Source organism: Ipomoea nil, unplaced genomic scaffold, assembly GCF_001879475.1.
Source record: "Ipomoea nil cultivar Tokyo-kokei standard unplaced genomic scaffold, Asagao_1.1 scaffold1074, whole genome shotgun sequence".
NCBI lineage: Eukaryota > Viridiplantae > Streptophyta > Magnoliopsida > Solanales > Convolvulaceae > Ipomoea > Ipomoea nil.
In genome coordinates, this window is record NW_017617502.1 from 3,150,158 (window position 1) to 3,222,246 (window position 72,089).

At 35.5% G+C, this 72,089-nt stretch overlaps 9 protein-coding genes across 9 annotated transcripts in view; 3 read left to right on the forward strand and 6 right to left on the reverse strand.

The window, feature by feature from the left end:
* The window catches only part of LOC109182506 (fimbrin-2-like), an 11,273-nt gene extending 10,106 nt beyond the window's left edge, over window positions 1–1,167 (forward strand). The window contains exon 14 of the mRNA XM_019332632.1: window positions 790–1,167. Coding sequence (XP_019188177.1) covers window positions 790–954 — 165 coding nt within the window. The 3' untranslated portion in view covers window positions 955–1,167. The remainder of the gene's footprint in view (window positions 1–789) is intronic.
* A 983-nt stretch (window positions 1,168–2,150) lies between these two features.
* Window positions 2,151–3,804, reverse strand: LOC109182507. The gene is made up of 2 exons (XM_019332633.1): window positions 3,137–3,804; window positions 2,151–2,386 (listed from the first exon to the last, which is right to left on the reverse strand). The coding sequence occupies exon 1, from the start codon at window positions 3,641–3,643 to the stop codon at window positions 3,137–3,139; it is 507 nt and encodes a 168-aa protein (XP_019188178.1). The 5' UTR covers window positions 3,644–3,804; the 3' UTR covers window positions 2,151–2,386.
* Window positions 3,805–24,776: 20,972 nt separating this feature from the next.
* LOC109182767 (ferredoxin-2, mitochondrial-like) lies at window positions 24,777–25,573 on the forward strand. The gene has a single exon (XM_019332952.1). It carries the CDS (start codon window positions 24,827–24,829, stop codon window positions 25,319–25,321), a length of 495 nt encoding a protein of 164 aa, XP_019188497.1. The 5' UTR covers window positions 24,777–24,826; the 3' UTR covers window positions 25,322–25,573.
* A 5,190-nt stretch (window positions 25,574–30,763) lies between these two features.
* LOC109182765 (probable 3-beta-hydroxysteroid-Delta(8),Delta(7)-isomerase) lies at window positions 30,764–33,987 on the forward strand. Its single transcript, XM_019332951.1, has 5 exons — window positions 30,764–30,899; window positions 32,285–32,466; window positions 33,106–33,252; window positions 33,354–33,462; window positions 33,572–33,987. The coding sequence occupies exons 2-5, from the start codon at window positions 32,319–32,321 to the stop codon at window positions 33,834–33,836; spliced, it is 669 nt and encodes a 222-aa protein (XP_019188496.1). The 5' UTR covers window positions 30,764–30,899; window positions 32,285–32,318; the 3' UTR covers window positions 33,837–33,987.
* A 965-nt stretch (window positions 33,988–34,952) lies between these two features.
* LOC109182764 lies at window positions 34,953–37,422 on the reverse strand. The gene is made up of 2 exons (XM_019332950.1): window positions 36,283–37,422; window positions 34,953–35,354 (listed from the first exon to the last, which is right to left on the reverse strand). Exons 1-2 carry the CDS (start codon window positions 37,276–37,278, stop codon window positions 35,196–35,198), a joined length of 1,155 nt encoding a protein of 384 aa, XP_019188495.1. The 5' UTR covers window positions 37,279–37,422; the 3' UTR covers window positions 34,953–35,195.
* Window positions 37,423–44,571: 7,149 nt separating this feature from the next.
* On the reverse strand, window positions 44,572–45,724 carry LOC109182638. Its single transcript, XM_019332787.1, has 2 exons — window positions 45,449–45,724; window positions 44,572–45,405 (listed from the first exon to the last, which is right to left on the reverse strand). Exons 1-2 carry the CDS (start codon window positions 45,722–45,724, stop codon window positions 44,572–44,574), a joined length of 1,110 nt encoding a protein of 369 aa, XP_019188332.1.
* Window positions 45,725–53,540: 7,816 nt separating this feature from the next.
* LOC109182665 lies at window positions 53,541–54,436 on the reverse strand. The gene is made up of 2 exons (XM_019332815.1): window positions 54,262–54,436; window positions 53,541–54,153 (listed from the first exon to the last, which is right to left on the reverse strand). The coding sequence occupies exons 1-2, from the start codon at window positions 54,267–54,269 to the stop codon at window positions 53,577–53,579; spliced, it is 585 nt and encodes a 194-aa protein (XP_019188360.1). The 5' UTR covers window positions 54,270–54,436; the 3' UTR covers window positions 53,541–53,576.
* A 9,493-nt stretch (window positions 54,437–63,929) lies between these two features.
* Window positions 63,930–68,829, reverse strand: LOC109182499 (haloalkane dehalogenase). The gene is made up of 13 exons (XM_019332622.1): window positions 68,447–68,829; window positions 68,300–68,354; window positions 67,389–67,444; window positions 67,202–67,302; window positions 66,958–67,027; window positions 66,781–66,850; window positions 66,105–66,161; window positions 65,899–65,966; window positions 65,708–65,788; window positions 65,145–65,222; window positions 64,905–65,060; window positions 64,389–64,541; window positions 63,930–64,244 (listed from the first exon to the last, which is right to left on the reverse strand). The coding sequence occupies exons 1-13, from the start codon at window positions 68,615–68,617 to the stop codon at window positions 64,161–64,163; spliced, it is 1,200 nt and encodes a 399-aa protein (XP_019188167.1). The 5' UTR covers window positions 68,618–68,829; the 3' UTR covers window positions 63,930–64,160.
* A 2,725-nt stretch (window positions 68,830–71,554) lies between these two features.
* Window positions 71,555–72,089, reverse strand: part of LOC109182923 (photosystem I reaction center subunit XI, chloroplastic) — a 903-nt gene continuing 368 nt past the window's right edge. The window contains exon 2 of the mRNA XM_019333180.1: window positions 71,555–72,089. This exon is cut by the window's right edge and continues 65 nt beyond it. Within this exon, the coding sequence (XP_019188725.1) occupies window positions 71,663–72,089 (427 nt within the window). The 3' untranslated portion in view covers window positions 71,555–71,662.

The following is a 72,089-nucleotide window of genomic DNA, read 5'->3' on the forward strand; positions in this document are numbered from 1 at the left end:
TATTCATGTAATTTCATCATTGTTAATGTATACGTAAATAATAATAATACTTACACATAATAATTATAATGCTTATGTAAAAAAAAAAAAAAAAAAAAATTATAATGCTTACCTCATATAACTTTATAATTTTTATTTACATTGATAATTTTGATACTCGTTCATTACCGTGGAAAGACCTATCAAGTGATCAAACTAAAAAAATAGCGCGCGCGCCCACACAAAAAAATCTAAACTACCTTTTATAGTACATATTCTTGTACTCTTGCATGGCCTAATTAAAGAAAGGATTATATATTTTGGGATACGAAATCTATCTTCCAATAGTTTTGTACTCTGTAACATATAAGTGCATATGAAACTTCAAGAAAATATGCAAATGGAATATCTATAAATGTTAACATAGTATGGTCACTGTATACAATCTACAAAATAAACACAAATTCTTATTAATCACACTACCTAGATAAAGAAAGGACAAATGAACTTATATTTATATGGATAAATAGAACTTTTTTTTGAATCAGACATAATTCTTTACAACATAGTTTCTGTTTTATACTTTATCATTCGATTTGAGTCCAAATAATTAATGCCCACCACCAGATTCGATCTTGTGACCATTCATTTGGAATGATAACAAATGTGCCATCACACTACATAATAGTTGGCAGGCTTTCAACAAACTGCTCTAAAAATTAAATTAAAATCTCAATATCTTACCAACTTTAGTACTATATCTAACAATAATATAAAATATAAACGGGAATGCATGTTTAAATTTGGCAGGTAAACCAGAAGATGATTCTTACATTGACAGCAAGTATAATGTATTGGCACATGAAACAACAGCCTGTAGAGGATCGAACAAGTACTTCATCAGATGGGGAGATCAATAGCTTGCCTGAGACAATCTCAACCGCAGATGATTCTGCCTCAGAGTCTTCAGAGTAGAACAACAACACATACATATATATCCTTTGCAACATTATCTATCTGCCTAAACTCTATTCTCTGCTTCAGTTTTTATTTTTGTTTTACACTTACTATTTTGGGTGTCAATTTTTTGAAAAGCTTGAAAACCATATATTACTAGGTTGCATGAATATGTATAGTGGATGGTGTAGCCTTGGATTGCAATTTATTACAGAGGATTATTTTTCACCCAATTCAAAAAAAAAAAAAAAAAGCATACGAACACTTGTAAGTTGTAAATGATGAAGAATTTGATTTGTTTGTTGGTAAGAGAAGCCAATTATGTACGGCTGGTTCTATCGTGCTCCCCATGTGGTAAGGATTTAGACAAAATTGTATGGCATGTGAAACATGTATCATGTAATATACTATTCATAAGATACCACCAAATTGAGACCCAACATTAAGTATTATTGCGTGGCAATCATTTATAAAATGCGTGAAACAAAGTTTGTCTTTAATTCAGCGACAGTGTGGGGATTATGTCTAAAGTGAGCAGATCATTTGTGCGCACCGATATTTGATCCTGTCTGCTGAGCTATTGGGTCATCGTGATTTATATCTTTTCAAATGTTCTGTCGGACCGAAGTGTGGGAACCCTTAAGGTTGGAGATTTAACATTTTAGAAGGAAAAAGTTTGTCTTAGCATTTATTACTATAATCAATGTTGAAACCAGAAAAAGGAGCCATGAAGTCATGCACTATTTTGGTTTTCTTATGCAATATGGTTTATACATTTCCTACTCCCACCAACCTAACCAATACAAGTTAATATATACCCAATAACACTCAACCGTATTTAAACTTAAAAGCAAACTCACAACACAGAATGGAGACAACGATGCAAGAAAGGAAAACATTTCTTTATTCAACATATTTAATTGTTTTCCTAAACTACAAAATGAGAATTCGTTAACAACGACGTTATTGGATCCTTATTATAAACAAACAAACAAAATCCAACAACCTTTCCCCAAAATTCACCGTATGACCACATACACAACAATGCATCATTCTATTAGAGGGTGTGCATTGGATAAACTCTGCCTTGTAACCCTAACTGGCAAATGACCACAATGGATAAATCAGTTTAAGTTGTTTATACTGATCGGCTCAAACCAAGAGGACTGCACATTATGTATGCATATGTACAAGGAATGCCTGAAAGTCCATGACTTTTTATTTTTTTTTTCATATAGAAGAAAGAAAACAATAAAGTTTAAAGAATGGGGCAAAACCACGCCCACAATATCGTCAAAAAGTTTATGATGACTTTGGTTTAGCTAGCTAGCTATCATGCAACGCAACATGTATGTATATTCAATTCATATATTCTACTACAAAACAGCCCTGCATGTTGTAATGTTCTTCTGATCTTCATCGAGCTTCTATTGGCCCCGTATAGACGTCTCTGCTCATAAATAAACACCTTAGAATCAATTTCAATTCCCTATCTACTACTCAATGATATACGAAAATGGAAGTTTTTTTTTTTTTTTCTTTTTTTGTTTTTGAAAAAAAAAAGTTGGAAATTATGAAAGATACTGCTGTAATCCCATTATTATATTGTTTAGTGGCAAATTATTGTGTGGACCATAGTCCACACATGCTGTGTGAACTATGAATGTAATATACATTTTTAATATACTAAAAGTACATTATTTGTGTATTGAATGTACATTATTTTATAATATATAAAAAATTATGTGCTTTCAAATAATGTACTTTATGTATACAATAATGTACTTTTATTATATATATTAAAAATGTACTTTTTATTTATGATTCACACAAATGTGTAGACCATGGTCCATCGAAAAATGATTGGTTTTTAGTGTTTCAATTAAAGAAATTGGAGTGAAAATGTGAGATACCATATGCCAACTATACTGAGTTGACATCTGGGGTACCATTTTAAATGAGTGATTATAGTATAGGTTCGAACTTCAATGGTGGGGCTTATATTTTTTGGACTGATCACAAATGTTTGATAAATAAATCAGGAGTATTTCACAACAAAAAAAAAAAAAAAAAAAAAAAAAAAAAAAAAAGGGGGTGAGATGCCATAGATACAAATAGATTAGAGATAAAAATGAAAGAATTGAAAGCAGAATTGAAGAAGATGAGAGTAGATTGAGAAAGCATGCATATATGCACAAACCTAAGAATCAAGCAAAAGAAAACGATCATCATCATCATCATCATCATCATGGGCAATTGGAAGGGGGATAAGATGTTCAGGATGAACAACAATGGCGGTACAATCTCTAGGAGTCTCAAACGAGGACAAAGAGAACTGCTTGGACACCACTCCCACATCAAAATAAATCACCCCAGAACTGGGCACATCCACCCGGATTTCCTTAACAGGGAACCACAAGAACAAATCCTGCGCCGCAATCCCGCCCAGCTCCTCGATCTGCCCAAACCTCAAAGTCCCCGAAACCTCCATATCAAAGTGGATCTCGTCCTCGAACTTCGCATTACACGCCTGCCCTAAATGCACCTCGAACCGCCCATAACTATCCAGGCTATAGTTCGTCACGCCGCTGGGCAGCAGCCCCATCGGCAGCCCGTTGTCTCTCAGAACTTGGTATATAGACACCGTCTGAGATGCCGCCATGGCCAAGAGAGCCAAGAAAAGAGAACACCGCAGCAGCAGCAGCATGGCTAGGCTAATACAACTGCCTTGATTAGCTTTGGGTTTGATGGGAAGAGAGAATAAAGAAATTTGGTTTAGGGTTTAAGGTGATTTGAAGGGAGAGGAGGGAATGGTTGAAAGCTTGAAAGATGGGAGTTAGTAGTTAGATGGAATTGAAGATCAGAGAGAGCATTGGCAGGGCAGCAGGCAATTGCCATTTGCCAGCACAAATACACAAATTATCGGTGGTGTGGGCCCGGTGGGGTAGGGGTGGTGGGGCCTTTACCAAACCAATTATCCGGTACTGGTCCACACAAACTGTATGAACTACACTATCAAATAATGTATATTCAGTACACAACAATCTATTCTTAGTATGGTAAAATGTACATTGTATTCAAAGAAAAATATATTATTTGAGTACTACAAGTATAGGCCTTGTTTGGTAAATGGCTGTTAGTTGTTAGCTGATGGGTTAATTAGATTGTATACCTAGTTGATAACATTAGCTGATTGTAGAAATGTGTTTGGTAAATTAGCTGTTAGCTGATAGCTGTTTCGTATAATTTCTTTTCTCAGAAAGCTAATTGGAAAAGTTGTTTTGAGTAACTTTTTGAATTTTAGCATTTTAGAGTACAAAGTTAATTAACCAAACACTTATATTTGATTTTTAAACTAAGTCAAACAACTAATAATGGTCAAATAAGTCAAAATTGAACTAGAGGCTAATTATTTTACCAAACATGGTCATATTATTTTATATAATGTACATTCACTACACAAATAATGTACTTTTAGTATATTAAAAATGTACTTTTTGTTATGATCAACACAATAATTTGCCACGCTTTCGATCACTCCATCCCATTTTAAGTGTCTATCATACCAAACCTGATTGAAAGTATTTACAATTTAAATTTTTTCATAATATTAAGTTTAATCTTAATATATAAAATTTAAATATTTAAAAATTATATTAAAAATATTTTTAACTACAAAAAATTACTTTAAAAAAATATAGAATAAAAAGATAATTTGACCAATGAATAATAAATATGACAAGTAATTAAAAAAAGAGACACATGAAATAGTAAAATGATGGTCAATTCAAATATTTTAATATTTCAAGAATAATGTTAGTAAAAATGTATATTTCTTCAGTATAAAAAATATTATTATCCTTCTTAATTTTGGATGTCTTATACAAACTACTGTTCCCATAAGAAAAAAAAATAATTTACAGTTTATTTTTTATAAAAAGAATAGATATATATTACTTAATTAATATATTAAATACATTTTAAAAAATTTGCGTGTCTAGTCAAAGTAAATAATATTTTTTTTGGGTGAAAGGAATAAAAAAAAAAATAAATAAATAAATAAATAAAAGAGGCATTAGGAGAAATGGCATGTGGATGGTGGGGTAATTATAAAGCTGGAGTGATGGTAATCATGATTGTGTCTGTAAAACAATTGTACATATCATCATGCTATATGTTCCATGGTACCACTTAGCTGCAATTCACTCATGCAATTGTATTACCGTTTCTATTTATACTTTTTATGTTAATATTAAAAACAGAAACCATATTACAATTTTTCTTTTATTTCCTCCATTTTCTTTGATAAAATAATAATAATAAATTTTCTTCAAATAATTCCCAATTTCAATGTTAATTTGGTGTACTCAATTGGGCTACCCAACTACTCTACGCGTATACAATAATAAAGTATTTGATAATTATAAGAGAAAATATAATATTTTTAAATTAAACTGTAAAAGTATTACATTTTTTCTTTAAAAATATTATCATTCCTCTTATAAATAATAAACACTATATAAGTAGCAGGGCCGGCCCTGGGCAAGTCTGCCGGCAAATTATGCTGTGCATCCGTATGCACCAAGCATGGTGCATACGGATGCAAAAACGACGTCGTTTTATAAAAACGCGCGTCTCCCCTTAAAAAAAAAAAATTAGGTTCGAAACTATAATTCCATAATCGATGAACTATAATTCCATAATCGATGAACTATAATTCCATAATTGATGAACTATAATTCCATAATCTAATCTATGAACTAAAATTTTCAGAATGAATGAACTAAAATTCCAGAATCTATGAACTAAAATTTCAGAATCGATGAACTATAATTCCAGAATCGATGAACTATAATTCCATAATCGATGAACTATAATTCCATAATCCATGAACTAAAATTCCATAATGAATGAACAAAATAATGTTGTTACTAGGAATCGAACCTGAATTTTTTTTAAAAGGGGAGACGCGCGTTTTTAATAAAACGACGTCGTTTTTGCATCTGTATGCACCATGCATGGTGCATACAGATGCACAGCATAACTATTCAAGTCTGCCCAGGGCCGCTGCACAGGGCCCCCAAATTTTGGGGGCCCCTAATTTTTTTTTTTTTTTAAAAAAATGCCATATATATATCGCAACTGCTGAATGCAAAGACCTTAAATCTCTAATATAGCTGCAGAGTGCGTTCGAACAAAGCATAAAAGCATTGAAGCAAGTAGCGAAAAACTAATAACTCAAAAAACACAAAGCATACCCTAAATCCCTAATCTAGTGGTACTGTGGTAGAGTGCAGTCTATACAGACAGAGAGAGTGAGAGACTACAAGTCTACTGCCTACAACAATTTGAATTTACCTAGGTAATTGAAACAATTCTAATATTTAATTTGAGTTACTGTAGTGCTAGATTAGGATTTTTTTTTTTAATAATTGCTAGATTAGGATTTAGGTAAATTAAATTTGGATATTATCAAATTTCAATTGTATTTTTTGCTATTTGATTTTTTTTTTTTTTTGTATTCTTTGCTGTAGTAATTTAATTATTTAAATATTTAATTTTGTTGTTGATTTGTATTCTTAATTTTTTGCTGTTTGACGTCTTTTAGGCTGCACAATTTAGTGAATTGACGCAAAAACGACAGACTCAGTTCGTGTGCTTCTAATTCTTCAATTCTTTTTTTATCATACAAACTCTCAAGTTCTTCAATTCTCTTGACAGGTAATTAAAATTACGTATTGTTTCATAATTCTTGTTTATTGTTTATTTAAATGACTTAATTCTGATTTCAGAATAATATATTCCAGAATTCGTTTTTTGATTAAATATTTATTGATAGAGTTTCTAAATAAATTTTTATTTTTTTTCTTAGAATTTTATGTCTTCTAGAAAATATTCATCTGAGAAGCGTAAAAAAGAAAAGAAGGATTGAGCAACTAACTCAATCTCAAAAGGGCATTCAAAAAAAAAAAAAAAAACTCAATCTCAAAAGGAATCTCTTGAAAAATTTATTAAAAAAAACTCAAATAGATGAGCAAAAAGATGATGCCAATGAAAAACTGTTAGATGCTAATCTTCATATAGAAGATCGAGATGATTGTGAGACTGGAAAAAAATTAAATGATAGTGCAACGATGATAGGTATCACTGTGACAATGAAAATAATAAGAATGTTGATAGTTGTTTAGATGATTTTGCGTCTAAGTGTGCACGGCGCATGTCACTTTTTAAATGATAATTTAGATGTATTTATTATACAATATTTATGTTTTGAATTTTTGACACAACTATTATTTATATAATAAAAATCACTTGAAAAAGGGAGCCCAAATTAAGATATTGTACCGGGCCCCAAATTTTATTGGAACGGCCCTGATAAGTAGTATTACATTTTCATCTCGACCCGACTCGTCTCACAAACAAGGATCCGTGAGACGGTCTAACACAAGTTTTTAGCTTACAATTTTTATATATTTCTGATTTTTCTTTAATAAAATCATGATATGTTATAATAATAACTTTTCTTCGAATAAATTGGATTTAGAATGTTAATTTGGTGTCCTCAATTGGGGCCACCCCAACTACTCCTACCTATACTACTAAATCTTTACTTTTTCTTCACTTTTATACAATGTTGATGACACATAAAATGATGAGTATTACCCAATTAAGTTGTCACATTTATCCTGTATGTAATCTCGATCAAAGGGTTGTCATTCGTAGGTCAGATGTTGATTTGTCACTTTATGCATTATTTCTTTTATTAACCAATTTCTACTTTTGCTCTTCAAATATAGTATCATTTTTGCATTTATTATTTTACTTTATAGTTTTATGACATTACTATTTTGAGTATTATAATTTATAATAACAGTACTAAATTCAATCATTTGTTGATTTTTTTTCATCAAATACGTCAAGCGTGAAGATTTATATTTAAAGTAATAAAAATAGTATTTTCAATTTATGCATTTGTTTTATTAAGTTATTAATTTCTGATTTTTTCCCTTCAAATATAGTAAAGTTTTTACATTTATTATTTTACTTTAAATGGATTACATTGCTATATTGAATATTGATTCTTGAGTATTACAATTTATAATAGTACTAAATTCAATCATCATTAATATTTTCATACAATAACTTTGATTTACAAAAAAGATCTGTAATCGCTATCTAAAAATTTACTCAATGCTACAATCAGGATTAGAAGATAACAACAACAACAACAACAACAACAACAATAATAATAAGTAATTTCAATTTTTAAAGTAAAACAATGTCTTTAGCGAGTTTTTTTTTTTTTTTTTTTTTGAATGTCTTTAGCGAGTTAATTAAAAATAAAGTCTATACATTTTTTCCAATATATTTTCAATTGTGCATGTTGCATAAGGTTTTCCTAGTATAGTTTACATATGCTATATATGTATTTTAGGGGTTATCATACATCAACGCTATTTAATAAGAGAAACCATCAATTAGTGATTGTTGATTTCTTTTGTCACAAAAGATAAAAAGGTTACCCTCAACAGATTTAATAATACAATAAATTTACTCGCATGAACAGCTCAACTGGTCATAGATGTGAAACGTTGGAAGAATAATACAATTAACTTTTTATTTCAAATCATACACAAATCACAAACCTGACCCAAGCCCAATAAAGCTTTTTTTTTTTTTTTTTTTTTTTTTTGAAAACCAAGCCCAATAAAGCTAGTTATTAACTTATTATACGTAGAGCCGTCAAAAATGAGTTTTACCCGTCAGGTCGACCCGTCCCGTACCGCCGTAGGTAGGGGACGGGTTCTTCAAATTTTGATCCGCCAGGAGGCGGGCTTTTTAGCCCGTCCCGCCTGGGTCACGGGTCCAGACGGGGCGGGTCAGGCGGGTCACGGGTTTAGCCCGCGACTTGCTAATACATATATATTTAGTATTTAATACATGTTATTTTGATTTGTGTAATAGTGTTAGTGTGTTATAACTTATAGGATTATAGATTTATAGGAATACAATACTAGGCAGTGTTACTGTGTTAGTGTACTGTACGTCTGTGTACAGTGATTCTTTTTTTTTTTTAAGGATATTGTACATTGATTTAAAAAAATAATAATAACACAGTGAAAAAATTGATTGGCGGGCTAGCCCGCCCCGCCAGCGGGCTTTGGTATGGCGGGGCGGGCCGGCCACATTCCAAGCCCGCTAAGAGGCGGGCTTTTTAGCCCGTCCCGCTACGAGGACGGGCTTTGGTGTTTTTTGGCCCGTCCCGCCCCGCGAGACCGTTTCGACAGCTCTAATTATACGGTCGACCACGGTCCACAGAGCGCTGTGAAGACCATACTCCAATATGGTGCTCTTTTTTTGGCCATGAAACAATAGCGTATCACGTTAAAGATACACACACACACACACACACACACACACACACACACACACACACATATATATATATATATATATATATATATTGTCAAATGAAACTATAGTAGAATTAAAATAATACTTTAGTGTTGCTATAATGAAACTAGTGTGTGAAAAATGAAACTAAAAAACATAGCTCATGCAATAATGTATATTTTTAAATGGACCTGAAATGTAATTAAAATGATACTTCAGCGTTACTATAATGAAACTAGTGTGTGGAAAATAAAACTAACAAACATAGCTCATACAATAATACACATAATTCATGTTTATTACATCGTGTTTATGTGTATGTGTATTATGAACATGAATTCTGTACATTATGCACATTATACACAAAATCCACAGTGCACGGTGAATTTTGATTCCCGATATAATTGTTGACTCAAAGTATTTTGTCAAAGTTATGTGCAAAAAGAATTCCAGTTCTATAAAGGAATATCAGTACTAAGAGGAATAGTTATTGAAGAATACTAGTTCTAAGGGGATTTGTTGTTGAAGATTTTCTAATTCTATTTTGATTAGGAATAGTTTGTTATTCACGAATCTGTTAGGAATAGCTACTATAAATAGGGGATGTCCTTTATTGTAGATCTCAAGCATTCAACATTAATCTTGTGAGGTATGAGAGTCTTTGAGAATAGGATACTAAATTCCCCTAGAAAGTAGTACATGTGTTTAGGTTTCAATAGTTTGGTAGGAAAGATCATTCTATTGTGTAATCTCAGGTTCCAAACAGTGTACTTTAAATATTGAGCTTTTAGTGGATTTAGGCAAGTTCTCAAATTGAGAAGTGCCTCGCAGATTAGGGTTGTTTGCCCGAACTGCGTTACAAATTGTTTGTGTTACAACTTCAGTTTCGGTGCTGCGCTTTACAAATTTTCAATTGGTATCAGAGCCAAACTGCTTAAACTATTAGCAGGATCCTAATGGAGTTTCCCAGAGAAAGACTGTCAAGCACCAGACCCCCTGCTCTCTTTGGTACAAATTTCTCCTACTGGAAAGCTAGAATGAAAATTTATATTTTGGCACAAGGAGAAGGAGTTTGGGAAGCCGTTGAGAAAGAATGGAAGAATCCAGTTGATGATAAAGGTAATCAAAAACCTAAAGCAGAATGGAATGAAGAAGAGCGAAGAGAATATAATTACAATTCAAAAGCAATGAATGCCATCTATGGAGCAGTAAGTGAAGATACTTTCAAACTAATCGCTACCACTGGCATAGCTAAAATTGCATGGGATATACTATGTGATCATCACGAAGGAAATACTTCTGTTAAGCAATCCAAGCTGCAAATGATACAAACACAGTTTGAGAATTTAAAAATGGAAGAAGATGAGGATATCTCACAGTTTAATGCAAGAGTTTTAGGGATTGCTGGAGATGCGTTTAACCTAGGCGAACCTATTCCTGAACCTAGGCTCGTAAAAAAGGTCCTACGTTCCCTACCTGAGAGATTTATGATAAAGGTTACAGCCATCCAAGAAAACAAAGATCTAAACACCTACAAACTCAGTGACCTAATGGGAAATCTTCAAACACATGAGCTTGAGATACTGCAAAAAGGGAAAAATAATGACAAAGGAATTGCGCTCCAATCAAAGCAGAAAGAGAGTCCAGAAATTGATACTGAAACCATGGAACAATCAATTGCTCTCCTAACAAAGAATTTCAACAGAGTTCTCAAAAAATTCAACAAATTTAGAAGCAAAAGTGCTTCAATCAATCAAGGGAACTTCCCAACTGGACAAAATCAATCTATTTCAAAAGGAAGGGAGAGTCTAAAACCTGAAGGAATTCAGTGCTATGAGTGCAAAGGGTTTGGACACATCCAGTCAGAATGTCCAACATATTTTAAAAGGAAGAACAAAACATATGTGGCAACACTAAGTGATGACTCAGATAGTGAAGAAGACACCAACACTAATTTCGTAGCATTCACCGCAAATCATGAGAATGACAACGGAAACAAAAATGATATGCAAGAACTGCTAGAGTCATATACCCAATTGTATGCTAAATGGGAACAAATCATCAAAGTGAATCTAGAGCTCATGCAAGAAAATCAGTTTCTAAAAGGTGAAAAAGAGAGAGAAGAAAAGCGCCTCAAAGAAACTCAAAATGAATTATTAGAATCTAAAAACAGAGAGGCCAAACTGTTACAAGAAATCAAGGCACTAGATGGAAGGCCTAGATCTCCAAATCCAGCGTCCAGTGAAAGCCACTCTTCTGAAAATCCTGAGGTGTCACAACATCACTTTCAACACCGAAGGAGAATCAGATGTTATTACTGCCACAAATTGGAACACATAAAGGCGTACTGCTTCAAAAGACAAAATGATCTCTATTACAGACAAAACAACAGAGATTGGGCAGTACAAAGCAAAAATAACAGCAAGAAAGTATGGGTAAGAAAGGAACAAACACAAGCTGTTGCGTATACCTCAGAAACAAACCAAGAACAAAGTGTTTGGTATTTTGACAGCGGATGTTCAAGACATATGACAGGAAATCCACATTATCTTGAGAATATCCAGTACAAAAATGAAGGGCATGTCACTTTTGGAGATGGAGGAAAAGGACAGATTATCGCAAGTGGTACCTTGAATGTCCATGGACTGCCCAAATTACCAAGAGTCTTTTTGGTACAAGGACTCAAAGCAAACCTTATCAGTATAAGTCAATTGTGTGATGATGAACTCAAAGTAGAATTTTCCAAAGAGAATTGTAAAGTCTACAACCAAAAACATGAATGTGTTATGATGGGAAAAGATCATCTGATAAAAGCTACACATGGGATGGTGATCTAACCTGTCATTAATCTACCATCAATCAAACATCACTGTGGCATCAACTAAGGGGGAGAAAGACAGAAACCAAGGTGTTTGCCAAAAATTTGACAAAGAGGGAGAATGTTGACTTAAAGTATTTTGTCAAAGTTATGTGCAAAAAGAATTCCAGTTCTATAAAGGAATATCAGTACTAAGAGGAATAGTTATTGAAGAATACTAGTTCTAAGGGGATTTGTTGTTGAAGATTTTCTAATTCTATTTTGATTAGGAATAGTTTGTTATTCACGAATCTGTTAGGAAGATGAGGATATAATATTTCTGAATGAATCAAATAATAAGTCTGTACAGGAATATATATAGTAGCGAATAGCAAACCTAATACAAGACTAATACTAGTAACAATAGGTAACGAATACTAATAATAATAGAGTCCTAATACTCCCCCTCAAGCACAAGGTGGACTAGCTACAACATTGAGCTTGCCACACAGAGTAGAGAAACGCGGACCAGGGAGAGCTTTAGTGAACACGTCAACCAGCTGATCCTTAGTAGAAATGAAGCTAACCTGCAACTCTTTCTTTGCCACTTTGTCACGAACAAAGTGATAGTCAACTTCCACATGTTTCGTACGAGCATGGAACACCGGGTTGGAACAGAGATAAGTTGCACCCAGATTATCACACCAGAGAGTGGGAGGAGCTGCCAACGGCAACCGAAGTTCATGCAATAGAGAAACCAACCAGGTGACCTCAGCAGACACGTCAGCTAGTGCCTTGTACTCGGCCTCTGTAGACGAACGAGCAACCGTACGTTGCTTCCGGCAAGACCAAGAGATCAGATTGTCACCAAGAAAAACCGCAAAGCCGCTAGTAGACTTTCTGTCAGCGGGGTCCCCAGCCCAGTCCGAATCCGAAAACAACAGAGGAGGATGGGCGAATAAACAGACCAAAATGCAAAGTGCCTTTAACGTACCGCAGAACACGTTTGAGCATTGCCCAATGCTCAGTAGTCGGGGAGTGCATATGCTGACAGACCCAATTCACAGCAAAAGATAAATCCAGGCGAGTGACAGTAAGATACTGCAGAGCCCCAGCAAGACTGCGATACTGCGTGGGATCGGCATAAGGAACCACAGATTCAGAAACGGGTCGAGTCACAGGCACCGGAGTAGCCAACGGCTTGCAGTCCACCATACCTGCACGGCTCAAGATATCTCGCATGTATCGCTGCTGAGAAACAAACAAACCATCACCACGAGAGGCCGTCTCAATGCCCAGAAAAAAAGACGGAGCACCCATGTCACGAATCTTGAACTCTGAGGCTAAGTCAGTCAGAAGCCGAGTAACACGCGAAGCATCAGATCCCATAACAAGGATATCATCCACATAAACAAGCACATATAAAGATATAGAGTCACGAGTGTATATGAATAAAGAGACATCAGTCTTTGAAGGTGAAAAACCAACCGACACCAAGAAAGCATGTAACCTGTTAAACCATGCGCGAGAAGCCTGCTTAAGACCATAGAGTGACCTCTGTAATAAGCATACATGATCCGGTCGTGACGAGTCCTCATAGCCAGGCGGCTGTCGCATGTAGACTGTCTCTGCAAGATTACCATTCAGAAAGGCGTTGTGAACATCCAACTGCCGAATTACCCAACCGCGAGAGACAGCCAAGGAGAGAAGAAGCCGCACGGTTGTGGGTTTTACAATAGGACTGAAGGTCTCAAAAAAGTCCTGTCCTGCGACTTGATTGAACCCCTTAGCCACCAACCGAGCCTTGTGCCGCTCAATCGTGCCATCAGCCTTGCGCTTCGTCCTGAACAACCATTTGCAGCCTACAACATTCATACCAGGTGTGCGACTAACCAGACGCCAAGTGTGATTCTGGAGCAAGGCATTAAACTCAAGATCCATGGCCTCACGCCATTCCGGATACCGAACTGCTTGAGAATAACAGGTCGGCTCAGAAACAGTCATAAGAGCCACATGCTGCGTCGGCCCCAAAGAACGAGTCGCCATAACATGAGACCGAGGTGGAACCAGTTTTACCGCGCGCCGACCTCGCTTGGGCGCCTTAGGAGCACCCGAGACTGCCACATCTGGAGCCACGGCAGTCTTGGTGCGGGAATCAAAAGCAGCACCAGCAGCCCCGGAATCCGTGTCCATCTCCGGACGAGGATCCGGCCCAGCAGAACAAACACCGGAGCTCGCGCCAACCTGAACGGCGCCAACACCCCACGGCTCAATCGGGCGAGAGCTAGAGACCTGAGAGGGGACAGAAGAAGCAAATGGAAATATGGTTTCATCAAACCGCACATGACGGCAAATGAATACCTTGTTAGTAGCAGGATCAAAACAACGATAGCCACGAAACGAAGACGGATAACCAAGAAACACACACGGAGAAGACCGATACTGCAACTTGTTACGATTATACGGGCGTAACAGAGGATAACAGAGACAGCCAAACACACGCAAGAAAGAGTAAGAAGGACTAGAACGATGCAACCGAGAATGAGGACTATCATTATCCAAAACTCGAGTCGGCATCTTATTGATGAGATAGACCGCAGTCTCAAAGGCATAATCCCAATATCGTTGTGGAACCGAAGCCTGGGCCAAGAGAGCCAAACCCGTTTCCACAACGTGACGATGCCGACGCTCAACTCTACTATTCTGCTCATAGGTATAGGCACAAGACTGCCTATGATTAATACCCAAAGAGACAAAAGTACGGTGCAACCGTTTATACTCTCCCCCTAAATCAGATTGAATAGAGACAATCTTACGACCATATGAACGCTCAACTAGTGACCGAAACTGCTCGAAGATAGCATACACATCAGTTTTCAAACGCATAGGATAAAACCATACATAGCGCGTATAGTCATCAACAAACAAAACAAAATAACGAAAGCCATTGATGGAAAGAAAAGGCGCTGGGCCCCAAATATCAGTATATATAAGTTCTAAAACATGAGACGTAGTAGTATTGACACGAGGCAAGGGAAACCGTGAGGATTTCCCAAGCATACAAACACGACACAATTCCGAAGTATCACTAAAACTAGACTGAATAGAACATGAATTTAAAATCTGCCGCAAGACACGCGGGTGAGGATGACCCAACCGGCTATGCCACACGTCAGAGGAGACTCGAGAGGCCACAAACGCAGCGGGACTTGAACAAGAGACAGGCCAAGAATAGAGACCCCCCGAAGCCGGCCCTTTATATAGAACTTCCCTGGTTGAACGATCCTTCACAAAGAAACAATCAGGGTGAAACTCAAAAAAGACATTATTATCACGAGCAAACCGTTGCACAGACAATAAAGACGCAGAAAGCCCAGGAACATGAAGAACATCAGACTATCGAAACAGTGTTTTAGACGCGGCTAACGAAGATGAACCAGTACTAACAATAGGTAAACACTTACCGTCACCAACACGAAGATGATCCGGACCATTATAAGGAACCGCCGAGGAGATTAAAGACGGATCCGGAGTGGCATGATTCGACGCACCAGTGTCAGGAAACCACTGCTGAGGATTAACCGAAGCCGAATCATCAACAGAATATGCAACATGTGCACGCGGCCCCGGAGCGCCATCATAACGACGATAGCACGAAGCGGCCGAGTGGCCTTCGCCGGAGCAGATCTGGCACTGGACAGCCCCGGCGCCACCTCGACCGCGGCCTCGGCCCTTGCCACGACCTCGGCCTCGATTGCCGCCGCCACGCTGCTGCCCGCCCGAGCGACCTCCACCTCGCTGAGCCGCCATGGCGACCGGAGTAGCAGCAACGTCACCACCATCATCAACACATATAAAGGCCTGCGAAACAAGAAAATCGGATAACTCGGGTAAAGACACCGGAGCACCCCTCGTTAGCGACGCCACCAAAGGGCGATATTCGGACCGCAAGCCCTGGAATATATACATATTCTGATCTTCTAGTGTCACCGGACGGCCGGCAAGTGCCAAATCCTCAATAAGCACCTGAGCACGCCCAAGATAATCCGGGATCGAATCATCCCCCTGCCGCAATCCTTGCAGTTCGCCCACCAACCGAAGAGCACGGGCCCGAGTCGTCGAACCAAGAACCTGTTCGATCGCCACCCACAAATGCCGAGAGGAGGTTTTACCGATGGCAAGATGCATCATCTCGTCGGACAAGGACGAGATCAACAAGGAGAGCACGGCCTTATCTTGACGAAGCCATGCACTCCGAGCGGCGGACGATACGGCCGACGAAGACACGGCAGCAGCAGCCTCCTCGGCAGAAGGTACCGTAATCGCAGTAAACGGGGGACACACAGACGTTCCATCGACAAAACCCAATAATCCTTGGCCATCCAGGAACAGAAGAAGCCGAGTGCGCCAAAACAAAAAATTACGGGATGTCAATTTGATGGAAACGAAGTGATGAGCCGAAGAAAACGACACCCCGGACTGCAGGGGTGCCACGCGCAGCCTCAGAAACAGTCCGTTCAGAACTTCCAACAGAACCGCCATCAGAACCGAGGTGCGCCATAGAGAGAGAGAAAAAGAACCTGCTGATACCAGATGAGGATATAATATTTCTGAATGAATCAAATAATAAGTCTGTACAGGAATATATATAGTAGCGAATAGCAAACCTAATACAAGACTAATACTAGTAACAATAGGTAACGAATACTAATAATAATAGAGTCCTAATAAGGAATAGCTACTATAAATAGGGGATGTCCTTTATTGTAGATCTCAAGCATTCAACATTAATCTTGTGAGGTACGAGAGTCTTTGAGAATAGGATACTAAATTCCCCTAGAAAGTAGTACATGTGTTTAGGTTTCAATAGTTTAGTAGGAAAGATCATTCTATTGTGTAATCTCAGGTTCCAAACAGTGTACTTTAAATATTGAGCTTTTAGTGGATTTAGGCAAGTTCTCAAATTGAGAAGTGCCTCGCAGATTAGGGTTGTTTGCCCGAACTGCGTTACAAATTGTTTGTGTTACAACTTCAGTTTCGGTGCTGCGCTTTACAAATTTTCAATAACGATTGCCTACGAGGGACCTGGCCTATTCCCACCCCTAATCAGGGGCAAGGATAGGAAAAGATTTGCTTTACCAAACGGGACAAGGATAAGAACGGAGAATAGATTTCGAAAATGGAGAATGGAGTTGGCTTTCAATAGCGGAGACTGAAGGGTATACTCTCACCCCACCTATTGGCATTCTAATTATTATATTATGAACCATTTGTTGTAATTCTGCCTATCAAGTCGTTAGTTCTCGCGTGATGATTACACGGTAATAGCTTGGAGATATGTATATATGTATATGCGTGTATGTATAAAGAGAGAAAAAGGAGAAGAAGAACACCAAATGTAGGGCACAACAACCATATCATTTCATTAGCCTTCACTATCAATTTATAGGAATCCATACAACATTTCATATCCCTAATCATAAACAATGTAATAAGTGGAAGGCAAATGAAGAGACTCAAGATTAATGGCCATAATGAAATATTTATAACACCCCCCCTTGGCCATTATCTTACCACACTCATGCCTCATTAAAAACCTCGCTAGAAAACCCAGTGGGAAAAACTAGATGAGGAAAAGAGTACACAAAGTATGTTAAACTATTGTGTTGCACCGGTTGCCTCATTAAAAACCTTAGCCTAAGAAAACCCAGTGGGAAAAAACTTAGCCAAGGAAAAGAGTACAACCATCAGCCTTCTGGGCATAATCTTCAAGATTTCAAGGGTCTTCAGGACTATCCACTCAAGTGCACCAACATCAGTTGCCTCATTAAAAACCTTAGCTAAGAAAACCCTGTGGGAAAAACCTAGCTAAGGGAAAAAGAGTACAACCATATGCTTTCGTAGCATAATCTTCAGGATATCAAAAGTCCTCTAGATTGTCCATTCTAGCACAGTTAGGGGTTGTCGCTCCCCCTGAAGATAACAATCTTCTAAGCCTACGCATCCCAAGTTTATAAACATATTACTCAAAAGTGGATGTAGGCAGAGACTTAGTGAACATATCTGCAAGATTGTCCAGTGGGGAAAACATTCTCAACAAGAATTTTACAACTCTTCTAGAGTTCATGTGTGTAGAAGGATTTATGTATAACATGTTTTGTAAGGTTCCCCTTAACAAAACTATTACTTGCTTGTGCAACACAATCTTATTTGTCCTCATATGGGACATTGGGGGTAAAAATATAGCATAACCAGTTTTGGACTTGGCATCATATGGATCAAATAAAAGAACCAGTGCCCAAGTTGCCCATCAAAACCACATATGGGTTTCTCACATAAACGACAAAAACTTTGTACCTTGGAGGTGCTGGAGGATATGTTAAATATCATTTACAATTTTCATTGTAGGGGAACACTAAATGTTGCTAGCAATTTCATCGCAAATTCAATATCAGGCCTGATGCGATTATGGAACTTCTAGTTCAATAATAGTGCTCCAATAGCAATGAAGTAATGGACTTCCAGTCCCTAAATATCCTCATTATAATCTTCGAGTCTAAATGGTCATTTATCTACTTCAAGAGATTATTGGACAACCGTTTATGTGATAAGTGAATAATACTTGTCTATATAAAACATCTTCAAGATATTTTTCAAGTAGGCTAACTGGTGTATAAAACTTCTTCAAGGAGAAGCTCGATCTTCAGGTCGAGACAATACTTGGATTTCCAAGTCTTTTATTTCAAAACTTCATCTTTCGGCATGAGCTGATATCACCAAGCTCTCTATGTGTTTCAATAACATTTAAATCATCATTACCGACTGAGATAATAAACAAATAACTCCATTAGAAATTCTTTAACAAACACATAATGGTACATATTTGCATATTCCTTCTTCGGGAGGAAAACACTCAGTCAATAATATTCAAGTCATACAAAGACTTTAGTAGTTTAATGATACACGTTGCCATTTCACTTTCCTTATTTCAAAAGTTTTGAATCCATCAGGGATTTACAAATAAATATTAGCGTCTAACGACCGGTAAGTTTGCGGTCATGACACTCATCAACTGCATATCTAAATTTATAATTCACTGCCAATAATGTTAATTTGCGGAACGCAATACCATATGTTGTGGGAGAGAATATTTGATCAAAATTAATTCAGGGTCTCTGCGTAAACCCTTAAGCTACCAGTCTCACTTTATATCATACCACCATATTGTTTGTATTTCTCTTTCGTACAAACACCCATTTGTAACCTACAGGGTTAACATTAAATGGTGTACGTGTTATAAAGAGAATACAGTTTTAGCGAGCTGAGCTGTACATGTCTTAATTGCTCCGTTATACATAAAAAATACCAAGGCACAACTGGTGCCTAGCTCTGGATCCAGATTCTCATATAACGAGAACAATTTGTAAAGGTAATTTTGTTGTCGACAACTATAACATTTTTCATAAATTTCTCCCATATATATAAAATAATGGCAATTTTTAATTCAACCAGACTCTAGACATTTCCCAAAGATATTTCTATCTGGTCGTTCCGCATCCCCAGTATTATAATTTTGGGTGCACCTAAAATTTTACTGGGGTTTTTGCCTTCAGGATGAATGTCTTCACGACATACTTCTTTAAGCGATTTCAAGAGTGACACCATTTTCTACTAGATTTAGCTTTCCGAGGATTATACCAACATGTCTCCACGCTTCTGGCGTCAAGGAGCATTGGCAGATATATATGGTCCAAGTTGGGGAAAATATATAGGACCTAGTCACTCTTTTTATGAGTATATATATTGGCAGATTAATTATCTACTGAACTTCTAGTTCAGTTTACTTCTTCTGAACTTCTAGTTCAGTCTACCTAGTACGTGGATTTAAATATTGAAGATCAATCATTCATAGAATTTCTCGGCATTCTATAAAATTTGAGATCTTATTTCCCCCTAATGCCATGAAATGATCTTCATAAAGTGTGTAGTCAGCGTACCTAATTATATATTGATCCCTTATCATGGGTTCTAAGAATTTAAATAACAGACGGAGGTTTATAATCAACATATACATGCCCACAAAGGTACGCTATGGTGGTGATATAGGAAAAAGACTGCACATTGTGAATAAAACGCAGATGGGAAATGTTTGGTTTTATACCACGTACTAGGTTCTAGGGGAAATAATTATGATATGCAGTAGGTCAGATTGTGATAACCACTATAGCATATAAAACTGATGTCCCCAACAAGAAAAAAAAATATAATCAGATATGAAAGCATACATATCAATTGATATTACAAGGGTACACAACAATCATAGGGAAGCTGTGAAGTTTGTCAAATAAAATATATCTTCAAGATCTCCCAAAAATCCTTATCCTCAACTTTACATTAGTTCACTCACTGGTTTGGGAATTGCTTCGTGCAAATTCACATGATATAATTCAGTCCCTCATTTGCTTCGGGCAAACTAATATGAAATAATTTAGTCCTTCGTTTGCTTCAGGCAAATTGATATGATATGATCCATTCTCTCGTTTGCTTCGGGCAAATTGATATGATATAATTCGCTTCTAGCTTTCAAACCAATAATATCTAAATCAATCATATCATGTATGACAATAAGTCAAAGATCATTTTTATAAAGGAGTATATCACTCCATAAACAGCACAGAATTGTACTAAGCCATATTTAGAGAGGATTTTGTCATGTTGACATCATAAATTTAGTCAAAAGATGATTATCATAATTTGTTGATAATATAAATCCTTCCGGGATTGATATAGGATTTATGGAAAAAATAATAATTCAATTTTGAATTAACAACCAGTCAATTGCATACGAAAGTCATGTTGCATGCATGAGAACAAAATTGAGTAAATACGCATGCAAATTAAGAGAAGTAACTCTGAGAAGTAAACTTCCCAAATAGTACATTTCAGATAGTTAATCCGAGTAGTAAAATCACTTTGCCCTAACTTTTCGAATATTGCGGTCATGAATTTACTTTTCGGATGCTTCAGGCATAAACTAACTTCTCGGATGCTTCAAGCATAAGCTAACTTCTCGGATGCTTCAAGAATGAGCTAACTACTCGGATACTTCATGCTTCAGGCATAAACTAACTTTTTTTTGGCCATGAATATATTTTCATGCATTTTTCAAAAACATTATCATGACACCAATCATTTCTTCATCAATACCTTATCATTTCATTATCACAATTTATCGCAATATTTGCTTCAGGCAAATTAGCTAGAATCATCAAGATGATGTTCATTCTCCGATGACCAAATACTTTGGTGTGCGGCATGTAGGGATCAATGCTCTTCAGACCCACATTGTTAGCAAATCTGCTTCTGGCTAAGATTTTGCCTCGATAAGTTTGGTCGTCCTTGAATATCTTGATCACTTTATTTCTTATTCTGAGCTCGAAACTCATACCACACTAGTTATAATCTCGACCACAACCCCTTATGAAGTTACTCAACTAGGTAACATTATGTGCTTCAGGCACCTGTGCAAAATCAACCAGACATGCATTTTGATTCTTCATCAACAACTAGTTATGTTTCTTAGCCACAAGGAGTGCTCAAATCAGCTTAGGATACTTCTCATAATTTTGTGTTGTACTACTGCTGGAGTACAAATTACTTGCATGAAAAGTTGGCAATGTCTTTTCAATTAAATATTTCTCTAAAACTTCTTGTTTAGAGTTTCACTTCTGAGACTATTTTGTGCATAGCTGAATTATAGTTAATCACTGACTTATAATCTTAAAATTAAACATGAGATTAAACTAGTCAAAATGCGTATTGGGGAAGAACATTTGATGACTTTTGGTCGGAATAGTCCTTCAGGGAATTCCATTAATTCAAGGGGTTCTTTTTCAATCAGATACTCATTTTTAAGATGGTGGTTCAAGTGGTGACATATGAAAAAGAGAGCTTGTGCCTTCTAGGCATCGGTGCTCTGTGACTTAGCAACAAAAGCTTGGCTCAATTCTTTGGATGCCAAAAAAATATTTCAATATCCAAAGCCCAAATGAAATAATTGCTATCGACATGAGCGAGCTCAATAAAATAACATTTGACAATTGAATACGTAATCTATAAAACATATATCATATGTTCTCATATACATTCATAATATCACATGTTTATAGCAAAATAAGGAATTTAACATCTTCTAGATGCAAAATGAACTTTCCGAGATGAAGTCAAAAGATAAAATCAGAAAACAAATTGATCTTTCGAATATACACAAAAACTGAAATGGTGCAACACGAATTGGTGAGGCAAACACCAAATTGATGCAACAAGCATCGACTCGTGTTTATACCATCAACTCGTGCTACAAGCAACAAGGCACGAATTGGTGCGAAAACACCGAATTGATGCAGCAAGCATCGACTCGTGTTTATAGCATTAACTCGCGCTACAGGCAACGAGTGGTGTTTCATTCTCCAATACACCGAATTGATGCTCCCAAGTCATCAATTAAGCTTTAAAGTCTTACTCACTCTTAAGCTTCCACAAAATAAACTTTAACAATCTTAATTAAAAACCATTCATTCATTGCCTAATCAGGCACAAAAACGAATTGCTAATCACATGCAAATGACATACCATAAAAGCATAATAATGCACTACAACATAGGGTATATAACATACAAAGTATGCGAAATGAAAATAATATGCATACATACATTGCATCTTCATATAAAAAGCCCCATCTATTTACACAAACATATATATCACATGCTTTTCTTTCAATTTTAAGAATCAAAAATAAAATTGGAAATATATATTCAGGAATTTACACAATCATATATATACGAACCAGTATGATCAATTCATATTTCAAATTTTAGAATCAATATGTATCATATCAATCATGCATTTCATAATCATATCAAGAGGTGTAGAATCAACATGTGCCATATAAAACATGTATTATATGAATCCTATGAACATGCTTGCATAGTTTAAAAACATGTATTATAACAGGTTCGAGCATACCGTTCACCGAGGAATATATTGGCAATTCGTGCTGATAACGTGTTGTAATTCTGCCTATCAACTCGTTAGTTCTCGCGTGATGATTGCACGGTAATAGCTTGGAGATATGTATGTATGTATATGCGTGTATGTATAAAGAGAGAAAAAGGAGAAGAAGAACACCAAATGTAGGGCACAACAACCATATCATTTCATTAGCCTTCACTATCAATTTATAGGAATCCATACAACCTTTCATATCCTTAATCATAAACAATGTAATAAGTGGAAGGCAAATGAAGAGACTCAAGATTAATGGCCATAATGAAAATATTTATAACACCATTGATATAAAATTCATTTTAAACATACTAAAAATTTATATTAAGTATATTGAATGTTCATTTTTAATATACTGAATTATATAAAAATATTTTTAATACATTAAAAACAAACATTTAGTATACCAAAAATGAACATAAATCAGTGGTTCATAGTATAATTTATCTTGTTATTTCTATAACATATTGTGGGTTTTGAGATGACAAATTATACCATGGACCTGGGTCTAGCTTGCATTGTAGACCCTCGTCCAAAAATAATCTTCAGATTTTGTACTTGCAGTTGACATATTTTGTACTTGCAGTTAATCGTTTTTGTAATATACATAACATAATAACTATAGATATATAAATTGGTAACTATAGATAGAAAATATCTTAAATGCAAACGCATAACATATTAACCAACATCTTATGTGTCTGCAATTAACATATTTTGTACCTGCAATCAACAAATATGTATCTTTAATTACCATATTATGTGCCTTCAATTTGTTTAAAGGTACATAAATTGCTAACTGCAAGTACAAAATATGTTAAATGTAAACATATAATTTTTTGATTAAGCTTCACAATTAGGGGTGTTAGTGAACAAAGTTTTCGGTAAACTACTCGTGTTAGTGTTCGTTAAGTGTTTGTTTATGTTCGTTTATTAAGGTAAGCGAACATAAGTGAACAAATTTTAGAGCTCGATTCATAAACGAACAGAGTCTGAACAGTTGTAAACTCGTTTGCTAAGAACTCGTGAATAAACTCGTTTGTGTTCGTTTAATAATGTTTATGAACATGTTCATGAACAAGCAGTTAAGCATATATATATATATATATATATATATATATATATATATATATATATATATATATATATAATTATTGTGTTGTTTGTTTGGTTATTATTTGTGAATATAGATTATTTTTTGTTCACGAATGAATTGTGAACATGAACATGTGCCTGTATTTGGTTATTAAGCGTTCGTGAACGTGAACGAACATGTTCGCAAACTTAACAAACATGTTCGTGAACGTTAACGAACATAAATGAACATTTAACAAACGAATACAAACAAAATTTTTAAAAATATTAACAAAAGGGCACGAATAACTTTTGTTCGTTCATGTCCGGTTCGTTATCAATCATATTCACAATCTAATATGAACTCTAGTCCATCAATCCATGGTATAACAATTGGTTTGAGATGAATTGGGCCGTAACTCATTTTCGTTACGATCCACTTATGGGCTTTGATGTCTAAGAAGAGCGAATTTTGGACTACTGGAAATAAGAGCCCAAAGTAAACTCGAACGATTTAACATTCACTGAATTTCCCCTTTCCATCTTTCGAAGCTCTCGAAAATGGCCGTCGTGAATTTGCGAAGACTCGCCTCCCAAATCTCCCGGAATCCCTCCCTCTCCCACTCCTTTCGAGCAACCATCGCTCGATCCTCTGCATCCTCTGTCTCTTCCTCAACCCGTACCTCCTCCGCTAAGGTCTCCGATCGGATCGTGAACCTCTTCGCCATTGATCCCGAGGGCCAGAAGCGCGGCTTGATCGGCCTCTCCGGCCAGACTCTTCTTAAGGCTCTGACCAATCATGGATTGATTGACCCGGCTTCCCACCGCCTCGAAGAGATCGATGCTTGTTCTGCTGAGTGCGAGGTCCACATTGCGCAGGAGTGGCTTGAGAAGCTCCCCCCACCTACCTACGATGAACAATACGTGCTCAAGAGGAACTCTAGGGCTAGGGTTTTGAACAAGCACTCCAGACTGGGATGCCAGGTCGTCCTCACTCCGGAGCTTCAGGGTATGGTCGTCGCTGTCCCTGAGCCAAAGCCCTGGGATATTCCGTAAAGGAGTCGAATTTCTGCAAGGTTGGTCAACTGGAATTTTATTGTTTTTGAGATTTTTAAATTGAATAATATGTAAACCGTGTAAGGTACCTGAAAACTTCTCTTTCATTGAGAAATGTCTGGAACTCATTTTCCTTTGTTCAGGAAAGCTAATTTGTTTTGGATACTAGTTTGAGGTGCATATTATTATTTTTCTGTTACTCTAATATGAAACTGTAAGTGGATGAAATGAGTTTGATTGGTATTGCTTCTGGATTCATGTCACTGCTTCTACAAATGAAACATCATAAAATAAGTAGAAAGGGCAATTAGTCTTCTACCCCTCACTAGTTTGAATGCTAACCATTGTTAAGATGGTATGCTGTTTCTTATTCAGAATACAACCAGTATTAAATTAGTAATGTCTCTCCGGATAACATAATGATAGCATGTTAGGAAGCAAACACTCCCGAGTTTGATGCCTTTTTGTTTTAGGAAGTTGAACCTTGGAGAAGTGAGATTTGATTGGTCCTGGAAACTGTAGTAGAAATTCTGTTGCAGAATAATGTTATTCTTAATATATATGGACCTTGCTTCGATGCTTCCTTGTGTTTTACACTGTAGTATAGGTTTTCCCCTCTCTTTGCACCACATTTTTGTTATAGAAGACACTGCTTCACTGTAATATGCAGATTGATGAATCAATGGTTTTGCCATTCTTAATTTTGTGTCTGGGAAGTAGGATTAAAAATATTACTTATGTTATTTACAACTTACTGTTCTTATGGTATTGAACATTTGTGTATTACTTTGTATGTCTTTATTATATTTACGTAATAGTTGGAATGTTGTCAATCAGTTAATGATGGCTGACCAACTAAAGATTTTCCAGTTGGATTTGCTTTCCTACCCTATTGTAAGTTTCCTTGTTGGCCTCTTCTAACTTCTTCGTGGTGACTTGATCTTGGGCACAATTGCCCAAGCTAGCACAAGTCTCTTGAGGTTAATGGTGCTATTATAGACATGCATTTTCCAGTTGCCTATCTATGTCTCTGTCTTAGTTATGGTGTTTGTAGACCATTTGTCTTGATTATTTGAATGCGGTGTCTCTTTTGTAGACTACTGGACTATTATTTTAATTTAGTCATTGCTTCTTCAAATGTCACTCTTGGCTATAATGGTATTCCAAATTTCCAATCTTTGAGTACATATTGAGGAGTGGTTGTTTTTGCCACAACAAAAAACATAAGCTGCCTAGTGTCTCTTCATTATTGTGTGATAGCATTTCGATTCTCATTATAAGATTGCCTTGTTTAATAGGTAAAATACCAAAACTGCTTCTCATGTTGGCAAAGCCTGATAGGCTATGCCAGGGCAATTGGATGTTTCAGAATTTGATTCTGTTGTTTACTGATTATGGTGCAATTGTTTTTTTTTGAGTTTACTTGGACAATTGGGTAGGGGTTACTAGTTTTGGTGAGTCATTAGTCCAAAAATGTTGTGGCTAAGAACTGTATCCTTTCTTTGGGTACACTAGACGGGTAGTAGGATTTAACTCTAGGTCTTTTGTGTAGAAAAGAGTATAGTTTATCAAGTTTATTCTGATAGTTAGCATTCTAGACTGAATGATGATACGTGTGTGTATGTCTGCTGCTGAAGTCTATAGTGGATTACGATTTCAACTGCTTAAATGGCAGCCCTTCCCTAATGACCAACACTGAGGCCTTGCTATCATATACAAGTGAATAGAGAAGGATTGATTGTCTTTTAAACATAACAACTAAGGGTGTGTTCACAAGGAATGAGAATGAAAAGCATACACATTATTTGAACAATTTTTTACAGGGCATTTGGTTGGAACTTGGAAGGAAGGAATTGTAATTTGGTTGGAAAAGAATAATGTAAGAATAAAGTATGAATTCAAATTACGTTGTTTGGTAGAGTGAAATAGTATTATTGGGATTGAGAAGGAAAGAAGTGGTATAGCACCAACAAAGGGTTGTAGTGTCATTTCATCAATTTTTTCCTTTCCCACAACCATTGAATTGCAATTCAATAAAAGGAGGGAATTGCAATTTCGTGAAATTGCTATTCCCTCAATTGTTATACCGTGCCCTGGCAACATTGTTTTGAATTTTAATTTTGATTGCGACCGTTTGTTCTTCAGTTCATTTTACAAGATTTTTTTTTAATCATTAAAGCATGTGTATATGTCTTGTGTTATGCGTTTCTGTATCTCATGTTATGCAATTCTGTACCTTAAGCGTATGGATTCTGTACTTGAAATAGATTAGTATTTGTGTAACATACAACATATTGTGTCTTATTTTACGAATTTGTCTTGTATTATGAAATTATGTGCCCCTATAGAACATAAATTATCTTCATAAATCAAATTTAAGAATAAGTAAATATATAACATATGTATGTGTCTTGTGTTGTGAGTTTTTTTTTTTTTTTTTTTTTTTTTTTGTTATTATTATTATTATTATTATTATTATTATTATTATATTATTTTGTATAAAGGTATTTATGTCTTTATTTATTTATTAAAACCTATTTTATATCTATTCCTTTAACCAACCAAACACTGTAATAAAATTTCTAAAGTCTATTCTTTCAGCGAATTAAACAATATAATACAATTCTTATTCTATTTCATTCCTTATGGAATAACATTCTTATTCCTTCCAAATTCATTCCGTGAACCCAAACTTGCTGTAACAGTTGTAAAAGAAGGAAAGCAATGCGTAAATATATGAAAAAGGGACATTAAATGTTGGTGTAGTAGTAAAACAAATACACCCTAGATAACTACATAATGAAATGTTGCAAAAATATGTCACACCCTAGGTAAAGTGCTCCCCCATCCTTGAGTGTCATCACTGCAACTTCGCCACTCTCTAGTACGTGCAGCTATGGGTGCCCATCCTGGTAGAACCACCCACCTCTGCCTCAACTATGCTTTTTTTTTTTTTGAAAACTATGCCTCAACTATGCTTTCTTCCACTATTCTGGCTTCAAAATTCAAATACCAGGACTCCAGGAACGTAATTCTGTGGTTTTTGCGTCGCTAAATAGACGACGTAATTTATATCCGTCGCAAATTCCGTCTTGAATATTTTACCGCCAAGATTTCGCGGGTTTAATTTTCTCTTTGCGCTAAAAATCGCGACAGAATTAATTTCCGTCGTTAATTTGCAACGAGAACTATTCCCTCGTGATTCACGATTTTTCTTGTAGTGGAATAAAATCAATAGTCAATGACCATTTATAGTCAAATTGAAAAACAATGATGAAAATTAGTAAATGTCAATAGTTAAGAAACCAGTTATGGTTAAATTGAAAGTCAAGAATAAAAATTAGTAAATATTAATACTTATTATGATTCCTGGATTAACTCTAAATAAAATTTGAAATGGGTCAAATTAGCCTAGTTTGGGAAGAAAAACTCAATTCTAATCACATCTTTACAGACAGATATGCAGGAATGCCCTTTTCTCACCAACCTGTGAGGATTTGAGCTAATTTGTTGATAATTTATTCGCGGTTATTAATTAGTTATAATTTTTGGAAGCTATTAATTAATTATAATTATTGTAGGCTATTAATTAATTATAATTGTTAAAAAAAATTCACTTATCATCCCTTGACTATTGTATATGTATCAAATTTGATTATTGACTATCAATATTTTCAAATTAGGTGCATGACTATGTAATTTGTATCACATTTGATCATTAATTATTAATATTTTCAAATTAGGTGCATGACTATGTATTTGTATCACATTTGGTCCTGCCATCTAATTTTCTGGCCAATTTTCGGCCAACTGTTTCCAAAATTTCAACAAAAAAAAAAATAATATATTCTAATTAAAAGAGTATTTTTTTTGTTAGGAACATTTGTAATTTATATTTTGATGATAACAAAAATTAGACATTTTAGCCCCCATTGATTTTATCCTTTAGACTTAAGAACTCTTTTTCACAATTTTCGAAGAGTCCAAATGGTAATCCGAAAGGTTACGTTTCGGATAAGTCAAGATAGTCCGAATGGTTACATTTCGGACAGCCAAGAAGAAACTTTAAATTATTGAAGATCAGAAGAATTGAAGAACTCAAGACTATAAGATCAAAAGGTTGTAAAAGGTTGAATGGTGGAAGGGCCTACCTTTCGAAATACAAGAATGAATGAATGGCAAGGACACCCATTCATAACCGAGAAGTATCAAAGTGTCAAGGTTCGAAACATTAACTCGAATAGTGTCAGTTAACTGTTCGAAATGACTGCTCGAGACATTATCGGAGCCAACAGTTCGAAACCTTAAAACACTAATGCTTTGTGGTAAAATGTGACCAAGGGAAACCAAGGCAAAGAGAGTCCTAGGTACACATCCCAATAGATTTTCCTTAAAAAGACTAGACATTTGTGTAGAACAAAAAGATATGTTCAGCGCAAATTAAGTGGTCTAACGGTTGGAAAGTCTAACACGCAAAAGCTACTTTGCAGAAAAAGCGCTGGTTAATAGACGTTTGAAATGGTTTTTCCTCCAACGGATCCTTTTTAAAACGCCTATAAATAACTTCATTCAAAGCAAAAGAAGTTGTTGATCTATTGAAGTAAAAATTGCAAGTTTTTCCAAGTGTTCTCAACAAGTTCAAAGCAAGTCCAGTTAGAGAAATTTAAAAAGTTATAAAGTTTTATCCAGATTTAGAAGCTTGAGCTACTCAAACATAAATATCAAGTTCATCATTAAAAGCCAAGCTTTCTCGTTGGAGATAGAAGAATTATTTTCTTCAAACCTTTGTAACTCTACACGGCAGAAGTAGAAAGTCCAGAGTAAACTCGATGTTGTGTTGAAAAACCTAAGAAGTTCAAGGCCCACTTAGTGTTCAGGGCTTGAACGTTTTGTTTTGTACTAAAGGAATTAGTGCAAACTTTCTTAGCACTTAATTGAAAAATATTAACAGTTAAGGACAAAATTTAATACATATACAATACTTAGATAATCAAAAGCTAAATTTTTTCTTATAATTATTGAAGGCTATTAATTAATTATAATTATTGTGGGCTATTAATAAATTATAACTATTGTGGGCTATTAACTAATTATTATAACTATTGTCAACACTTATGTCATGGATCCGGGTCTACCTTGTAAGGTGAATTTATGTCAAAATATATATATTAAATGTTCACAATTTACATACTGAATATTCACAATTAAATTGTGAATATTCAGTATGTAAATTGTGAACATTTAGTATATAAAACTGTGAACATTGAGTATATAAATTGTGTATTTTTGGACCTGAGCTCACCTTGCAAGGTGGACCGGGTCAGCAGAATAATTTGGTAACTATTGTGGGCTGTTAATTAATTAGAATTATTGTAGGGTATTAATTAATTATAATTATTGTAGGCTACTAATTAAATATTTTGAAATAGGTGTAAACACAGCATCTATTAGCTGGGCGTGGGAGTCTATTTCCCTCTCCTCACTGTCTCAGATTTCAAACTTGAGTCCATTGCAGCTTTCAGATTTCAGATCTCAGTCCATCGGACTCCTCACTAATCCGGTTTGCTTCTGCTCATATGTAAGTCTACTCTTTGCAATTTCAAAGATTTTTCATCGACCCATTTCGCTGTACTTCAGATTATTGTGTACCCCCTCTTCTTCTGTGAGTTCAGTTGTGTAGATTCCATTAATTTTCTTGCTGCTTCTACTTATCGTACTGCAAAATTTGATGTATGTGTGGTTGATTCTTCAGAAATTAATCAATTTCGAACAATTATAGAGGTGAATAGGAAGGGTTTTTTGTCAGATTTTCAGTGCATTCTCGATTGAATATTGGATTTGCCTAGCATGTGTGTATCAGTTGTTGGAGTTTTGTTTGATAGAGTAAACGAATGAAGTTCATTTCTTGATCGATATGCCTATACACATTGTTATTTTCTGTTTCATTCCTCATATTTAGTAATGCAGATTAATTATTCCTGTAGAGATAAGTAGAATTTGAATTGGGTGAGATTCTAGGGCTGGATGTAAAATGAAAGAGTGAATTTGTAAAAGTAAAGTCTTTAGATTCCGTGAACTCAAATTTCAATAGAAGAGTTCCAGGTATTCATAAAATATACTCTGTACAAGGATATATAAGGCCACATCAGTCATTCAGAATTGCTTTATAACTAATAGTAGTTTCTTTAGAATGTGTTTCTGGTAAATCTACACAACTAAGAATAGCTTCACATATATGCATTTTCCTATTTTGTTCTGTAATTGTTCAATTTAATTGTCACTCACCCTTATCTTTGGATGAGGAACAGGATTCATGATTTTTGAGATGGAATTGGTTTCTCACTCTCACATGGTCGAAAATACCTTGTATGAAGTTTATTGTACCTGAAAATGGTTATCATCATTCTCTGTGCCCAAAAAAAATCTAGTATCTATTTGACTTACCTCCACAGTGGTCTGATAGCTCTGTTAGTTCTATATGTTGAGAATAGGGTATTTTTTTCTTCTGTTGTAGGGCGCTGCATGGTGTTACAAAAGTTTGAGTTTTTTTTTTGGATAAATTGTAAACTTGTATCTGGCTCTGTATATATTAGTGGTTTGTTCATTTCGGCTGTATGATAAGGCACTAAGTCAAGATACAAATGAAAATGGAAACTAACCAATCAATCAAGCATTAGATTTGTAGGTCATAAATGGAGCATAATTCATGGGATTGGAGTAGAAAATCAGGGGAAGACAAATCACATAATTTATGCTATTTACTTAATTTATTCATTGTATGAGGATCCTGCATCGAATATTGGTTAGGAAACATTAGCTATTGTAGCTGGGCAAGAATCCATTCTTGCTGGAGGATACATTGTAGTATCCTTGTTTGACCCTTTTCATTTTAATCCCATCATTTCTCCAGTGCTTCTTCCTCATCGGCTCTTTACTCTAACACTGTATCACTTGTAATTGCAGATATCAAGGCAGCTACAGGTGGAGTTTGACACCGATGGAAATGCAGGAAGGAGGTCACCCATACGTTCCTAGAGACCTAAAATTGCCTGGGTTTGTGCCTTGTTTCCTCACACAATTGGACATTGTTGGTGTGTATGGAGGTGTTTCTACACTGGTTGTTGCATTCATGTGGATCTTCTCTGGTAATCATTCAATCACAATTCATTGGTTCTTTCCCATAATAATGCTTCTGCCTATTTTTCCTTATATAAATCATGATCTATATATTTTAATGACTGGCTAGCTTTATATTTACAAAGAGCATATACAGTGTGGTAGTTGCCCAGTCCCTTACTACGACTATCTTTTCAAGGAAAGTAGCCACGCAAAGCTGTGGAACACCATAGTCACTATGGTATTCCATCTTTTTAGAGTTAGAATTGCATTGCATCTTTTCCATGGCAAAAGCCCTGGGCATGGTATGTGACAATCCCATTGTTGTTCAGGAAAGGTCATGATTGACCCATGGTATTTGCCTTGACATTATGTTGTTAGATTCCAGTAGCAAAAGGAATTGCAGATTTTCATTTCTAGTTATGACAATTTTCAGTCCAGAAAGTACTGTATTATTCACCCAAGTCTTTCAGTTCAATTTGCATGAGATAGGTCTAGGTATTAAACACATGCACATTTCCAGGCACAAATGACAAACTGCGTACTCAAAAAAAAAAAATAATAATAATAAAATAAAGGGAAACTGTATAATAAAATGTGAAAGGTCATATTAATTTCATGCATTCTCAGATTGAAATCTTGATGGTCATTTGTTTGCCTTGTGCTAGGGCGGTTCCCTAAAATATCAAAGGGCGACAGGTTGCTCATGTGCTGGTGGATATTCACTGGCCTTACACACATGATCCTTGAGGGCTACTTTGTTTTCTCTCCTAATTTCTACAAGGAAAAGACTCCCGTTTACCTTGCAGAAGTTTGTAAGTTCTCAATTTGCTATGTCATTCTTAACCCACCAACATTTATTGTGGTAACATTCATTTCATTAGTATCAATTTCACCTATAAATAAAATTGGCCAGGGAAGGAGTACAGCAAGGGAGATTCTCGGTATGCAGCACGTGATTCTGCTGTTATTTCAGTTGAAGGAATCACAGCCGTTCTAGAGGGACCAGCATGTCTTCTTGCAGTGTAAGTACCTCAAAGAGTTGCTTAAATTACAGAGAAGTATCACGCGGACTAATCAGTTTAGTTGTCTTTAATCCTTTTTCTGAACTCGTGATCTCTTCTGATCTGGCAGGTATGCTATAGCTACAAAGAAGTCGTATAGGTATATACTACAGGTGGCTATTTCTTTGGGCCAGCTCTATGGTACTGCTGTATATTTCATTACAGCTGTCTTGGAGGGTGATAATTTTGCTGTAAGCCCCTTTTATTACTTCTGGTACTATGTCTTTGCAAATTCCTTCTGGGTCTGGATACCCACAATCATAATCGTCCGTTGCTGGAGGAGAATTAGTTCTGCTGTCCAGATACAAGACCAGACAAAGACCAAGACTCGCTGAGGCCATCTTTTCATTTGTTGTGGTACTGAATTTATTTGAGTTTTGTGGGAACAATACAGGCTGTTGGGACTCATTTCTTTAGAGATAGAACTGTAATGCCCTGGTAATAGTGATATATTTAAAAGGAACTTTTGGATTCGTTTTGGCTTCATTCCAGTCCCATTCATATAATGGGGTTGTTTGGTAGGATAGAATTGCAATTCCATTCCTACCAAACTCCATGAAGTTGCAATTTCATGGTTTGATTGGAGGGAATTGCAATTTCACAGAATTACAATTCTTAAGGTTCCCTCTAGGAATTGCAATTCCACACTGTGAAATTGTAATTTTATGATAAATTACCATTTTATTATTTTTATGATTATTACTCGGTATTATATAATGACATTTTAGTCTTTATTCATTTCTTTCCCTTCAATTCCTAATCATTTTATTTGTTCCTATTGAATAATGTAATTAAAATTCCACTTTATTGTTTTGTCACGTAATTACAATTTCTTTCCCCACTAATTCCCTCTTTCCAACCAAACACCCTTTAATATTTTCTTGTGTTTCCTTGTACACATGTAGGCTGTAGCTTGGAACATATGATAAAGCAAATGTGTCGTGTCATTGTTGTAGAAACCGGTCACCTAACGAGCTCGCCTTGCCTTTAAAAAAATCCTACTAATACATAGCTGAGAGCTTGAGACACTCCCTCCTCCAGAGTCTCACCTTAGTGATTTACTCTTTTTTTTTTTTTTTTTTTTTTTTTTTTTGTAATGACAAGTTATGGCTGAGAATGAAAATAACTCCAATTATGATCCATCAACATATCCTCAAAGAAGACTAAATCTAAAGGCCCATCTTGTTGAGATTTGAGATAATTGAAGAAGGAAAACAATGCACCCATCATTTGAGAAGCTAATAAAAAAAAAATATACTCGAAAGAATGAAAATGTGCACTAAAAGAAAGAAAATAATGTACCCAAAGACAAATGAAATATAAATTTACTTACACAATTATCATAATACCACTGCTTTTTAAAAAACATATTTCATTCTGGACGATCTATATATATATGGCAGCTCGAAAGTCTGCCTTAATAACAATGTGTAAGAGTTGTCATAGGTCTAAAGAGGAATACAGTAGGCATAACTAACTTGGATGCAAATAAAAGGCATACAGCTTTGGCATAGAGAAGCCTTAAAATAAAGAAGTTGTATAGAGAATGCGGAGGTGGAACCACACACTTCTGTATATGGGGGGAAAACTAACACTGAAGTGAAATCACTTGAAAATTCAACAAGGATCTAGTTACAGAGAAGGGGGAAATAAAGGTGGCCACATTATAAGATGAAGAAGACAATTTCAAATTTTCACCATCCATACTTCCCCTGTGTTTGAGCTTTGGTAAGCATCCCTCTAGCACGCCTCTCTGCAAGTTCAGTCTCCTTTTGTCTCATATCAAAATATAAGGAACCAATTTGATGCTTTCTCTTGTGCAGTTTCGTTGGCTTACCCTTCGTTGAAGCAGGCTACAAAAAAACATAATGGGAAATTACTAAGAAATCTCATATTCACTAAAAAGTGTGTAGCAATATTAGCCAATTCTTGTGGTCTCTACCGGGCCTTAAATGAAGATGACCAAAAAAAAAAACGTAAAAACTATTTGATGGATACTTCCTCATGGCAATCAGTATATTCTGCTTGTATACTCCGAACTTCAGTTAACTACGATAATTTTCACATCTTACCATTCTCCAATTTTAGTGTTCATGCATTAGACCTATATGGACCATTTTTACGTAAGAATGACTCTCCAAAGGTGCAGTTAACTTCCCATAATTTCTGCTTAATTTTACGTTTTGAGAAAACCATAGCTCAATTAATATCTAAAATAGTTAAGCAGCAAGCAGCTAAGAGATGCAAAAGCAAAAGAAGGAAAAGAAGGGAAGAAATTAATAAAATGCAAGCAAGACAGAATATGGATCCATAATGCTGAGAGAGAGAATTCTATCAGGTTACTACTGAGCAGACCACAAGGTTATTACTAGCAGCTTTGCTACAAACCTGTTAATCTAATTCCACAAGAATCTTAGACTATGACTTTTCACAGAGATTACTACACCTTAGCTAAAATATATTCCTATTTTTCTAGGTATTAATTAATAATCTAGATATGATTGAGGTTTTATCATTTGAGTAATAATATAAGCATCCCATATGCTAGTGATATATATCACACATATGTTTCTTGCATTAATCTCTTTTATTGCCATGATATTAGGAAGCAAACCATCTTCTTAGTTTTAAGTTTTCTTGAAAAATTACTAAAACATAGAAAGCAATCCCAATCAAGAACCAAAGATTTGATCTCTATGGTCATTATATTTGCAATAGAAATCAAAATCAGTTCTACCCATTATGGAAATCAAGAAGTTTATTTGCATAGGAAACACCTACCTTGTATGATGGCCCAAAAGCAATCCCGGTGAGTCTGACCTGATCTTCCCTCGGGCGATTCTTCATCAACTCATCCTGCTTCACCTCAACTATTTCTTGTGTAGCATCTTTCCTTCCACGCTTCCCCGTCAACCTCAATGCACTTTCAGCTGCTTCCGGGAGTTGTTGCGAAGAAGCATTAGAGCCATCAACCCAATTATGCTCAACCTGTCCATAATCACCATAACTGGAAGCATAGTTTGAATACTGTTCCCCGTTCGGTCCAACCAAATTAGAATACTGGCCATCCTGGCCATCACCATTACCATATCCAGTATAGCCTTGGTAGTTGGGATAACCCTCACCCTCTGTACCCCATTGCTGATATCCACCAACAGGATCCACATATTCGGATTGATACCCTCCAGAGGAGCTCACTGTTGATCCTTGAACAGATTGGGCTTCATTAGAAGCAGCAGCAGGCACATTGGCTTCGAGAATGGACCGTCTACTAGTGCCAGAACCAAGGGGCAAAGCTCCCAATGTACCCGAGCTCTTTGGCGCGGGCAAGCTCCATAACAAACTCTTCCCAGCAGACGGAGCCTGCAACGCAGGATCGGATCCTTTTCTTCGTTTTTCTTTCTCCTCATCCTCATCATCATCAACAATAGTATCCTTAATCCCGGAAGAAAAGACTGGCGGCTTAAATTGAACAACCTTTTTGGGTTTAGGTTCCGAAGAAGCCAAGGGAGTCGGGAGGTTAAGGGGGTTTGCTCCGAATGCCTTGGGAGCAGGAAGTGAAGAAAGTATAGAGGAAGATGATTTTGGTGGCGGAAGAGAAAACAAGGAGGAAGATGATTTTGGTGGCGGGAGAGAAAACACTGAGGAAGGCTTATTGGCAACAGATAAAATATCGTCGTCGTCGGAGTTTCCATTTGAGGGTCGGTGATTCTGCTGTTGCGATGATTCTTCTTCATCTTCCTCTGATGAGGCATAGTTCGCTAGCAAAGAGTCCATTGGCGATCAACGAAGGATAGGAATATGGGGATTTGGATTCGCAGAAGCGCCCCGAGGTAGGGTTAGGGTTTGAGATTCGGGAATTGCAGAGTTGAGATGCGGGACAGAAATAACGACGCCGTATTGTTCCCTCTAAACCAGCTTTGCTACTCGGGAGAAGCAAAAGACGAAAGATTTATTAGGGATAACAACCATACCTGAATTATATAGTATGTAATATGTACCGGAGTATATATATACTTATTTCTTCCCCCAATATCTATACTTATTTCTTCTCCCACTTAATATATAAAAGGGAATATGACATTTTTTCCACAGCACTTTTTTTTTTTTCTTAATTATTCATGTAAGTATATTAATCTATCTCTCAATTATTAGTTATATACTTATAGTACTTTTTTTCCTTAATTATTCATGTAAGTATATTAATCTCTCAATTATTTCAAAAGTGACGGTTTCTCCATAATATATTAAATTAACATTTCTACCCTTAAAACAAATATTTTATTCGAATTGAACCGATATCCAGAAATGTCAATATTTGGATTTCAATTTATTAAAATTATGAATCGAAAAAACTAGATCCTAAACCGTGAACCGGCGGTTTCGGATCCGATTCGCGATTTTGAATCGTTTTTATTTTAAAATTTTATTTGTTATTTTAAAATAGTATAAATTCAACAATAAATGTATTTTATTTTTTCAATTAAGAACATGAACCAGCCGTCCCGGTTCACGATTTTAATAAACTCTAAATATCGTGTTTCGATTCTAAATTGTAATTAGAATATTTTGATTTGGTTGCGATAGTGTCTATTTGGTTTGAACCAAATTGTATCAAATGTCAAGAGGTCTTGAATGCCTTATACAACACTATCCTTAATCTCGGAAAAAATGACCGGCGGCTTAAATTGAACAACCTTTTTGGGTTTAGGTTCCGAGGAAGCGAAGGGAGTCGAGAGGTTAAAGGGGTCTGCTCGGAAGAGATTTTGGTGGCGGAAGAGAAAACACGGAGGAAGGCTTATTGGCAACAGATAAAATATTGTCGTCGTCGTCGGAGTTATCTAAAGGTGCGGAATTTGAGGGTTGGTGATTCAGCTGTTGCTATGATTCTTCTTCTTCTTCGTCTGAAGAGGCATATTTGGAAACAAAGAGTCCATTGGCGATCAACTAGGGATAGGAATAGGGGATTTGGATTTGCAGAAGCGCCCCCAGGTGGGGTTAGGACATCCTCAATAGTTAGAAATTTTACTCCAGATTTTTGTGGGCCCCAACATCCAACTCATTATCTACTATCCCACTCAATCACAAATCTCTTCTTCTCATTAGAGCATCTACATCAGTAGATAATACGGGGAGATTGCAGTATTAATTCATCCCACCCAAGATAATAGCTAATGTGGGGGAGAATTATTTGAGAAATAATTCTCCTGCAAATGAAGAAAGATTTTAGAAATGGTGGGACCCACCACAAAAATAAAAATAAAGAACCACAGGTGATCACCATAGCGCACTGCGGGCGCGTGCACGGGCGCGCCTGACAGTCTCAATTTTTTTTTTTTTTAAATTTAATTTTCCTTTTTTTCTCTCCCCTCCCATATTCTCTTTCCTAATCACTCTTACATTATTTCCCTATTCTCCCCAACAAATGTGGATGCTCTTAGTTTTAAGTTTTTTCATAACTTTTTGTGGACCCACCATTTTACTTTATATATTTTAATTATTTTTTTATAATTATTTTTAAAATTATAATTATAAATTTAATAACATTATAAAAATTATAATTAAGATTTTTCTCAGTTTTTTATAGACCCACCATTTTACCATTATATTTAAAATAAGTTGAAAATTATAAATGTTTACAATTTTTTAAATATAATTTTATTAAGTAAAAATTTAATAACAAAATTCAACCAAAAAAACTTTTTAAAAAAATTAAATGGCCAACTTTGAAAAAAAAAAAAAAAACAGAATATGTATGTTGGCCAGCTTAAATTTCGCAGGCTCAAGGTCCGTGAAGTGCGCTGACAAGCATTCCCTTTTTTCTTTCTGCAAAATTTCAAGTTTTGCAGGAGAAAGAACTTCTCAAAATTTTGACATTTTATTAACTTTAAACCTTGCTTCTAGTTGTTTACTATTCTAAAATCTATCTAAAATATGCTATTGAAGATGCACTTAGGGTTTAGGGTTTGAGATACAATCTATCTAAAATATGCTATTGAAGATGCACTTAGGGTTTAGGGTTTGAGATACGAAATTACGAATTACGGAGCCGAGATGCCGATGTCTCAAGAGAGACAGGCCCTCTATACATTTACCCTAGAATCTTGATGTTGTGTTTTTTCACTTGCAATTATAATTTTTTGGGTGAGAGGCTTTCTAACACCCGATTAGGATGTGCCTATACCTTTTTAAATTTCATTTTATATTTGTTTAGATTTATTAGTGTACCTTATTACGATGCGCCACTATTTTCAATATCATATTATATGTATTTATTTCCATTCTATTTCTACCCTTTAATTATTAAGGTTCTATGACAAAATTTATTTAAGAGTTCATAATTTATTTTAAACTATTAATAAGTTATAAGATCTTTTTGGTAATGTTCCAAAATAAGTTAGTAGTACAAAATAATAACTTATTTTGAAACGCTACACTAAGTAGCCTTATAAAAATAAGCTAGTAATTTCTAAATTTTTTTTTTATCTATATCTTTATTATTTAAAATAAATGAGATCATTCACCCCTCCCAATTAAAGCTCTATACTGAGACCACTTGGATTATTACAAAATGAGCCTCATGAGATTATTTATACTTATTTCACATTCTCATGGACGGAGGAGATCTACTTATTCTTATGACTTTGATTATATCTCTAAAATCCTCCTTAAAAATCTATACAATCATATGAGTTATATAATGTTTTATAATATTCTATAAATCTCTATATTTCAGAATATTAAATTTTAATATGTAAACAAAAGTATTTAAATTTAAAACTATTTAAATTCTATGAAGATATCATTTTTAATCTTTTTACATTTATCAACTTTTCAAGAAAGCTAATTTAACCAAACACTTTTAATAAGTATAATCAACTAGCTTAATAACTATTCAGTTTCCAGCTTCTAACTTATAACTTTTCAGCTTTCAGCTACTTTTCAACTTTCAATTATCTTTTCAACTTTCAATTATCTTTTCAACTAAATTTCTCAAAATATAACCTAAATGGTTATACTATTTATTAATTTTTAATTTTATTTTTAATCTTGATATATTTGATATATTATAGGCGTTTATATTGACATTGCCCACTCCAATATTTAGCGATGGTGGCTTGATTTTCTTCGGCTTTAACCCAATCTCATGTAGCCCAGCCATCTTTTCTGTGGGTTTAGGATTCTTTCTAATGAGAGGGAGTGAGGGACACGAAAACAACCCAATTTTTGCACTCATCCTTGGAATTGCAAGAGAGCAAGATTTAGATTTCTGAAATTTACTTGTTATAGGAATCGGAATCAGAATGAGAATAAATACTTAGTAATTGTATGTATTTTGCATGTTTGGTAGTAGGGTAGAATTGGAATGATTATTAATATTGATGTTTGGTTATGTATGATTCTATAATGAGAATAAATATGTTAAAAATACAAAACAAAAAATCAAGGCAATTGATCCAAATATAATGACATACAATGCACCAATATCAACAAAAAAATCAAAACAAAAATTTAAAAGCACTAATCTAAACTTAAAAATCATATTACTAATAAGATGGAATGATACTTTTTTTTTAAAAAACAAAATTAGGGAATGTGGTTTTTAATCGAAGAGGTAATCAAATCTCACAGTTGTATTTTAAAAAATTGTCAACTAAACACTAACTATGATTTTGATTATCATTCCTAGTGTGTAAACCCATGAACCAAACACACCCTAAATCTTCAAGAAAATCTTAGTAAAGTTACACCATTTTTCTCTCAATTATAAGCTAATAACCAGTTTATCTTATATGTTATATGCATCACTACTACTAAGGCTAACCTCATCCGGAAAAGATGGAATTTGCAAAATAATGTGATTATACAAGTGAAAAATATATTTTTTAAATTTTTTTTTATTAGGAGGGCTGTTGGAAATGGGGTTGATACTATTATTGGCTGGGATGATCCTTGGCTACCTCGAAGTTACAGCCAACCGTGTATGAAGCGCCAGTTTCATCTCTTCTAAATATGCAAGGTACGAGTCGTTCGAGTTGGGATGTGGATTGCGTGGATGATATCTTTACTGGCCCTGATGCTAACTTAATTTTAAATATTCTTGTTAGTACTCGGAAGCCACAAGATCAATAGATATGACATTGGGATCAAAAGAGTGTTTAATTTATACAATTAAGTCTTGTTATAAGCATCTTACTATGGTGGGTGCTGATGATCGCCCATAGACAAAAATAAGGAATTTACACGTCCCACCGAAGGTGAAGAACTTTTGTTGGCAGCTAGCATCATCATCTTATCTTCCAACAAGAGCCATGTTGTTTTTGGAAAGTTGGAAGAGTGCAAATGAAACTAGTAATAGTCCTACTACTACACGATGGATCAAGCCTCAGCATGGGAGTATAAAAATGAATAATGATATATGCTGCGATAAGCCAAGGAAACAATGTGATGGGGTTTGATTGGGTCCTACGAGATGATAAAGGAAATTTCCTAGCAGCCAAGAACACATTAATGCCTGGAATTATTTGGTCACGGAAGCTGAGGCCTTTAGTTTTCGAGAGGCCCTAAGCTGGTTAAAGGATACAGGTATATATGGAAAGTGTGGATGTGGAAATGGACTCGCAAGTTGTTTCTAATGCATGCATGCCATTCGTTGTTCCAGAAAACAACCAAGTTTCAAGCCCTGCTTCAGCCCAAGTTGAAGTCACTAAGAATGGAGTGAGAATATGCTATGGACCACCTCCTCCCAAGAAAAAACAAAAATAAATGAAAGGGAAAGTTAGAACAAGTTGACTTCCAAGACCTCCAATTAAGAAGTATTGCACCATATCTTCTACCAATTAATGTTAGGCAGTTTTTTTTTTTTTGGTCAAACTATTATTATTAGGAATGTTTTGGTGTTGGTGAATATGCCAAAATGTAATTCTGTTCTTTTTGTCAAGTTGAATTTGAATTGCTTTTGTATTGCTAATATTTGGCAAGTTGAAGCCCCAATCCAGACTATGGTTTTTTTTTTTTTTTTTTTTTTTTAAATTTTATGTGCAATAATGTGTTGTTCTATTTTTGGTTAATTATCAGGAAGTAAGCCATTTCATTGAAAGGTTTATTTGCAATGTTTTTGGTCAATTTCCAGTACATAATTTTCAGCCATTTCATATGCATTTTCAATCAATTTTTAGCCATTTCATCTGGCAAGTGCATATATACCACTACTACATAGCCACTGCATTCATAATGGTTAATTCCACTACATACACAGCTACTGCATTCATAATCTTCAATTCCAGCCCAGAATGTTCATATTTTTAGTCAATTACCAAGGAAGTCATTTCATTGAATGCAAAATATATTCCAGTACATAATGTTCATACACAGCCACTGCAAAATATTTTTGCTTCCATTTCCTCACATTAATTGATCCAAAGGTATAGAATCAGATGATGCATCCATACCACGACTCAAGAACCAACCACTAAGAACAACTATAATTACCAACATTACAACTTTAAATCGCCAACTCTTAAACCAATAGTTATCCATTGTCCTTGCACCATTCCCAGCCAATTTAAGCCTCACTTGCAATGACTTCAACTCTTCATCTTGTTTATTCAACCTCTTAAGCAGCCCTGGAATGATCTTCTTTGACCTCTCACACATCGGAGGGTCGAACCATTGTATGAACCCACATCCTCTACTCATCTATTATAATACAATTGGAATATCAATTTCAAAAATAAAAAATAAAAAAAAAATAAAAAAAAAAATAATAATAATAATAATAATAAATCAAAGGAAAATCTGGTAACAAACTTACTCCATTGCCTGGACATAGCCAAAACCTTCGCCCAAGGTTTTCATTTGTCCATGAAGTGATTAACTTCAATTGTTGTCCACATCTACATTCACCCATTGGAGTTGCCTCGCCATTATCGATACTCTCTCTTTCTCTTTGGAAGTTTGAAGCCATTATGTTTTCCTTCAAAATAAACTTTGCTTATTTGGAGAAGAAGATGGCAAGATGAAATTAATGATCAAGACAAGAAAAATGAGGAAAGGACTGAAGGAGATGAAGAACCAGATGAATATGTTGAGGAAGATGAAGATTGAGGGAAAAAAAAGCATAGATATAAATTTAGGTCATTAGTTTAGGTAAATGAAAAGACCATTATACCCCTGTGTAAAAAGTAGAAAAAAAAATTTCCGGTGAAAAATTGATGGAGAGTTCGCCGAAAGGACTATTTTTGCTAAGAAATCAATACTCATGGACCAAATATGCAAGTTTTGAAAGTTATGGATTCAAAATGTTAGTGTCATAACTCATAATAGTCGTAGGACCAAAACTGCAAAAAACTCTATGTATATACTTATTTCTTCCCCAAATATATATATACTTATTTCTTCTCCCAACCATAGCTGAGTTATACATTATGTATATACTTATTTCTTCCCCCAATATATATACTTATATAGTCTCCCACTTTATATATATATATTTTAAGTAGTATTGACTTTATTACAAGTAATATCTATTTTATATTTTCTCTATCTATTGCAGTTCAAAAAGTGAATACTCCACCTCCAAAGTTCAATCTTGTGACCTTCCCTCAAGAAAAGCTATAGAGGTGTCATCTAAACACAAAGTGTTTGGCCCCACTTTATATATACTTATTTGTTCTCCAAGTATGGTTGTTATTCCAATTTATTAATAACCCTAACTGTTATTAGGAGTAAATTAATTTGAAGAGATTGAGATTCAATTCTCCTTACTTACGACCTCCCAGTAACTTATGATTATTTTTCATTTTACCTTATTTTCAATCCTTAATCAACATAGATGGGCAGATAAAATTGTCCTACATGTTTATAGAAACCATTATTTTCATGTGATCCTAATTCTCTCTATATATAAATAGTTGAGTTTATTAAAAAAAAAAAAAAAAGAATTCATCACCCGTTATATTTGGACAAATTACTAAAACATAGAAAGCAATCTCAATCAAGAACCAAAGATTTGATCTTGAATGTCATATACAACAACAATGGTCATTATATTTGCAATAGAAATCAAAATCAGTTGTACCCATTATGGAAATCAAGAAGTTTATTTGCATAGGAAACACGTACCTTGTATGATGGCCCAAAAGCAATACCAGTCAGTCTGACCTGATCTTCCCCCGGGCGATTCTTCATCAACTCATCCAGCTTTACCTCAACTATTTGCTGTGTAGCATCATTCCTACCACACTTCCCCGTCAACCTCAATGCACTTTCAGCTGCTCCCGGGAGTTCTTGTGAAGAAGCATTAGAGCCATCAACCCAATTATGCTCAAACTGTCCATAATCACCACAACCGGAAGCATAGTTTGAATACTGTTCCCCGTTCGGTCCAACCCAATTAGAATACTGGCCATCACCATTGCCATATCCAGTATAACCTCGGTAGTTGGGATAACTCTCACCCTCGGTACCCCATTGCTGATATCCACCAACATGATCCACATATTCGGATTGATACCCTCCAGAGGATCTCACTGTTGATCCTTGAACAGATTGGGCTTCATTAGAAGCAGCAGGCACATTGGCTTCAAGAATGGACCTTCTACTAGTGCCAGAACCAAGGGGCAAAGCTCCCAATGTACCCGAACTCTTTCGCACAGGCAAGCTTGATAAGAAACTCTTCACAGATTGGGCTTCATTAGAGTCAGAAGAAGCAGGCACATTGGCTTCAAGAATGGACCTTCTACTAGTGCCAGAACCAAGGGGCAAAGCTCCCAATGTACCTGAGTTCTTTGGCACGGGCAAGCTCAATAAGAAACTCTCCACAGACAGAGCCTGCAAAGCAGGTTCGGATCCTTTTCTTCGTTTTTCTTTCTCCTCATCATCATCATCATCAACAATACTATCCTTAATCCCGGAAAAAAATGACTGGCGGCTTAAATTGAACAACCTTTTTGGGTTTAGGTTCCGAGGAAGCGAAGGGAGTCGGGAGGTTTAAGGGGTCTGCTCGGAATGCCTTGGGAGCAGGAAGTGAAGAAAGCATAGAGGAAGATGATTTTGGTGGCGGAAGAGAAAACACGGAGGAAGGCTTATTGGCAACAGATAAAATATGGTCGTCGTCGTCGGAGTTACCTAAAGGTGCGAAATTGGAGGGTTGGTGATTCCGCTGTTGCGATTCTTCTTCTTCGTCTGAAGAGGCATAGTTGGTGGCGAGCAAAGAGTCCATTGGCGATCAACGAGGGATAGGAATAGGGGGATTTGGATTTGCAGAAGCGCCCACCAAGGTGGGGTTAGGGTTTGAGATACGGAATTACGAATTGCGACGACGTATTGTTCCTCTAAAGTCTAAACCAGCTTTACTACTCGGGAGAAGCAAGTGGCGAAAGTGAAGAGAGAGAGTTCTCATGTGTTGTCATATATTAGAGTTAATTCCATTTTTGGTCCTAGACTTATTAGGGTATTGACATTTTTCATCCTCCATAATAAAAATTGTCAGTTAGTAGCCACTCTTATTGTGATAATGCCACTTTTGGTCCTCCGTCTAATTTTCCGTCAGTTGACCGTCTAAATGAGGAGTATTTCTGTCATTCCATATTATATTCTTCTCAGCGTTTAATTAGAGCTCTCCCTCCTCTCAACTGCTTGAAAGAAATGATGGCAAACCCAACCCGGTCACTAGGCCTTTGCTTCGATGTTTCAATTACAGATTTTCCAAAAAAAAAAAAAAATGATTCAATTACAGAGTAAGTGAAGTAGCTCTCATTCTCGTTGTCGACGATGTTGAAATTGAAAGCGAGACTTTGTTTCGACGTGCATAAAATTCCAGATCCGAATTTGGGCCCGTCATTCCAGTATTCCTCTGTGTTGTTCCACAATTGGAACGACGTGTTGCTGTCGTTGTCGATAGAATAGAGCATGGTGATGGATCGTCAGGAGTTTTTGAGGACGTGAGGAGTTGTTTGGGTTTGGTGCACTTGTTGTATCCGAACTTAGAACCGGACAGAAATGTGTCTGTTGGGTGTTCGACGGTTTGCCAAAATGGGGTTTTCGAACAGATGCGAGAAATCATCTCAAAATTGAACAAGTGAATTGGTAGATTAGGCAATTGAATTCATACCAAAGCTAATGGCGAGTCCCTGTTGGTTCAACACTATCATCCTCATCAATTATCAAGGCAAAATTGAATATAGGCAAAGTCATCCAAGCTACAACCAGCAGCAACACAATTCAACACAATTCGAAGCACAAAGCCATACCTGTCTGAATCAGTTTGTTCAACACTATCATCCTCATCAACAGAATTGCCATTAATTGTTGTCGCATGTCGAATTCTGTTCAAATCATCAGGAACAAGTCCCACAAGTGCCCGATCTTGTCCACCAAACTGCCCATGCACCCTGTTCTGCCTGCCTTGGTCACCATTTCCATTCTCTTGCCCACTATTATCCTCAGGTCTAGGCAATAAGAACTAAAGTAAGCCAAGAGACCAACCCACAGTAGTAAACCAATATCGGAGAAGAGACATGATAACCTCTCCTCTGTCTCCACCAAATTCGCCCATTCTGATGCTGAAATTCGCACAATAGGCCGATAATCCTTTGAGATTTCATTCGGATTACCAGTTCTGGCTAACCAATCTGCTCGAACTTGCTTCGGACTCCCCGATCTGGCATACGCACGAGAATCTGCTTCCTCTCACCTCTGAAATAGACTTCTGGAAATCGCATGCAATCTGTTGGTAGATCTCCCAATAGATCATCAGTCTGAGCTTCTGGATGCTCCCTTGCGATTATTTCTGTCAAATTTCGGTTTTTCAGCGACGTAATCGACCGGCGCCGCGGCCGTGGTGAATGTTTCTCTGGGCGTTAAGGAAATGAACGAATTTTCCTTGCTTTAGCTTGAATGTTTGATTGGTGAAAAGATAGAAACATTGATTGTGCAGAGGAATGGGGGGAGTCTACGCAACCTATGAACATAGCTGAAGGTTGCCATGAGAGGAGCTCGGGGGTTCAAAATCACACTCAAGTCAATGAAATCTTTTGAGCACCAGATAAAAAGACAGCTTTGCCCTTCAATTAGACGGTGAAGAGATGGATTCAGTGACGGAGGACCAAAAGTGTCCAACGACTAATAACAGTGGCTACTAATTGGCAATTTTTATTATGGAGGATGAAAAGTGGCAATGCCCCCATAAGTCTAGGACCAAAAATGGCATTAACTCTCATATATTATCTTAAATTGTCATAGAATAGAGAATACAAAGCCGCCCTATAAATAGGAGATAGAAGACTACGAATAGGAAACAAGATTCCATATACTCTACTTTCCTAAATTCCTAAGACTGCCTAATCTATAGAGATTCTATATATCAAATATATATTCTATATTCCATAACAGATACCAACCATACTTGGGTTATATATTAGAGTTAATTCCACCGGAGGTCCTTGTCTTTGGTGGCAATTCCAAATTTAGTCTCAAATTATTGTTTTTACCATTTAATATTTCAGATTATTAATTTTTGGACACTTTTAGTCCTTTTTATATTTTTAGTAACGACATTTTTATCTCTTCATATTTTTCTTTTGTTATTTTTTCGGTTTCAACCGGTTTAATTGGTTTAAGATTTTACTAAAACCGGTTGAAAAATAAGGTTACTAAAAATCAAAGGTTACCTAAATTTTTAAACTAATTAAACCAGAAAAATAACAAAATAAAAATATAAAAAGACAAAAATACCCTTACTAAAAATAGAAAAAGTCATGATAAGGACTAAAAGTGTCCAAAAAATAATAGTCTAGGATGTTAAATGACAATAACGATAGTCTGTGACTAAATTTAGAATTATCACCAAAGACAATGGACCTCTGGTGGAATTAACTCTATATATTATGTACTAGTAAGTTTCTCGTGCGATGCACAGACTATTATTAATTTAATAAATGAGCAAATTACATTTTTTGTTCTATGACTATAGTGGGCGTGTTTATTTCGCTCCATGACTTTTAAAACTAACAATTTAGTCTTTTAACTATGCTTTTTTTTTAGCAGATTTGGTCCTTCCGGCCAAATTACCGGTGGAAATTGGCCGGAAAAATTTAAACATTTTTTAATTTTTATTCATGAGGGCAAAATAGTCTTTTATGTAAGCTGTTTCTTCTTCTTCTTCGCGTTCATGAGCTACGGTTAACAGTTGAATCTGCTTTCAAGAAAGAACAACTCCAAGAATTGAAGCCCCACGTTTAGAAGCAAGATATGATTTTTATCCTCGTCTTTTTTTTCATGTCTATTGCGCATTGCTGGATTCATCTTCCCCAGATCGCACGATATAAAGCTCTATAAAAAATCTAAACTCCTAGAAATATTCTTCTCCATATTCTAGTCACAACCATCCTCCCAATTCCATCCACGACCAAAATATAATTGTAGTATTGGTTGTGATCCTGTGGATGATGGTTTATTTATAGTATTGAAGTAGGTGTAGATGTTCATGTAAATATTGATTCTGAATTTTAAATTTATCTCCAATCAATTAATGTTATAAACATAACATAATTATTGCAATGTTAATTCTCAATTATGCATCAACAATTATTTCTCAAATTAATTTTGTGAATTACTCTCCTATCCACTAAAATCTTTTTGCTTATTGTTCACTTTGATTTTCTTTTCATCTTTATTTAATTATTTATGATGATTATGATTAGAGAAATTGTTTCCCTAATCATTTTACTTTAATATATATAGAGATAGAAGTTTTTCCCTCATCATTTTGCTTTAATATATATAGAGATAGAGATATAATATACTCCGTATAATATATAATATATGCAATATTTTATAAATTAATGATATAGACATGTTATGTTGACTAATTTAATAATTATGTTGATGTTAATTTGATTTATAATTAAAATTATATGAATTTATAAATTAATGTGAATACAATAAATGTTTCACACTTTGGAGGAAAAATTTGTTCCCTAATCATTTTGCTTTAATATATATAGAGATAGAGATATAGAGATAGAGATATAGAGATAGAAATATACTAGATTGGGATCATCAAGTGCAAAAGACTCCCCATGTGAAAAATGGGCACAAATCTTAGCTATTAAATTCATCAAGATCTATTGTTCTTAAAAAAAAAAAAAAATTACACTTCGAATTAACAAATAGTGTGCACTTGAAAGCACAAAAACATGCACTTGAAGCAGAAAAATGTGCACTTGAAGACCAAAATTCTGCACTCAAAGGCACAAAGATGTGTAATCGAGGCAATTTATGGTACCAAAAAGGGAAGTTATTTAACTTAAGTATTATTAAAGCAATTACCCATACAAATCGTTTGTAAATCTCACAAATTTCATTAGAAATTTAGTTATACATTGTTGCAAAGAAGACAAAAGACATGATAAACAAGACTCATAATAATGCACTTGAAGGCAAAAAAATGTGCACTTAAGTCACAAAATTATGCACTCGAAGGTTAAAATTTTGCACTCAAAGGCACAAAGATGTGAAATCGAAGCAATTATGCTATCAAAAAGGGATTTATTCAATTTAAGTGTTATTGAAGCAATTACATATACAAACCGTTTGTAAATTACATAAATTTCATTAGAAATTTAGTTATACATTATTAAAAAGAATTCAAATGATATAATAAACATTGACCCATAATTATATACTTGAAAGCACAAAAATGTGCACTTGAAGGCACATAAATGTACACTCGAAGGCTAGATTTATGTACTGAAAGGCATAAAGATGTAAACTTAAAGGGAAAACTATGTTATGAGACAGAACATATGCACTTGAAGAAAATAAAATGTGCACTTGAAGAAGAAAATATGTGCACTCGAAGACAAAGACCATTTGAACTTGCTTCGAGTTATTTAACATAATGCCACCACATTTTTTTTAATTATCCTCATTATTGACTGTTGATTTGAATGTGATCAACGAATGAGATCAAACCTTATTTTTTACCTAAACAATACTTCCCATTTAATCCGATTTTTGTATATACTTATATCTTCCCCCACTTTATATATATATATATATATATATATATATATATATATATATATATATATATATATATATATATATATATATATATATATACACGCATTCAAAAAAAATATATATATATATATACTTTTTTTAAAGTACTATTGAACTCTATTACAAGTAGTATTTGTTCTATACTTTCTCTATCTATTAACTGTTGCATTCCAAAAAGTTAATACCCCAAGTCCCCAACTCAAGAGTTCGATCCCGTAACATTCCCTCAAAGAGAATCACATATGTCATCTGAGCACAAAGTATTTAGCTCCACTTTATATATACTTATTTGTTCTCAGGTATGGTTGTTATTCCAATTTATTAATAACTCTTAACTGTTATTAGGAGTTAATTAATTTGAAGAGATTGAGATTCAATTCTCCTTACTTATGATGAGGGCCGTTCCAATAAAAATTGGGGCCTGTGCAATATCATAATTTGGGTCCTTTTTTTTTTATAAGTAATTTCTATATATAAATAATAGTTACACTGTTCAAAAAGTTGTATCAACATATAAAAATTGCATAAAAAATACATCTAAAATTTTATTTAAAAAGTGACACGCGTCGTGCACATTTAGACGCAAAATCATCTACCAAACTTTTGATATCAACTTCTTCCAAAAGCTCATTTTCAATAGAGATTAAAGTTAATCCGTTGAGTCTCTCTTGCAACATACTTGATCGTAAGTAAGATTTCAACAATTTCAACTTCGAAAAACTTCTTTTTGCAGAGGCAACAGTAATTGGGATAGTCAATAATATTCGATATGCAATAGTAGCATTTGGAAAACAACCCATCTGTTTCAATGAATTCAATATACTCAGTGCACCTATCTTTTCTTTTGATAAAATCTCTCTAAGCAATTTTAGCTCCAAATACAATTCATTTCCATCAATATCACCATACTGATCATCTCTCTTAAAAGCTACTTCTAAACAAGTGCAACAAGACTTCAAATTGATATCAGTCGTCGATTGTAACTTGTTAGAACTAAACAAAAAAAAAAAAAACAAAAGTTCCTTCATATACTTCATATTGCTCAAACCTCTGGGTCAATGAAATAATAGCTTGATCTACAATGTATAAAAAATAATGAACCCTAAAAGATTCTTCGGGTAATAATGAAGTGTCATCAACACTCTCATCAAATTGTCTTTTTTTACGAATTTTTCGCTTTTGAGGAAACACTGACTCAATTTCTAATTCATTGGCAATTTCCTTTGCACTATCCATGGCACTATAAAAACCATTTTCTCTATAATTCTTGAAGAAAGAAACTAACCTTTTAATTTGATTAATAGCAACATCAAGAAGCATATCTTTTGTTTGTAATTGCTTGCTAACTAAATTAACCGCATATAAGATTTCAAGCCAAATGACTGTCGCTGGCAAAAATTCAAAGTTACTAAGCTCATTTGTAGCTAAAGATCTTGCCTCACTTTGAATTTTAGAATCACTATCTGTATCTGTCACTTGAAGTAGGGCTTCTCGAATATCACTGACTTAATATCTAATTGCTTTGACACTTTCCACGCGACTTTCCCATCGAGTAGATGACAATGGCTTAAGAGTTAGATTTATTATATTACTTTTCAAGATATGCCACCTCTTTGTGGAATTAGCAAATATTGTGTAAATACGTTGCACTACTCCAAAGAAATCTCTTGCTTTCCCACAACTGTTTGCAACGTCACATAAAGTCAAGTTAAGACTATGACTACCACAAGGAGTATAAAATGCTCTACGATTTACATCTAAGAGTCTTTGTTTACACCTTGAGATGCTCTACGATTTACCACAAGGAGTATAAAATGTCTTTAATTTCTTATACTCTGAACATGCTATTGCCTAATTGAGATTTGAGAATTTGTTAATTGAGATTTCGGATTAGGAAATTTAATTGCCGAATTGCAGTTTTGGTAATGTCCTTATAGTCTGACCTAATTGTCCTTATATATATAGATACCTTTTTTTTTTTTTTTTAGGTTTTTTAAAGCAATTTGGGCTCAATTTTCTTTTTATAAAATAAATACTATTATTATTACTATATATACCTATAATTTTATTTTTAAAATATGAGGCCCTCAAAAATTGGGGGACCCCGATTGCTCATGTTAAACATGCTCAGAACCGGTCCTGCTTATGACCTCCCACTAACTTGTGATTATTTTTCATTTTACCTTATTTTCAATCCTTAATCAACATAGATGGGCAGATAAAATTATCCTACATGTTTTATAGAAACTATTATTTTCATGTGATCCTAATTCTCTCTATATTTAAATAGTTGAGTTTATTAAAAGAAAAAAATCATCACCCTTTATATTTGGACAAATTAATATTTAAGAACTAAATATAAAAATAACAAGAAAAATCTATGGTGCCAATCAACATCTTTGCTCTTGCACTAGATACAACCCAAAAAGTTTAGCGAATTGTATAAATTGCAATAGGTACATTCGCCCTGTTTGGTAAAATGGTTGTTAGCTGATTCTGTTAATTAGAATGTATAAATAGTTGATAATATTAGCTGATTGTAGAAAAGTGTTTGGTAAATTAGCTATTAGCTGATAGCTGTTTGGTGTAATTTATTTTCTCAAAAAGCTAATTGAAAAAGTTGCTTGGAGTAGCCTTTTGGAGTTGCAAAAAGCTAATTAACCAAACATTTATATTGATATTTTAACTAAATCAAACAATTAATAGTGGTCAAATAAGCCAAAATTGGCCTATAAGCCAATTTTTTACCAAACAGGGCCATTGTGGGTGTTTTGAACATATAATCATTAATGTGCAATTCAACTATAAGCTTAGGCTTTTAATTGAGATGAAGCACATATTTTAATTTGATATCAAAATCAGACCAAAGGTCATGTTTGAATCTCAGAAGTAATATTCTAATAAAAATGAACTAAAAGTGGACTATCACAAATTAAAAATGGAATTAACTCTATTGTTAATAATATAGGAGAGGAGAATAAAAGAGTTGCAATATTTTTGGGTTGAATTCATTGCAGAAAAGCATACACAGCAGTGGAAATATAAACAAGGAGCCCAGAAGTGGCAAGAACAACCAAGACCGAGACAGAACGAACCGCAGATTTACTGCCACAAGACAACATCCCCAGCCTGATCTCTATCACATTCGCCATAGAAAGCATCAAGAACAAGCACCCCATCACAGACCCCGCCGCAGAAGCCATCATCCCAAGCCTCAAGACCTTGGAGTTGACGTGTGCCCTGAAGGCCTCATCGACATCTTTGCTGTTCAAAAGATTAATGGCGAGTTTGAGGCCCTGGGCCACCAGGGAAGAGAAAAGGAAGAAGCTAAAAGACACGACCTCAAAGACCAGAAGCTTCTTCACCACGTCGATGCCGGCGTCGCAGGCCGTCCTCTCCTCCAGGCTTCTCTGCCCGGGAACAGTGAGAGATAGGCCCACAAAGACGGCGACTGTGAAGAGCGAGTTCACGTTCACCAGCCCGTCCAGCGCCGTCACGTGGACGCTAGTGGTGGTTTCCGACCCAAACGACGGCGGCGGGGCCACCGAGGAGGAGGAGACTCTTCTGGGATAATATGTCTCAGATCTGTCAAAAGTAAATATGAGATTTATTTTTAATTTGTTGAAAAAGAGCAAATAAACAGATTGAAATTCAGATGAGAATGAAGAAAAGGGCAGTGGAGAATTATATTACTCTTCCATGATACCAAGTTGGATTCTTGATGGTGACCTCTGATCTCTCGTTGATGAGTTGAGCTGAGTTGAATTGGTACGTTATTTATGGTTGGAGATTATTGTTATTATGCTCCCATTTACCTGCATTTTAAAGGGAAAGGTTACTAGTTTAGGTATAGAAAATGGAAAACGTAGAGCACCAAGCCTTTTCAGCTTTTCGCTTTAAACTTTAGCTTTTTTTTGTGGGTTTAGGATTCTAATGAGAGGGAGTGAGGGATACGAAAACAACCCAATTTTTGCACCGTACTCTTATTTTTTATTCTCAATTTTTACACACACAAAATCTTGATATTTTATATTGTTTGGTTGGATGAAAAATATTTTCCTAAAAGTGAAGGAAAATGATGTGTTATGTTGTTTGAAAAATATTTTTCAATGGAAAAAGTTTTCCTTAAGGATGAGGAAAACCAATTCCTAGCTCATCCTAAGTATTTTATTTTCTATGGAAAAAGTTTTTCATAAAAAATTAATATGACAATTTTACCCTCACTATTCTTTATTAATTATTCTTATTTTTTTTGAAAGGAATTACTCTTATTATTATTATATTATTATTGTTGTGTAGGGTTATATTTGTCATTATACTCATTATTTCTTACCATTCCAAACTCAACCAAACAATGAAATTCATATTCCCAACAATTTATTTTCCACCAACCAAACAATGTAATCTATTTTCTTGAAGTTTATTTTTTTGTGAAAGTTCAATTTCATTTCCCTTCAAATATTTTCTAGCGAACCAAACGAGTTGACATTTATATCGGAGTTAATTACCAAAATGGTCCCTTGACTATAGCGAAATTACTAATTTGGTTCTTGACTATTTTTTTTAACTAATTAAGTCCCTCAACTTTAAAAATCTTAACTAATTTGGTCCTCCATTTGTTTGACCGTTAGTCAACCGTTAACTTGGTTGACTTAACCAAGTTAACAGTTGACTAACGGTCAAACAATCGGAGGACCAAATCGATTAAGATTTTTAAAGTTGAGGGACTTAATTGGTCAAAAAAATAATCAAGGACTAAATTGCTAATTTTGCTATAGTCAAGGACCATTTCGATAATTAACTCTTCATATTGTGACACATGAAAAAATTAGCCTATCAATATCTGCCAAATGAGGGAGTAAAAATGTAAGGAATAATATTTACAACTACATGTAGTCAAACTCTTTTTGCACTCATCCTTGGAATGGCAAGAGCAAGATTTAGATTTCTGAAATTTACTTGTTTTCCGTGGTATGTTAAAGAAAAAGAATCAAATTTTCAAGAAAATCTTCTAGTAAAAGTACATCTTTTTTTTTTCTCTCTCAATTATAAGATAATAACCAATTTATCTTATATGTTATATGCATCACTACTTCTAATGCTAACCTCATCCCCGAAAAAATGGAATTTGCAAAATGATGTGATTATATAAGTGAACAATAATTTTTTTTAATTTTTATTTTTATTTTTGTTGTTGTTGTTTATGTATATTCCACGCTTGCAAAGTATAAAAAAACAATCCCATGGAAACATATGGCAACCGCTTTTTGTACTTTTTTTTTTATTTTTTTTTGTTATTTTATTGTAATGTGATAGGGAAGTGTGACTGCTTTTTAAAATTAGAGAGTGTTGCAGGGATATGAAGATAATAATGAAGTAATGGCAAATTTGGTGATGTGGAGATAAAACTTAGGGAGTGTATTCAATCATGATTTTTGTAGATTTTTAAAGAATTTTAAATTGATAGATTTTAATAAATTTTTATTGACTTTCACAGAGTTGTTCATAACTTTTTAAAACTTTGTAAAACTCTATAAAAGTCTATATAAAAAACATTCATAAACTTTTATCAACTTTTTTATTTTAAAAGTCTACAAAAGTCATTGAAATTCTAAATTGAATACATCCTTACAAACTTTCAAAACATGTTATAATATATATCATAAAAACAAGAAGGTGCTCCTGTTTGCAACCCCAAATTGTTGTTGCGAATAGTAGTTCGCTATTCTGAGTAACATGTTGTTAATATATATATATATATATATATATATATATATATATATATATATATATATAGAGAGAGAGAGAGAGTAAAAGACATTTTTGGTCCTAGGTTTATAGTGGCTTGGACAATTTTAGTCCTTTATAAAAAAATTTACCATTTTTTAGACAGACTTATTGTAACGAGGACAATTTTGGTCCTCCGTCTAATATATGGTTAGTTGACCGTTTAAATGAGGGGTATTTGTGTCAATTCAACTTATTCTCCTCCAGATGAGATGAAAATATCTATATCAAATCCTAAATACTACATGCAGTAAGTTTCTAATCATTGCAACAGAATGAATATGAGTCGTTTAATCCCAGAGAAACAGAAAATAAACTAAGATAAAGCCTGAGCATTACTTCTCCATGAGGATATTATGCCGTGTCAGTCATAATACATCACAGAAGTTCTTTCGAAAACCAAATCAAGTTGGAAAGCTAAAACCTGCGTTTTGGACGTTGGTGGATAAGGTAAGGAATCAAGGGGTCAGTTTTCTCAAGATTTCTTCCCATAGAAAATATATTCTAAATCACGCATTTGATCAGGAAAATTACAATGACGTTTTGAAGTTTTTGGATGTAAAGTATGTAGAAGACGAGTGGTAGACGGCCCAGTGGTAGAAAGTGTTTGATTGGCTTTGCAGTAAGGCGGGTGTGGAGTCTCTAGATGTGTACAACTATGCAGTTATGATCCGAGACTCACTGATTCATGACCGGAAGCTTGTCCTTGCATATGCTCATTTCCTGTATCACCCATTTTTGTATGTCTGCAACACAAAATCGTTCGCTTGCTATTGACATGCCGCTTGTTGATGACTATGGGCGGATCGTCACTAAAAGGAACCGTGGAAGTAAATGGGTGCAGCTTCTTGGTTCATCAAATCCATGAAAATAAGAGGGTTACGTTGAGTTCGGCGGAGAATATTTGCATGCTCAAAATTATGCTGGTGTGTTTACCAAGAAAGAAGGGTTCCTTCAATTTCTTAAGGATGATGATGCTGGTGTTTTGGATATTCCCAATTTGCCTCTCTAGATGTTTCACTATCCAGTATGGCTTCCACACTAACCAGGGATAATGCATTCATGCTTTTAGGTTAGATCGATAAAATGAAAAAGAATGAGATTCCAGAGAGATTCTTGAAATGCATAAGGGAAGGAAGTTGGCTTAGAGTCCGTGTATGTGATAATGCTGGCTACAGGTTCCCATCACAATCCTTCTTACCTTCGTCGTCCTGGGGAGATCATTTGCAGAATAGATCTTTGCCTATTGATATTCCATTAGTTGATCAGGAGTTTTATGGTGATGAGATTTCTGGGGAGTATAAAGAAGCTCTGAGAAGCTGGTGTTATGTCTGAGCTAAAGGAAGCCAGTGAATTTATTGGGAAGCACTTTATGTCTCTTTAACTCAATTGACACAAATACCCTTCATTTAAACGGTCAACTAACCACATAATAGACGGGGACTAAAATTGTCCTCGTCACAATAAGTCTGTCCAAAAAATGGCAAATTTTTTTATAAAGGACTAAAATTGTCCAAGCCACTATAGGATTTTAGTCCTATAGTGATTAGATATAAGGGAGTATGCAAACGAGACAGAAAACTCTCCTGATGAGCTGGGGCCCCAGCCCGCCACGTCTTCTCTTTCGCCATCTAGTATGACAAAGGCCGCTAGTTTTTGCAAAGTTTGCATAGGTAGTACGTTTGTTAGCTCTTCCCACTTCCAACCTGTTTCATTGTCCCAGTATTCTGAGACTGGAGCATACAACACTGGTAGCGGTAGGTTTACTGTCACTAGATTGATCAAAGGTTGTTGCTCGATCCATGGCTCCATCCAAAATAGCGTGTTTCTGCCGTTTGCGACAATCTTTTTAAGACCTTTCTTGAGGGTAGGTGCTGCCTTAAGGACTCCTTTCCAAGCATTGGACATCCCTACCTTTGGTTGCCATGTGTTGGGATCAGGGCTGTGAACTCCATATTTTGCTCTTATTATTTGTGCCCATAGGCCTTCTTCTTCGTGGTGCAACCTCCATCCCAACTTTGCCATAAAGGCTAGATTCATAGTTTCCAAATTTTTGATGCCGAGCCCTCCATACTCTGTGTCCTTGGTGACAGTCTCCCAGGCTACGAGGTTAATCTTCCTTTCTCCATCCTTTCCTCCCCATAGGAAGGTTCTTGTTAGTTTCTCCACTTCTTTGAGGACTCCCAGAGGTAACATCGTCGATTGGAGCGCATAAATGGGTATCGCAGATAGGATGGACTGGGCGAGTATTCTCCGACCTGCCATGGAAAACGTTTTCATTTTCCATCCAGCTAGTCTGTTTTGGACCTTATTCACAAGCCCTTGGAACGAATCCTTTTTAATTCTGCCATGTAGAGAGGGGACTCCCAAGTATCTGCCTAGATCATCAGTTCTTGCAATATTGAGAATTCTTTCAATCGACTGCCTTTCGTTCGCAGGAGTGTTCTTCGAAAAATACATTAGGGATTTGTGGAAGTTTACTTTCTGACCTGAGCTTTCACAGAATAGGTCTAGGCAGTTCTTAATCACCTGCGCTTGTTGTGTTGTAGCCTCACCAAATAGTACCATATCATCTGCGAACATGAGATGTGAGATGCTAGGGCCACTTCTGGACACGCTTATTCCTTTCCAAGCTCCTTCTTCAACCTTTTCGTTAATAAGGTGACTTAGGCGTTCAATGCAGAGCACAAACAGTAGCGGTGATATGGGATCCCCTTGGCGGATTCCCCTCGTAGGCTTGAACCATTGTGACCTTTGTCCATTTAGGGTGACAGATAATCTTGTCGAGGCGATACATCCCATAATATTCCTAGTCCAGATCTCGTTGAAGCCTGCAGCCCTGAGAGTGTTCTTCACAAAGCTCCATGACAGCCTATCATAGGCTTTCTCAAAGTCGATTTTGAGGATCATCAGACCTGTTCTTCCTTTTTTGTGGTTCGCTGTGTTCAACACTTCTTGGTAGGCAATAATATTGTCTACTATTTGTCTGTCGGGTACGAAACTTGACTGGTTCAAGCCAATCAGCCTCTGGATGGCTGCTTTCAGTCTTGAAGTGAGTGTTTTAGAGATTACCTTGTAGGATACATTGCAAAGGCCTATTGGGCGTAGCTGTTTCGCATTCTCGGGGCTTTGTGTTTTCGGTATAAGTGTTATGACAGTGTCATTACAACCTTCGGTAAGACTCCTAGTATCAAGGTAATTCAACACGAAAGATGTCAGTTTTTCCCCCACAATCGCCCAGTTGTGCTGATAGAAACCGGCATGGTATCCATCCGGCCCTGGAGCTTTGAAGGGGGCCATGTCGAAGCAAGCTTGTTTCACCTCAAGGGCTGTAAAAGGGGCGTTGACAGCGTCCCATTCGTCGTCAAGTAGAACTGGGAAGGCGTTTTTCCATTCAGGTTGCTTTCGGATGGTCGCGTCCTCAGTGTATAGCTCCGAAAGGAAGTCTGTGATGTGGCTAGTAAGGCACAACAAAATTATGTCCAATGAGAATAGAGCCAAGAGAGGATTTACAGAGAATACCAGCTGTGATCTATGCCATGACCAAGTGGAATCAACGGAACACATCCTCCGCAACTGCCCGATGGCTAGACAACTATGGGAGAACTTGCTACCCAACACAAGTAGACCACACCACGGCTCAAACTTCTTGGACTGGCTGGATGCAGGCTTGGAAGGCTGGTACTGCAAGAGACGTAGCCAGAGCAACAAAATCACATTCGCAGTCGCCCTATGGTGGATTTGGAGATGGAGGAACGATAGGATTTTCAATGAGGAGAACCCAAGTTTGAATCAGAAAATATATTGGATTCACATGCAATGCAAGGAAATAAATGATGCCTTCAACAAAGCAAGCACATTGGGTACAGGATCATCAATTCGCAACTGGAAACTTATCAAATGGAAGAAGCCTCCGCAAGGTTGGTCAAAAGTTAATACCGACGCTTCCCTGAGCCCAACGGCTATGCATGCAAAATGCGGTGGAGTTATCAGAAATGAGCATGGCAATTGGATTAAAGGTTTTTCTTACTCAGTTGGAGCCTGCTCAATCGACGCTGCGGAAGCCTGGGCACTCCTCAAAGGTATCCAACTAGCTATCTCTCTAAATCTAGAGAAAGTATGCTTCGAAAGTGACTCTCTAAGAATAGTCAAGGCAATGAATAGCAACGGGACGGTGGACAACGTCGCAAGGAATATTATTCATGCATGCAATCGGGAACTCTTAAATATTGCAAATTGGATAATTTCATACATTCCCAGGGAGCAGAACCGGGTGGCAGACGGCCTAGCCAAGCTTCATGATATATCAAGTGGTTTTAAAATCCATGACACAGAACCGGAGAGCTTGATGCACCTCACAGAAGAAGACAGATTTGGCCTTCCTGTTTGGAAACAAATAGATAGTCCCACCATGTAATTTTTTTTCTTGGGTATCCCCCTTCCTTACTTTCAAAAAAAAAAAAAAATTGTCCAAGCCACTATAAGTCTAGGACCAAAAATGTCTTTTACTCTCTCTCTCTATATATATATATATATATATATATATATAGAGGGTTGCATTCAAATACAAACCCCCCCTTAAAATACAAACTTGAGCTCGTGCACACATTAACATACTTACATGCACACAGTGCGCACTGTCAACCATTTCTGGGATTAGCTCGTGCACACATTAAAATACTTACATGCTCACAGCGCGTAGGAGGAAAAATCACAACCATCCATCAAAGCTCGTGCACACATTAACATACTTACATGCACACAACGCGTAAGAGGGAAAAATCACAACCATCCATCAAAGCTCGTGCACACATTAACATACATACATGCACACTGGACACACTGCCAACAATATTTGGGATTAGTTCGTGCACACATTAACATACTTACATGCACACAGTTTGTATTTTATATTTTAAGGGGGGTTTGTATTTGAAAATAATCCTATATATATATATATATATATATATATATATATATATATATATATATATATATATATATATATATATATAATGAATATAAACAAAAAAATTAAAATATATAAGTATTTATATAAATATTATGAAACATATAGTAAAATTTGACAGTGATAGATGAAAATTTGCTTTATTCATGTATTTAGGGAAAATTAGAGAAAGTTTAAAAGTTATGAGAAAAGTTCGTAGAGAAATTTTAGAAGTTAGGGATACGAAGTTCGTAAAAAATATATATAAAATCAAAATAAACAAGCAATAATGAAGTAAAAATAATATTATTTCAAATGTTTAAAGGAAGATTGTAAAGTTTAGGAGAGAGAAAAAATTGGTAGAGTTTAGGTATGAAGAAAATATAGGATAATGAAGAAAAAAATAATTTATTGTATTTAGGTATAAAATTTATAATATTTTTTTTAAAAAAAGGTATAAGGTTTATAAAGTTTAAATAGGGAAAAAAATAGAATTTAAATAGAGAGAGAAAACATTTAGAGTTGGTATAACGAAAACTTTGAAATCCTAGGGCTGATGGTTGGATTTCAACTATTTATATTTGATAAGGAAAAGTCTACAAAAGTCTTAAAATTAAAAAGTCTACAAAAATTCATAACTTTTTGAATATCGTATGATTTTTAAAGGTTCTTTAAAAGTATTAATCGAATACCACCTAACTTTTAAAGACTCCCTAAAAGTTTATATTGAATACCTCCAAACATTCCAAGTTTATAAAAGTCTACGAAAGTCATGATTGAATACACTCCCCTTACTTTTGAAAGTGAGTGAATATTTCAGCAATAATATTAGCCTAAATTCTACTTCTCAAATTGTTAGCGCAATAAGGACGAGATGGGCGGCAGATAGTCTGCCTAATATGTACAAATATAAAAGTGCATTAGTAATTATTACATTGTATAAATGATTTATAACCTTTCAAAAAAAAATGATTTATAATTTTTTAAAAACTTTAAATTAATACTATTAAATTAATAAAATAACTAGAACTTTGTTATAAAAAAAAAAAAAAAAAAATAGAACACAAATTCTGAATCCTTAAATTCAACAGCTTTCTTTTCCATTTTCGTCTGCTCCCACGAAGTAAAAGCCCAGTAATTTGGTGCTGTCGGTTGACACTCTGATGGAGGGTTAAGCCGGCGATGCCTTAGTAGACTCTATTCTCTGCCTGTTTTAGGAATAAGTGTTAGATCTCAGATCATCTCCGATCGTTTTTCAGAGAAGGCTTCAGAGACTCTACATATCTAACAGGTTTTCAACCTTCTTTTCCATTTATTTTGTTTTCTTTTGGTTCTACGTTATCCCTTTGTTCCTTTGACTACTTTGTTTTCTATCGTCTCTCTGACGAGTGTTTCCCTCTCGTCTCTTTGGCGAGTTTTCCTCTCGTTTCTTGGGCGAGTTCTCCTCATAAACGTGAAATGATAAAATGGCCACACCAGAGTCAAGCTTGATTATGTTTGACCAGATCTGTGAAGAAGCACCGAGTTCATCTAACAACTTCGGCTTCAAATTTGTAAAACAGTCTGTGATCCAAGTTTTCTATAACATTGCTAGGAAATTTGTTTCTATGTCTGACTGTAAAGAATGCATTACCATTCTAACGATTTGTATTGTAAACATTTCTGCTTATGATTAATGAATTAGCCTTTTATTTAAAAACAAAAAACAAAAACAAAAACAAAAACAAAAACAAAAAAAAAAACAAAAAAAAAAAAAAAAAAACTAGAACTTTGTTTAAAACAATTACAACACGTTTGGTTCACGGAATGAATTTTGAGGTAATACGAATGCTATTCCATAAAGAATGAAATATGCAAGGAATAGAATAGGAATTGTATTCTATTGTTTGGTTTGCGGAAGGAATAGACTTTAAGAATTATATTACAGTGTTTGGTTGATTTAAGGAATAGAAATGAAATATATTTTAAAAGACATAAATACCCTTATAAAAATATGTGATGGTGGTGGCGGCGGTGACGGTGGTGGCGGTGATAGTGGTGCTGGTGGCGGCGACGATGATGGTGATGGTGGTGGCGGCGGCGGAATAAGAAATAAATTTAATTGGGGGTAAAATAGGAAATAAAAACTTTAACCTACTTGTACTACCATGCTATCAAGTATCAAGTATTCTACTTTAATTTTGTTGTAGTTGAGATTTGAACCCTGCTCATTTTACTACCATGCTATCAAGTATCAAGTATTCTACTTTAATTTTTTTGTAGTTGAGATTTGAACCCTGCTCCTTTTACTTCAAGCTTTGCTATCAAGTCTTCTACCTACTTCTACATGAATATTGCTACTTCATAAAATAAATTTCATCTTCCCTCTTGATTAAATGCTTGGATCAACTCTACTTCTTCAAAAAATTTTCTCGGAGACACTAATACATTTATACAACAAAATTTTGGGATTTCTAATAATTAAAAAAAAAAAAAAAACACTTCGACTCATCAAAATACAATTATTCCTTACAATGTGAGATCGTATCATGACTCTGTAATATGCCATAAACGATAAGATTGTGCCGTCAACATCCACACGCCATTGATTCGCGGCGGTGTTAATATAATGAGCGCTGAAAATGAGCACAAACTCCAGCTGCTTAATTTCTCTCAACAACGTAACATTCTTCCAATAACACTCATAATACAAACACTCTATAGTATATGTCTAATCCATTACAAAATGAACATATATGTGAGTTTCTTCCTTATTTTACTTTCACTATTAATCACACTGTAATCCTATAGTTTATGGTATAACAATAATATATTCATACTGATTTCTCTTTGTGAGCTGAGGCAACACTGAATTTCTTCAGAGTCTGCTTTTTTTCCCAACAATTTCTGCAATCACCTGTCCTACTTCTTCCCCGCTATCTTCTTGAACATGATGACCGGCCTGCACAAACAACCAACAAATTAGTCTATCGGGCGTTTGGCAATTAGCTGTTAGCTGATAGTTGATAGCTGATTGTGTTAGCTGGTTTGACCAGACGATAGTATTAGCTGATAGTTTCTGTGACAGTATATATCAGTATAATACCATGGGAAGCTCGACTAGTCGGAGCTTTGATTCTTTGCAGAAATCTTCTACACCGTCGAAACTTAGCCAGCGGTCTCTTTGTCCCCAACATACCGTTGTTTGAACTTCCCAATTTTTGCCCGTGAGTATCCCTCGTGCTTCCTCAATGTACCCCTAAATGTTAGAGGGGATTGGTATATATTAGTCCATGAAAGGAGACTTAGAATTTGCGTGCTAGTTGAGCGTTCAACAACCGAGTCTAGTGATTTATGATTATGAATGAAAATGGTAAGAAACAAAGAACCAATGCCATAAAGTCTGTGGCATATGGAGCTAGTTTTAATTTCTAAGCCAACTAAGACGAGTTGAATAAACAAAAGAAAGCAACAAGTGGAAAGAAATGAAGGTTCAGAGCCTCAGTAGAGGCGGTATTGACTCTTTGTGCTTCAGTAGTTGAGAAAGTAGTTATGAACAAATACTGCATTGTAACAGAGAAAATAGTATTCAAAAAAAAAAAAATGAAGGTAAGAATTGCACCTTAAGTTGCTTCTTCATTGCCCTACTTAGTGCGTTCAACGCAAATCCTGATGATCCCGATGTAAGATATGGTCTCCTATATACCATGGCTACCTCTTCTTTCATTTGGTAAGGACCACAGCTCAACAATGCCTTGTCACTCGCCCTTAGTGGATCCTTCACGAGCAAAATTAAACGAAGTGTCGGGCTAAAAAGTTAAAAATTTTGTGAAGGCCGGGATGAAAGTTAAGGTTATCCTACCTGAGAAAAGATTTCCCCAAGCAAGAAATTGCTGAATATGGATAAGGTTGAAGGCAGGTTTGCATGCTTGACTGTCAACTACAGTGAGCAAAGAAAACAATGTTTTTGGAAGAGCCAAAAAAAACAAAAAGAATATGCTATTCTGTGTACATGATTGTTGGGCGGAGGCCAGTAAAGGGCTTAAAAGGCTAAGTCCAGCACCCAGTGTCTCGAAAATATGTAGCAATATAAGGAAATAAAGTTGCAATAAGCGCTTAATTTAACAAGCGGTATCAGAGCCATAATGATATAGTATTGAAACATGAAATGTGCATTTGCATATTTAATTTCCTCTAGTTTCTTGGAATAAGGTGTTTAAACTACTATAAGCTTGACCCCAGAAGAACCATATAACGAGACCAGATGAAAGCACATACAAAAAAATCATCATACATATGACAGAATTCAGTGACATTATGTGTCAATTATTTGACCACAAACAGAAGAGGGAATCTAAACGGCATCATAGTAAAGAGTGAAGGGTAAAAAACATAAACCATAACAACACAGTGAGAAATCCCTACCGGAGGATTGAGAAGTATGACACTGTTCACCTTATCCTGATGAGTGCTGGCGTATTTGATAACAATAGGCGAAAAATATCCCTGCAAAAGAGCAGTATAATTAGACGATACTTGATCACTTCAGTTCGATCATACAAGGTTAGAACTTGCGATAAATGCAAGCACATCGCGTTCGGGACAAGGATAACTACCTGGACTACAAGGGTAACCTTTTTGTTAGTCAGTGTGTTAATTACAGATTCCAAGGATGATACATATTCTGCAACCAAGATGTCAGAGTGGTGAAAATCTGAAGATAAATTTTTACTATTTTTATTTCCGTTTTCCTTTTAGTTTAAGTATAATACTAAACACTCTTGTTTCTATATCTTGCATCTTTTATTAATAAGCATCATACCATCCAATGTGTAGTCAAATCCATATTTTGGCTGGGGCTTATCTGAAAATCCAAATCCTGCATAAAAGGGAGAAAGCTAGAGTTTAGTATTTTTTTTCCTTTTTGTACTATTGACTCTATTACAAGGTAATATATGTTCTATACTTTCTCTATCTGTTGCAGACCAAAGAATCGGGGTTCGATCATGTGACCTTCCCTCAAGAAGAGCCACAGAGGTGCCATCTGAGCACAACTGCACAAGGTGCTTGGCAACTAGAGAATTTAGTTAATTACTGGCCCTGTTTGGTAAAATAGTTAGCTTTTCAACCAATTTTGATTTATTTGACCACTATTAATTGTTTGACTTGGTTAAAAAATCAATATAAGTGTTTGGTTAATTAGCTTTTTGTAACTGCAAAATGCTAAAATTCAAAAAGCTGCTCAAAGCAACTTTTTCAATTAACTTTTTGAGAAAAGAAATTATACCAAACAACTATCAGATAACATCTAATTTACCAAACACCTTTCTACAATCAGCTAATGTTATCAACTAGTTACACCCTCTAATTAACCTAATCAGCTAAAATGAGCATTGATAAAAGTAGGCTAGAAAATTCAAATCTGGCCTGGATATATTCACTTATTCAGTATGTTTAAAAAATGATAATTTCTAATAAAACAACAAATAGGAGCTTACCTAGCCAATCAAATGCAATGACATGGTGGCTCTTTGAAAGTATGGGGAGAACTTTGCGATAAGAATATGCCTGGAACACCAATGTTAAGTTTAAAGCTTCAAGCTTAATTATATTAGATGTTTCTCTATAAGAATACAAAAATTTGTGCCAATTCGATTAATTCAACATGGCCTAACCTGCGAGGGAAACCCATGGATTAATACAATGCAAGAATCGTAAGCAGTTCCAGTTTCAACGCAAAACCATCTATATATTGCACAAAATCATATACAGAGAGCATTCAATTGGTAATCCCTGCAAACAATACATCCTCAATTTCTGCATAACAACAATTTCTTATTCCCTTGAATGTTAGTTAAAACCACATTCTAGCTAACCTTTCAGTGACTAAAATTTCTGCAAAAATGCAACCACAATTACCTGAAAAGATCAGATGATGACTGTGAACCAGCTCCCATTGTAAGACCAAAAATCGGGTCTTTTGCCTTCTCACCACTTCCATTGACTAGATGAGCTTTTACCTAAAATGCCAAGAGATTTCCAACAACTTTCAAATGTAAGATCAATAAAATCCTAATTACATGAAAAGCATTGGTAGAAGGCTTACAATTCTCCCCTGCTTGAACCATTCATCTGCGGGACTGGGCTCGTCTGAATACTTTCCTATATCAAAGCAGAAAACACTTGGGTTTCAACAACTGAATCCATAATTATAAGTGTTAGGATCAAGTGCTTACCATTACCCAAAAACTATAGCTAGTAGCGAAGCGCAAGTTTATTTCAACCGCCATCACATTTTCGAAAGGTAGGGTGTGGGCATGGCCCTTCACCGGCCTCTGCCCAACAACCCCTTAGCCACCAATTGATGCACTTAGCCGGGCTTCTGCCTAACAATTTCCCTCCCAATAACACTTGCTAGGATAAGTGCTTACCACTACACCAAAAGCTATATCTAGCAGCGAAAGCGCAACTTTATTTCAACCGCCATCACATTTTCGAAAGGCAGGGTGTGGACATGGCCCTCACTGGCCTCTGCCCAACAATCCCCTAGCCACCAATTGATGCACTTGGCCGGGCTTCTGCCTAACAATTTCCCTCCCAATACCACTTGCTAGGATAAGTGCTTACCACTACACCAAAAGCTATATCTAGTAGCGAAAGCACAACTTTATTTTACCGTCATCACATTTTCGAGAGGAGGCAGGGTGCTGGACTTGGCCCTTCACCGGGCCTTCGCCCAACAATACCTTAGCCACCAATTGATGCCCTTGGTTGGACCTCTGCCCAAACAATTCCCCTCTCAATACCACTTGTTAGGATCAAGTGCTTACTACTGCACCAAAACTATAGCTAGTAGCAAGTGCTGAACTTGGCCTTCATTGACCTCTGCCCAACAATTCCCTAATTATCAATTGATGGACTTCGCCCTTTACTAGCCACCACCCAACAAAAAGAGTAAAATTTCTTGAAATTTCAAGAGGAAAAATATCAAGTAAAAAGAAAAAAAAAAAATACAACCTCCACTGAAAGAAAACCCATCACCAACAGAAACGGGAGCATCCAAAAAATAATCCTGAAAATCCAACATAGAAGAACAATAAAATATCCATGAAAAATAAAAATGAAAGAAAAACTTCAGGAAGATCGAAAGAAGTATTACTATACCTCGTTGCCATCGCTACTTGATCGGCAAAGGAACCGGGAAAGTTTCAAACTTTGGTAGTTTCGAGAGGTTCGCTTGAGAGAGAATTGGTGAGGGGGAAACTGGGAAGCAATGGTACAGAGAGAGTGGCACTGGGAGTGAAGGGAGGAGAAGGAGGTATGAATGGCGGCCATGGATATGAAAAGGCCTCCTGGCGCCGGAGGGAAAAACAATCCGTTTGGGTGTTGGTTGGATTTAGTTAAAGAACGGACATTTGGGATTCGATCAAAAAAACGTTAAAGTGGAAAATGGGGATAGGGTGTCTCTGGTTCTCATCTATCACATATTTTGAAGCACACATGCTATGGGAAGTTCAGCAATTGTGTGTTGTGATTTATGAATTTAGTTTATAGCGTTTTTCTACCTTACCAAATATAAATAGATCAGTTGTTATCCCGTGGAACTTTGTCCACCTTGCAAGTGGACACGGTTCTATATTCATAATTATTGAATTTTATATTCATAATTATAAAATTTTATGTTCATAATTTTTGAACTTCATATTCACAATTATTGAACTCTATATTCACAATTACAGAACTATATATTCATAATTATAAAACTCTATATTCATAATTTTTGAACTCTTTTCTTTAAAAAAAAATAAAAAATTGAACTCTATATTAACAATTGTGACAATTTTGCAAGATGGACATAGTTCCACAGCATAATTTGCCTAAATAGATAATATCGGTTGTAATTAAATATAATATAATGGGTTATACACTTATACTAAATATTGTTAACACCAAATATAATTGTATTCGGTATCACTAAATATGATATAAGAGGATTGTGAAGTAGAATTGTCAAAATAGGCTTTGCTCGTCGGATCGGCCTGTTCTGCTCTCTACTTAGGGAGTTTTAAAAATAGAGGCTCGTTAAAGATTGGTTGTTTTTTTTTTTTTTTTTTTTTTTTTTTTTTTTGCCTGCCACGCCTAGGCTTGCGGGCTTGGTGACCAAAGCCATTTATTTTATACTCTCTCCATCATATTTTATGTGTCTGATTCGACTAACAAATAAGAAAGAGTTAGTTTTACTAATAAATAAGGCAAATTATACCATGGACCAGGGTCTACCTTGCATTGTAGAACCTGGTCCAAAAATAACATTCAGATTCTGTATCTATAGTTGACACATTTTGTATCTGTAGTTGATAGTTTATGTACATGTAGCTATCATATTATGTGTCAGCAATTATCAAGTCAGATTATGTATCTATATTTGACACATTCTGTACCTGCAGTTGATAATTTTTGTACCTGTAACTATCATATTATGTGTTAACAATTATCAAATTATTTGTTTACATGTATAAAAACGGTTAACCGTATGTATAAAATGTGTTAACTGAATGTACAAAATTTTTTTATATCAAGATTTACAATGCAATATGGACTATACTCCATGATATAACAATTGAATGAATAAATATGGTAATAACTTTGGATGAAAGTTGTAACAATCGTTATGCGTTGGACCCGTGTCCAGCATGCTTGCTGGACACGGGTAAAAGTGCCATTAGGCACTGTTATCTCCTTCTTCTTTTTTTTCTTTTTTTTTTTTTTTTAAATTTCAGACCGCTTCGTTATAGGAGTATATGTTCATAATTTTATTACTATATTATTAATAACTGTACATTCATAACTCCATAACCGTACGTTCATAACTCTATAACTGTACATTCATAACTCCATAACTGTACATTCATAACTCCATAACTGTACATTCATAACTCTATAACTGTACATTCATAACTCCATAACTGTACATTCATAACTCCATAACTGTACATTCATAATTTTCGAAGCTCTATGTTCACAATTTTAGAGCTCTATGTTCATAATTTTATCACTATATGTTCATAATTGTAAGTTCATAATGTTAGATCTTTTTGTTCATAATTCGATCAATAACTGTACATTCATAATTCCATAACTGTAGATTCATAATCTCATAACTGTAGATTCATAACTCCATAACTGTAGATTCATAACTCCATAACTGTACATTCATAATCTTCGAAGCTCTATATTCACAATTTTAAAGCTCCATGATTATAATTTTATCACTATATATGTTCATAATTGTAAGTTTATAATGTTAGAGCTCTGTGCTCATAATTGCATAATTGTACATTCATAACGGCATAACTGTACATTCATAACGGCATAACTGTACATTCATAATCCAAAAAAAAACAACGCCGTTAACGGCAAAACACGCGCGATTTTTTTTTTTTTTTAATAACTAAATGACGCGTTTTTTTTTTTGAAAAACGACGTTGTTTTGGGCCCGTGTCCACAATTCATTGTGGACACGGGTCTAGGGCATAATTTGCCAAGTTGTAACAGCTTGTCTTGAAATCTATGACAACCTAACGGACTAATTAATTTCTTTCAATTAATGAGCCCAATTAAGTACTTATCAACATTATTATCAAATGGATGAGAGTATCTCAACTTGTAATACACGTAATGACCTACATGCTATAATGAAAGAGTGATATGATTTGTGACCAAAGTTTGTTAGAATGACTTAATAGGAAAAAGATTGAAATGTAAAGATAGAATTACTTATTAGTGAATGTCTATTTTTGTAGACAAAAATATGAAAAACGAGTTTGGGACTTGTGTTTGATGTCAGAAGTGGTCAAACAAAAAAAGCAAGTCCCACTTGCATTTAAAAAAAAAAAAAATTTGGTCACCCGCCGGCGACACCCTTCTCCAGCGAAGGAGAAGGATCGCTGGAGAACCCAAATCGCTGGCTTCTCCGGCGAAGGAGAAGGCAACCAGTGGCGATGTCCTTCTCCTTCACTGGAGAAGGGTGTCGCCGGCGAAGTTTTAGACCAATTTTTTTTTTTTTTTTTTTTTTTTAAAAAACACAAACTTTTGATTTGATCACGCTTCTGACATCAAAGGCAAAGTCCCAAACTCGTTTTTCATATTTTATCCATAAAAATGGACATTCACATTTTGAAAAATACGTAATTCTATCTTCACATTGGTGTCTTTTTCCCATGACTTAATATCCCCAGCTTATTGGGTAAATTCCAATAAACACAGAGACTCTTGAATGCAAAGCATATATATTTGAAGCAATATATATAATATCCAGTAGTACGTTTCTCATCATGTTTACATGCAGAATTGAAATACACAGATCGAGTTGAAACGAATCTACTTAACAAAGTAAGGGAGGTCGAGGACGTAGAGGAGGAAGTAAGCCCAGATGACGCCGGAAATTCCGCCAAAGAAAAACCCGCCGGTGAATTTGCCCCATCCATCCGCCGTCTGCAGCGGGTCAGGGACCTTCTTCCTCCCGGTCAACGTCAACCCCGGCGCCGTCGAGGGGTCGCCCTCCTTGAAGGATGCGATACCGTACATGGTCAAGCATATGCTGAGGATCACAACCAGCCCTCCGGCGGCCAAGGACCCTGCACTCCCGGCGTAAACCGTGTTTCTCAGTGGGCCCGCCTTCACGAATGGGCCCACCAGGAGGAATCCGTGGGCCAGCCCTACTTCAATACCCCGGAGAAGTGGGTTCACGGCGGTCCTGTACGCCGGCAAGTTGGAGAGGTACCAGGCGATGAGTGGGCTTGAGGTT

Bases quoted from the DNA above. Each gene is read 5' to 3' on its own strand.
- LOC109182507 (XM_019332633.1), bottom strand. From the start codon at position 3,643: ATGCTGCTGCTGCTGCGGTGTTCTCTTTTCTTGGCTCTCTTGGCCATG.
- LOC109182767 (XM_019332952.1), top strand. From the start codon at position 24,827: ATGGCCGTCGTGAATTTGCGAAGACTCGCCTCCCAAATCTCCCGGAAT.
- LOC109182765 (XM_019332951.1), top strand. From the start codon at position 32,319: ATGGAAATGCAGGAAGGAGGTCACCCATACGTTCCTAGAGACCTAAAA. The intron at 32,467-33,105 runs GTAATCATTCAA...GCCTTGTGCTAG, and splicing joins ATTCATGTGGATCTTCTCTG to GGCGGTTCCCTAAAATATCA. The intron at 33,253-33,353 runs GTAAGTTCTCAA...AAAATTGGCCAG, and splicing joins CGTTTACCTTGCAGAAGTTT to GGAAGGAGTACAGCAAGGGA.
- LOC109182764 (XM_019332950.1), bottom strand. From the start codon at position 37,278: ATGGACTCTTTGCTAGCGAACTATGCCTCATCAGAGGAAGATGAAGAA. The intron at 35,355-36,282 runs GTAGGTGTTTCC...GTTTTTTTGTAG, and splicing joins CTTTTGGGCCATCATACAAG to CCTGCTTCAACGAAGGGTAA.
- LOC109182638 (XM_019332787.1), bottom strand. From the start codon at position 45,724: ATGGACTCTTTGCTCGCCACCAACTATGCCTCTTCAGACGAAGAAGAA. The intron at 45,406-45,448 runs GTTGTTCAATTT...TCCGGGATTAAG, and splicing joins CGGAACCTAAACCCAAAAAG to GATAGTATTGTTGATGATGA.
- LOC109182499 (XM_019332622.1), bottom strand. From the start codon at position 68,617: ATGGCCGCCATTCATACCTCCTTCTCCTCCCTTCACTCCCAGTGCCAC. The intron at 66,162-66,780 runs GTAAGCTCCTAT...CCTTTTATGCAG, and splicing joins CATTGCATTTGATTGGCTAG to GATTTGGATTTTCAGATAAG. The intron at 65,061-65,144 runs GTAGGATAACCT...TTGCTCGTGAAG, and splicing joins TTGGGGAAATCTTTTCTCAG to GATCCACTAAGGGCGAGTGA.